Here is a 72089-nt window from a genome sequence, read left to right as displayed (position 1 = left end):
GGATAACCTGGATTTAAATGAATGAATATAAAATTGGTTTATTGCTTTTATTATTTTATGTCTTTATCTTCTGTAAATGCACATATTCCATGTATTAAAGTACAACATTACTTAATCAAGTTATTTACACATATTATCTTGGACCTGAATAAGTGGGGAGTTTTCACTGAAGTCTGAAAATGATTTTAAGATAGCGCTCAGTCTATTAGCTCAAAAACCAAGGTTAGGCTCAGCACATGAGTAAGAAGATGCAGGCTCGAGGGTGTGGAAAAAAATCTCTTCCTGATATTTAAATAAGGGTTTGAATTCCACTTCTGATATATATTTCAAATAGAAATTAAAATCCACAGATTTGATGACCATATACAGGATGTTTTCTATAAGAACTCAAATGCTACAGCATATTAGTTTTTGTCAACATAATGAACTTAGAAGAAAAGCATTCATACTTAAAATTAGAAGCAGATTTATTTCATTTTCCAACAAACCAACTTATGCTAAACAAACTCATGAACCAAGAAAACTAGCCCAAAGAAACAATTTTAGATTGTATGTTTTTTCTTAAAGAAGAACAGGGTACATTAGTTAACTAAAAATGCTTTAACAAACACTTTAACTCTTAGAAGTTTGCTCATATTATCTAGATAAATTTCCTGTCTTTATTTCCTGTCAAATATGGATAAACAAATGGTGTTTAAACTTATATTAGGTAACTAAGAAAGTTTATAAAAGTCTGACGTTAAGATGAGACTTTGATTTCTCTTTAGTATCTGTGTAAAGAGAGAGAGAGAGAGAGAGAGACAGAGAATTATAGTATCGAATAAAATACTTGGAAAACATCAGAGCACTTCTTATGTATCATTCAAAATGAAAACTCTTTCTCAGGTCAAGAGCAGTAGTGTTCACATCATCAAACTAAGCTACTTCATATCTGCAAAATAAATCTCTCCTACTAGCTTTACAATTAAAATGGATACTGGCTTCATCTAAAAGATGAAAACAATAAAAAAAAAACTGCCAATTAATTACCCCAGTAAATGTTTAAAAAAGACAGAGGAAATGAATATCAAGTAAATTATTAGCATTTCAGTACTCATTGTAAAACAATCAACATTTCAAAAGAACAAGAGTATTCACACATCTTACATGGACAACAGCAATTAGATTAGACTCTTTCATCCTAATTAAACATATTAATTGGTTCCTTTAATTCTGTCTTGTCTTACATGATTTAATATACTGTGCAGTTTTCCATGCTCAAAAGTAGGTTGCAATGACGTTCCCTGTTTGGTTTATTTAAATACAGCAACACAACCAATGAAATTCTAAGGTTAAATGTCAAAATCTATGCCTTCCCATCAAGCAAGTTTTAAAAACACGTAAACTTAGCTGCAAATAACAGATCAGACTGCTGGTGTGTGTGTGTGTGTGTGTGTGTGTGTGTGTGTGTGTGTGTGTGTATCTTTCTCTGTATATTCAGTGGATATAAAAAGTGTACACACCCCTGTTAAAATGCCAGGTTTTGTGATATAAAAAAATGAGACCACATAAATCATTTTTAAACTTCTCCCACTTTTAATATGACCAATTCAACAGAAAAACAAACAAATCTGTTAGGGGAAAAATATAAAAAATAAAAAAAAAACATACAATAAGCTGGTTGCATAAGTGTGCCCACCCTTAAACTAATACTTTGTTGAAGCACCTTTTGATTTAATTACAGCATTCAGTCTTTTTGGGTAGGAGTCTATCAGCATGGCACATCTTGACTTGACAATATTTTCCCACTCTTCCTTGCAAATGTGCTCCAAATCTCTCTAATTGCGAGGTTATCTCTTGTGCACAGGCATCTTCAGGTCAACCCACAGATTTTCTATTGGATTTAGGTCTGGGCTCTGGCTGAGCCATTCAAAAACTTTAATTTGCTTCTGGTGAAGCCCTTCTTTTGTTGATTTGGATGTATGCTTGGGGTCATTGTCATGTCGAATGGTGAAATTCCTCCTCATTTTCAGCTTTCTAGCAGACGCCTGAAGGTTTTGGGCCAAAAGTGACTGGTATTTGGAACTGTTCATAATTCCCTCCACCTTCACTAAAGTCCCACTTACAGCTGAAGAAAAGCAACCCCAAAGCATGATACTGCCACCACCATGCTTTACCGTGGGGATGGTGTTCTTTTGGTGATGTGAATAATTGTTTTTGCTCCAAATGTACCTTTTGGAATTCTGTCCAAAAAGTTCAACCTTAGTCTCATCAGGCCATAATACATTTTCCCGCATGCTTTTGGGAGACTTTATGTGTTTTGCAAATTTTTGCTGAGCCTGCATGTTTTTGTGTGTAAGAAAAGGGTTCCGTCTTGCAATCCTACCCCATAGTCCAGCCATATGGAGAAAATGGGAGATTGTTGTCACATGTAGTACACAAACAGTACTTGACAGAAATTCCTGCAGCTCCTTCAATGTTGCTGTAGGTCTCTTGGCAGCCTCCCTGACCAGTTTTTATCTTGACTTGTCATCAATTTTGGAGGGACGTCCAGTTCTTTGCAATGTCACTGTTGTCCCATATTTTCTCCACTTTTTGAGGACTGTCTTCACTGTGTTCCATAGTACATCCAATGCTGTGGAATTTTTTTTGTACCCTTCTCCTGACTGATACCATTCAAAAATGAGATCCCTTTGATGATTTGTAAGCTCTCTATGAACCATGGCTTTTTCTGTAACAGGCAACTGAGAAAATGTCAGGAAAATCCAACTTTATTTGGGGTTAATCAGAATCTCTTTAATTGATGGCAGGTGTGTACTCAAGACTGAATGGTGTAATTAAATCAAAAGGTGCTTCAACAAAGTATTTACTTAAGGGTGTACACACTTATGCAACCAGCTTATTGTACATTTTTTTTTTTATTTTTTATATCTTTCCCCTAACAGATTTTTTTTTTCAAATGAATTGTACAGATTATAGGTCACATTAAAGGTGGGGAAAGTCTTGAAATGATTTAGTGTGGTCTCATTTTTTAAATCACAAAAACCTGGCATTTCAAAAGGGGTGTCTGCACTTTTTATATATACATTATATGGATTTATGTTTACTTATCAAGTTTTCAGAAACTTGAACTTCATAAGATTGAGACTATATGTCTGAATTTATGAAAACTGAAATGACACAAAGCTGCAACAATCTACAGTTTTGCATGGGGTAAGCCACTCATCCTCCCTGCAAATTATATGTACCAACTCTGAGATCACACTACATTGAGAAAAAGGGTAAATTCTCCCATCCTCACTGTATCACAATCTCCATACAAATACTTCCAATTTCTGGAAAGCTGAACATTTGCTCTGGGCCATATGAAGTTCGCGTTCCTGAAAACTCAATAATCTAACATTAAAAAAATATATAAATATATATATATATATATATATATATATATATATACATATATATATATATATATATATATATATATATATATATATATATATATATATATATATATATATATATATATATATATATGTAAATATATAAATATATATATATATATATATATATATATATATATGTATATGTGTGTGTGTGTGTGTATATAAAATCACAATATGAGTGATTGCAGTACAGTAATTGCTTAATTATGTATATAATGTATGTTTTTGTGTCTATATATATATATATATATATATATATATATATATATATACACACACACACACACACACACACACACACACACACACACACACACACACACACACACTCACCTATGGCCAATTTAGAGTGTCCAGTCCACTTACTGCATGTCTTATGAATGTGGGAGGAAACTGGAGCACCTGGAGGAAACCCACATGACTGCATGGAGGACATGCAGACATGCAGAGAAGGCATCCCAGCCGAGAATCAAACCAGAGAACCTCTTGCTGTGAGTTGACAATGCTAACCACTGCACTAAAATGCTAACTGCTGCACCACCACAACAATAACCGCTGGACCACCACAACGCTAACCACTGCACCATATATATATATATTTATTTATTTATATATATTCTTATCTGGGATGCCTTTTGTATGGAGTCTGCCAGTCCTCACTGTGTTTGTGTGGGTTTCCTCCAGATTTTCTGGTTTCCTCCCACATTCGAAAAAGATGCAGTAGGTGAGTTGGACACTCTAACTAATTCAGAGATCTAAAACGGCCGCCAACCTATAAACACTGCACTTACCTAGCTCTCCAAATACCAATATAATAATTAGTTTTTCTGACAAAAACGCAATCCAGAGAAAAATAAAACTTGATTGTCATCAAGACTAACTACTACAACTTAGAAAAACTGCCAGAAACAGAAGAGAATATTGAAAAATAGGAAGATTACCTTTGATACTGACAGGATTCCTTCACATGTGCTCTGCTTGCTGGCTGACTGAATCACCAAAAGGCCAACTATCTTCTTCCAGCTCCTGAGCAACAAAAGAGAAATAATGCTGACTGACTCAGATACCATGGACTCTCAGACTACTAAAACTAAGTTTTCAGCACTTACATCCCCAGAAAGAGACATTAATACTAAAAGGCCCAAAACCGGGAAATAACAAGAAACCAGTAAATCATCCGGTAAAAATAAAACTGAATCTACATACCTTGATGACCTAAAAATTGCTCTACAGCCTCTAAATTAGCCATTCAAAATTTCTCAGACCAGTTAAATCTTTTGGGGATTGCATTAATCACATTGCAACCAAACCAGAGTGGAAAAATCAGAAGCCAGAATCTTTGAAAATGAAAATAAAATCGAAGAACTACAGAAGGAATCTAAGGCTTACAACAATTATATACAAGAAATACAGCAAAAAATCCTGAACTTAGAAGCAAGATCCAGACATAATAATATTTTGAGGGCTATTCCAGAAAGTATTGAGCAAAACAAACTACTGGAAACAATTCGGGCTCTACTTAAAAACACCACTGGAGCAAGCCAAATAACAATAGAAAGAGCAGACTGAACCTTAGGCCCATCATTAGATTCCACTAAACCAAGATTAGTATATGTAAAACTGCTTAATTTTCAACATGTGACCAGAATCCTTACAGCTGCAAAAAAAAAAAAAAAAGAAAGAAACGTGGTCTGGAATGGCAATAAAATATATTTTGCCCAAGATCTTCCTCTACAAATTAAAATGGAACGTCAAAAACTATCTGCATTTTGTAGCTTTTTGATACAAAAGCAGATCAGATTCCAAATGAAATACCCCCCACAGTCTTCAATTCCAGCATCAGGGGATAAAATACATTGTCAGCAACACCTCTGAAGTGAAGAAATCCTTCTTAAGTGCCTTCAAAGCAGTTCCTGAACTACTTACTACTAAAAGATAAAATGAAAATAAGCAACATCATGGCATAAATAAGATGACCGCTAATTGAGGATGAGTGAGCATGACAGAATTAAGGTAAAAATAAGCATCTTACCATTTTGGTACTGTTTATAATCTAAAAGAAATAATCCGCAGACTTCTCGCCTGAAAATGACTCTCTGGTTCCATTAATACAGCATATGAGGATCCAGCCATCTCATTCTGCCAGTTACTTCCTGTTAACCCCTGAACATGTCTTTTCAGAAGCCTTATCTTTCTTAAAATGCTACTACCACATGTTCAGACATTTTCAGGCAAGTAAGAGAAAGAAATCTGAAAGAACCGCATTCATAATGTCAGATTTTCAACACATCTATCATGTTTGATCCTGAAAAGCACAAGTTAACCACAAAATCTTTAGTTTTGAATTACTGCAATTAGATTTCTTTCTCCAGCAACTTTAACTTGTCTCCACATCTCCACAAGCTAATCCTGTCATGCAAAAACAGATTACCTGTCCATCTAGAGGTCAACACAGCAATCTTCCTCTTCTCACTATTACCTGCCCTATTCCACTCAACCACACATGGAATAATGTAAATACCTACAAACTGTACAATTGCATTGCAAAGTAATGCATGGCATTTCCTTCCTTTGACATTTAAAACTTCTGGAATCCACTTTTATATGCTATTTTGCCTATACTTCTATAAATGACTTTTCACCAGACTTGGACAACAACTATGAATACTACACTATTTTTTTTTCTTTCCCACTAGCATAGCAATGCAACACATTTATCACAAATGAAAAAAGAAAAGGGAAGTTGAGGAAAGGAAAATGAAGAAGGAAGTAAAACAATTAAAAATTACCAAATAAAAATGTGTATACTATTACTCTTAAGTCTATCTATCTAAATAACTAGCATACCTAAGATATTCATCTTGAACAGGTTAACATGAAGTTTTCTAATAATAATACCTTCGTCTTAATTGACAGGTGCATGTTGTTAAAAATAGTTAATGGAACTAGTTGTGATGCTAATTGCTTTATAAGTTTGACAAATGCTACAGTCACCATAAGTAATATATATGCTCTGATTTGCTTACTGTTTTATGACTAACCACCTCTTCGAGGAAAAATTTTTTCAGTGTGCTATATGGAACAAGTTGTGATGTTAATTGCTTTATAAGTTTGACAAAGGCTACAGTCTCCATAAGTAATATATATGCTCTGATTTGCTTACTGTTTTATGATTAACCACCTCTTCGAGGAAAAATGTTTTCAGTGTGCTCTTATGTATACTGATTTTAACAACAGAATATTATTAATATAATAATACCTATTCTGATATAAAACTAACAACCTATAAAATCTGTGGGTTTATCACCCTGAAGCTTCTTGACCAGAGACGAGACATATACCAGGAAACAATAACATTCAACCCAATGCATTAAGTCATACATTAATACCACCAGTTATTTAAATGACTAGTACTATCGCTATAATTAATAAGAGAGACCAATGCCCCAACCAAGATGCACTAGTCAACATAATATCAGGAGTATACAAATTTTTACACTACCTTTACCAATTCTAAGAACTCTTACACCGATTTTGGGGGATATTATATTTTACTACACTACACTTTACTGCCTCCAATCCTTTCCCTCATAACTAAAAAACTATGGAGAGTTAGAAGACAAGTAGAAGTTACAATAGGAAGGCATGCTATTTGTTATCTTTTGAATATATATTTTTAATATGGGGTGAAAAGCTATCAAAACACTAGTAATAAGAAAAGTTCCACCTAACCATTTCTGTTTTAGCTCTTGATGTAACTCTTTATCATCCAATTCCCCCATCTCTTCTGGGCATAGTAGGTACTGAATAGGAACAAGTTTGATGCAGGAAGAGTTATATGCCAATGTCCTTCCTCTTACAACTACTGTACCAACTATACCCATCACACTCATCCTTTACTGACCCATAGATAATAATAGTAGGTGTGTGGTCATTTGATTCTTGGAATGCCAAAGGGATTCAACTTGAACAAAAAAAGAAAACTACTTGTACATTTGATCTACAAAACCAAAGCTAATTTAATCCTCCTACAAGAAAGCTACATGCAACCAGAGCAATGGAAACCCTCCCAGAAGAAAAAAAATAGATTAAGAATATCATTGCTTCTGGCAAATCCCTAAATAGCTCAGGAGTAGCAATCATTATTAAAACTAACTTCCAGGATGAAATCATAAAATACAATACGGACATGAATGGAAGGTGGTGCTATATAACAACTAAACTATCCTGTTTAGACAAACTTATTCTGATATTAAACCTATACGCACCATGTGTAAATCAACATGAATTTATAACGTCTATATATAAAATACTATTTGACTTCCTCAATTATTACTACATTCTGGGAGGTGACTGGAATTCAGTCAAGACCCTGATCTTGACAGATCCAATACCAATTCTAAACACAATACCCATGCCATATCATCACTCAAGGAACTTAAAAATGACTTCAACCTATTTGACCCCCATATTTTCCAACCCAATAACTCTCTCAAAAATAAATATACCTTCTATTCTATGTGTCACAAGTGTTGGTCCAGACTGGATTTCTTCCTATTTTCCAATGTATTTACTAAATACAAAGATTCCTTTCACACAGAACCAAGATACCTATCAGATCATTCTAAGTTTAACTTAACTATTGATTGGGATAACAATCAAACTAACAGTAATCGAGGGAATAACTCCTTAACTCCAAGCTATTAAGGAAAAAAGAAATTCTACAAGAAATAGATGCCATCCTGGACCACGCTTTAGACAATTTAATCTATAATCATCTACCTATGGACATTTATTGGGCCTCTATGTAATCCATAATTACAGGTAACTTTATAAGTAAAGCTTTATATTATAAAAAGAAACTTCTCCAGGAGGAATCTTAAAAGTCAAATCATTAAGCTTGAATCAAAACTCCAATCATCCTTTAATCAAGAAAGTGAAATTCAAATAATGGAAAACCTAACAAACCAAGAAATTAAAACTCTAGCGAATTACTCTGAATGGGCTCACATGCCTTCTAAATTCTTAGCAAGGCTTGTTAACCAAAACAAACCCTTCCCAAACATAATAGATCTTTTTTTACCAAGATAAACTTTATCACACTACTCAAGATATAATACATATCTTTGAAAGTATATACACAAAATCATATAGCCCATCAAACCTTTCTCATAATAAACAGGTCCTAGATGCCTTCTTAAACCAATTAAATTTTCCCAAAATCAGTCCAGATCAACAAAAAATGTTATCCTCCCCTATCTCCCAGCAAGAAATTATTATGACAATTAACAAACTCAAACCCAATAAATCACCAGGTCCAGACGGTCTTACGTCTGAATTGTATAACCCCTTCCCACAAAAATCATCTTTATTTCTTCTTTATCTATTTAATCACATTAATACCAATGGTGTAAGTGCTATACATCTAAATGCATCTAAACCAATTCTCATGCCCAAACAAAACTCCGACCACAAAACCCCCCTGAACTATAGACCTATAGCCCTAATAAATTTTGATATGAAAATATTTGTGTCAATACTAGAAAATAGAATTAAACCAATCATCCCAAGCATGGTTTTCCCTGAACAATCAGGTTTCATAATACACAGACAAACCTTTGATCATACCCTCACCCTGGATACCATGATCAATCTCTCTACCCATACATGTTCTCCAGTCTGCACATTAGCTACTGATGCCTCAAAAGCATTTGATAGACTCAGTATAAACTTTTTGCTCATTATCTTACCTCTCTTTAATATGCCCAATAACTATATACAAGCAATCAAAACACTATACTCCAAGGCTCATACATACCTACAAATCAACAGACACCCATCCTCTAGAATTAACATTAAGAATGGTGCGGTGCCAGACAAGCTTGTCCTATGTCCCCTATCTTTTTAGTCTATACATTGAACCCCTTTTCCTTCTCATTTCTTAGAAAACTTTCCACCATATCCACAATATCTTTAACACTAAAATTATCTAGCGGCTTTTGCTGAGATCTAAATCATTGCTACTCTCTACCTAACTCAGACCTCCAGAAACTACTATCTGCTATAGACACCTTCTCAATTTTCTCGAATTACAAACTAAATCTAAAGAAAACAAATATCTTCCCTATTAACTCCCTCTGTCAGCTTACCACATACTTCTTAGAAGCTAGTATTAAAACTAACCAATCATTAAAACATCCAGGAATAACCTTTCACCAAGATCCTAAACAATCATATACAAATAATATCATTAAACTCTGGTTGACATACAACATGATATTAGCAGATGGACAAAACTTCAACTTCCATTCCTTGCTAAAAAAGCTGCAGTCAAAATGAATCTTCTACCTAGATTTCTATATATTTTTAGTGCCTCTAGTACCATTATCACCCTAATATTCTTCAAAACCATCCACATCACAATTTCCAAATGTATTTGTGTCCCCAAATCAATCAGAATCAGTTATAATAAATTGACCTACCGTAAAGACTATGGAGGATTAGGGCTGCCAGACTTTAAACTCTACAATGATATCATAAACTGTAATAGACTAATAACAATAGCTGACCACACCCCGTCACCACAACAATGGTCTCCAACCTGGGTCAAACTATTACACAACTATATCAAATCACTATGCATCAGCCCCAGAGCCCTCCCTTTCATTTACAATGAGAATTTAAAAAAATCTTAAACTGCACCCAATCATTAAACATAAAATCACTATCATACAAAAGATTTTCAAGTCATTAAATCTATATTATGCATGCACTTCCTTACAACCAATCCACCTTAACCCCAGTCTCCAAATGAATAACATTAGGATTAACCTAAATAATTATCCCCTCTTCAAGAAACTAACCATCTCTGATATATTTCCCTTCAAGAACACGACTGTCACTGAAATGAGAACACAAATAAAGCTTCCAAAAAGCTATACAATCATTTTAAGGCAAATTCAAGACCTTAACCCATATCATCATCTTCTTTCAGCTGTTCCCATTAGGGGTCACCACAGCGGATCATCTGTTTCCATTTCTTCCTGTCCTCTGCATCTTGCTCTATCACAGCAACAACTTGCATGTCCTATCTCACCACATCCTTAAACCTTTTCTTAGGCTTTCCTCATTTCCTGTTACCTGGTAGCTTCATCCTTGGCATCTTTTTCCCAATATACTCAGCATCCCTCCTCAGCACATGTCCAAACCAATGTAATCTTGCCTCTCTGGCTTTGTCTCCAAACCTTCTAACCTGGGCTGACCATCTAATATACTTATTCCTAATCCTGTCCACTCTCGTCACACCCAGTGCAAATCTTAACATTTTTAACTCTGCCACATCCAGATTTAACTCCTGTTTTTTTGTCAATGCCACTGTCTCCAACCCATATAACATAGCTGGTCTCACTACCCTCTTGTATACTTTTTGTTTCACTCTTACTGGTACTCGTCTGTCACAAATCACTCCTGACACTCTTCTTCACCCACTCCATCCTGCCTGTACTCTCTTCTTCACCTCTCCTCCACACTCAACATTACTCTGAACTATTGATCCCAAGTATTTAAACTCATCCACTTTCACCACATCTACCCCTTGCATCCTAACCCTCTATCCTCCCTCTCATTTACACACATATATTCTGTCTTAGTCCAGCTGACCTTCATTCCTCTTCTCTATAGAGCATATATTCATCTCTCCAGGGTCTCCTCCACCTGTTCCCTACTCTCGCTACAGATCATAATGTCATCTGCAAACTTCATAGTCCACAGGGACTCCTGTCTGATCTCGCCTGTCAACCTGTCCATCACCAATGCAAATAAGAAAGGGCTCAGAGCTGATCCTTGATGTAATCCCACCTCCACCTTAAACGCATCCGTCACTCCCATTGCAGACCTCACCACTGTCACACTACCCTCATACATATCCTGTACCACTCTTACATACTTCTCTGACACTCCCGACTTCCTCATACAATACCAAAACTCCTCTCAAAGGCACCCTGTGATATGCTTTCTCTAAGTCTACAAAAACAAAATGCAACTCCTTCTGACCTTCTCTGTACTTCTCCATTAACACTACCAGAGCAAACATCACATCTGTAGTGCTCTTTCCCAGCATGAAACCATACTGCTGATCACTAATCATCATGTCCCTTCTTAACCTGGTTTCCATTAATCTTTCCCATAACTTCATGCTGTGACTGATCAGTTTAATCTCTCTGTAGTTACTACAGCTCTGCACATCACCTGTATTCTTAAAAATCAGTACCAAAACTTTTTCTCCATTCCTCAGGCATCCTGTCACTTTCCAAGATTTCATTAAACAATCTGGTTAAAAACTCCACTGCCATTTCACCTAAACACCTCCATGCTTCAACAGGTATGTTATCTGGTCCAACATCCTTCCCATTCTTCATCCTCTTCCTAGCTATCCTTACTTCCTCCTTGCTAATCCACTGCACTTCATGATTCACTATCCCCACATCATTCAACCTTCTCTCCCTCTCAGTTTCTTCATTCATCAACCCTCAAAGTACTCTTTCCTTCTCCTTAACACACTCTCCTCACTTGTGAGTATGTTTCCTTCATTATCCTTTATCACTTTTACCTGCTGGACATCTTTCCTAGCTTGGTCCCTCTGTCTAGCCAATCGGTACAGGTCCTTTTCTCCCTCCTTAGTGTCCAACCTTTCATACAACTCTTCATATGCCTTATCCTTAGCCTTCACCACCTCTCTGTTTGCCATGCACCTTATCTCCTTATACTCCTGTCTACTTTCTTCATCTCTCTGACAATCCCACTTCTTCTTCTTTGCCATCCTCTTTTTTTGTATACTCTCCTGTACTTCCTCATTCCACCACCATGTCTCCTTGTCATCCTTCCTCTGTCCAGATGCCATACCAAGCACCTATCTAGCCATCTCCCTTACCAGCTCTGCTGTAGTTACCCAGCTATTTGGTAACTCTTCACTGCCACCCAGTGCCTGTCGTAATTCTTCCCTGAACCACACCTTACATTTTCTCTTTTTCAATTTCTACCATTTGATCCTTGGTGCTGCCCTCACACTCCTCCTCCTCTTATTGATCACCAACGTCATCCTACAAACCACCATTCTATGCTGCCTAACTACATTTTCCCCGGTCACCACTTTACAGTCTCCAATCTCCTTCAAATTGGCCCTCCTACATAAGATTTAATCCAACTGTGTGCATCTTCCTGCACTCTTGTATGTCACCCTATGCTCCTCCCTCTTGTTAAAATATGTATTCACTACAACCATGTCCATCCTTTTCGCAAAATCCACTACCATCTAACCTTCTGCATTCCTTTGATTAACACCATACCTACCCATCACTTCCTCATCCCCTCTGTTCCCTTCACCAACATGCCCATTGAAATCTGCTCCAATCATCACTCTCTCACCCTTGGGTACAGTCATCACCACTTCATCCAACTCACTCCAAAATTTTTATTTCTCATCCATCGCATGCCCAACTTGTGGAGCATATGCACTAACAACATTCATCATTACACCATCAATTTCCAGCTTCATAAACATTACTCTATCTGGCACTCTTTTTACCTCGAAAACACTCAGCATACTGTTCCGATCTGATAGACCTGTAAAAAAGGTGGTAGCGTGGCCATCCTCTACTCAAACATTCTTAACCTCTCATCATACCCTTCCCCAATTCCTGACTTCCTCCCAGCTGAAATCATCATCCTTAACTGCCATCTGAATCCCCACAAAAAAACTTGCAATTGCCTCTATCTATCTACCTTCCTCTTGGTAACAATCTGCCCATTCTTGAAAACATCCTATCCTGGTTCTTCCACAACATACCATATGAGACACTTATCCTTGGTGATGTCAACATTGATTGGTCCAAACTCACAACTGACTCCCCCCAACTCAGTATCCACCTACACGGCTTCCACCAACTTATAACATCTCCCACTCGCTTCCATAAAAATTCCACTTCCAGCTCCATCACAGACTGGATTCTTACCAATTCCCTCCACCAATACCACAATCCCACCACCTTACCTGACTCCCTCAGTGATCATCTCCCTACCACCATCTTAAGACACTACTCTGATATTGCTAATCCCCACCTTATCAAAGACTGTCAAAAACTATCGACTTTCAATTCATCCCAATTTAACTCCATTCTCAACATAGATTGGTCCTTTCTAAAACACCTCCCCCTAAACGATGCTGTAAGCACTTTCAATAGCATCTTCATGAATACTCTAAATTCCTTAGCTCCCTCTAGGAAGATCAGAGTAAAATCAAACCATGCTCCCTGGCTCTCCAAAGTGACTAGGTCCCTTATGAAACAAAGAGATCATGTTTGGAAAACCTGGACTAAAACTAAACAACCACCTTTTCTTCAAAAATACAGGCAACTGAGGAACCTTGCAAAAAACATACAACTAATGACAAAAAGTTATACTATAGCTCTGCTCAGCTTAACAACAAATCCAATCCTCGAAAATTTTGGTCAACTCTCAACAACATCCTATATCCTGGAAAGCCCTCTAATCCCTCCCCATACCCTAACTCTTCATCTCAGGAAACAGCTACCCTCCTGAATAAACACTTTATCTCTTCCATCCAAAATCTGGCAACCTCTACGCCAAACTCTACTTCGACACCCACCTCTCCAAGTCCCACTAACACAACTTTGTTTTCTTTTGAGCCAGTTCCCATTACTTACATCAAATCTCTACTACTCAAGCTAAAACTTTTCTTTCCTTCCACTGACAATTTATCTCCTACATTCCTCAAACTTGCTGCTGACTCAATTGCCTATCCTGTATCTATACTAATTAATCGATCTATTCTGCAATCAACTGTCCCCACCCTTTGGAAATCTTTCTTCACTATCCCTCTTCATAAAGGTGAAAACCCCACTAACCCCTCAAACTACCGACCCATTGCCATTCCGTCCCCCCTCTCCAAGATATTAGAAAAATGTATTCACTCACAGCTTTTCAATCACCTCCTCACACACCACTTACTTACCCCTACCCAACATGGATTTCTTCCTCACTACAGCACCACCACTGCCCTCCTCTCCTTCACTCATATCATTGCAGAGGCCCTAGACAACAATAAACTCATTTCCTGTCTCTTCCTAGATCTCTCCAAAGCCTTCGATACTGTCTCTCATCCTCTACTACTATCCAAACTCACAAATCTCCACCTATCCTCCACTTGCCTGGTTTAATAGTTACCTATCTGGCAGGGAACAATCTGTCAAATGGCTCTCATCCTTCTCACCTTTCCTTCCCATCTCCACTGGTGTTCCCCAAGGCTCCATCTTGGCACCCCTTTTGTTTAACATCTTCACCAATGATCTTTACACCTCATGCAAAGAATCCTCTCTTATTCACTATACTGACGAATCCACACTTATATCCATCTCAAATAACATTCCTGAACTACAGTCCCTGACCCAACAGGCCCTACTATCCACTGAACAATGGCTCTCTCACAACCTATTGATCCTAAATCCCAAAAAGACCAAACTCCTACTTTTCCTTCCCCCTTCTCTTTCTCATCACAAAACCACCTTTTTTTATTACATCTTCTAATAATACAAATATCCAACCAGACACCCACACAAAACTCCTAGGGGTCATTATAGATGACGAACTCAAGTTCAACCTACACATACTCCAATGTATATAAAAAAAAAAAAAACAGAAACTAGGTCTGCTATATCGGAACAAAAAATTCCTAACCCCTGAATCTAGACTTACTCTGGGCCAGGCACTTCTCCTCCCCTCCCTCTTATATGCCGCCCCAGTTCTTACCAATATCTAGGCCTCCACTCTAAACAAACTGCAACAGACTTACCATAAAATAGCCAGATTCATTACTAACTCCCCATACAACTCACACCACTGCATTTCTTTAAACTCTCTTCAATGGCTTGAACTTCCCCAGTTTCTGCTATCTTATCAATTTCATATGCTACACTCTATTCTTTATAAACCCTCCTTCTGTCCATCTCTATCTTCCTTAGTCTCCATCTAGATCCCATCCCGGACCCTCCGTACTTCTAACCAACAATTACTTGATATCTACCACCCAAAAAGGTCAGTAGGCAAACTACTCTACAAACACTCCCTTGCCCATGCTTGGAACAAACTTCCCCTTGACTTATGTTCAATCTCCCACACCTCACACTTTAAAAATTAACTAAAAGCTTATTTTCTGAATTCCAGAACTTGCCCTTGCCAAGACCCTACCTAGTCTTCCTTCCCTTTATGTACCCTCAAAAGGACCATACTTAGTACCTCATTACACCTCTCTCTCCAATGTGTCTACTATGCATTTGCACAATTTTATACAAACAAAAAATGTTCCTTGTTGACCTATTGAACTATATCAACATAAAATTGTTACTTAGCTTCCTTTTAATGCAACTTTAACTTTATGTATGTATCCCAACATATGTGAATCATTTTGATATAACTGCTATTATATCAATATTGTTTAAATTGTACTTGTTTTAAAATGTATTACTGGAGCTTTTCTCCTCGGGTCTCCACTAAAAATGGGCCACGAGCCCAGTTGGACAAACCCGGTTAACAAATGTCAATAAGCAAATAAATAAATAAATATATTCTTCAGTCACAAAGAAACAAATATCTCAATCAATCCAGCTTACCTCCAAACTTACTCCCCTTAAAAACGTAAATATACACAGATCATGATACTCCATATTGCCTATCTTACTCCAATCATTCTAAATAAAATATACCCAACCACCTCTCCATTCTGTCCCTACTGTGATAATCACAAGTCTAATCTACCCCACGTCTTCTGGAGCTGCAAGAGCACTGATAAGCTATTGTGCTCAATTAAAGTCCAACTAGAAAAAATAGGTTATGAAAAAGCAACCTTATCTTGGAAACTAGCTCTCCTACACATCACCACAGCTGACCTGACTAAACTACAAACATGTATATTAATAACACTAGTTTCGTTAGTTAAATACTACATTACATTACATTGGAAGGATACAGCATCACTCACCAGGGAGGGTTTCAAACAATTAGCTACTAAACACCTACTAGCTTACAAATATTTATCCTAGACTCAAAAATCCCACACCCACTTTACGGAATTTTGGAAAGCCCTTTTTGAACACGTTCTAATTTGAAGATGATATATATAATTAAGGATGGACTTTTGGCATATGTGTAAATAATTTTCACTATTTTGCTTTTATGTTTTATTAATCAACAATGGACTCACTGGTCATACTGCTACCTGTCAATTATCATTGTTATGCTCACTGTATATGTAATCATAAAAAAGAAATAAAAGATTTTGCACAAAAAAAATATTCAATAATTCACATATTAAATGACACTGACTTATTAATATGACAAAAAAAAGAAATGAAAACTCTTTAAATTAAGGCACACATGCACTTGGATTATCAGATTAAATTTTTGGGGTGAGTAGGGATGACTAGATGTGCAGCTTTGGAAGTTGGTTTGTTTTCACTAGAGTGTGATGATGTAACTCATCCAAGTTCCTTCTCTTTTTATAGGTTCATAGGTGTTAACTAGGCTAATGACCACAAAGGCCTTTTTAAGCCTAGCCATGCATCCCAAATCTCTGATGAGTTCTGATACCCTTGATAAGTGTAAGCATGGGCCAGGGAGATGAACCATTTACAGATTACCTGTTTGTGTCAGAGACATAGGTGCCAAACCAGGGATGAATTTCCAGTTTCCCATCCAATTGTCCAAGTTGCACTTGAATTGGAATAGGGAGGAACTCTGCTTCACATGGATAGGTAACCTGTTCCATAGATGGGGTAGTCCCTGGGATACATACCTATCTCTCCAGCAGGTCCTATTTATATCACAGGCAAGGTTTAAGTCTTTAGAATGGGTAATTTTGGTACTGTTTGTTTTGTGGATATGCAAGAGGTCCATCAGAGTGTGGTCTGACAATGCCCTATACGCCAGGCATAGATATCTCCTCAAAAGTCTGTAAGAGACAGAATACAGGGATAGGGCCTTGAGGTGGTCTGCATAGAACATATTACTTATGCCCTGTATTATTTTAGTGAGGAACCTCTGTGGATGTTCCAGTTCTTGGATATGCCTGTTTAGGTACATACCAAAGGGGGCATTGTACTCAATGATAGGTCTGATGAATGCTGAATACAGTGGAACAATGACTTCCTTGGAATTAGAAGTCATACCTTTGTTTATAAGTTGTGCAACATAGAATGATTTCCTCACCACTGTAGACACGTGATTATCAAAGGCTAGGTTACTACCTATGCGTGTCCCTAAGTCCCTGACTACTGGGTCAACTCTAACGGGTGTGTTGTCAATATGATAGTTACCAGGGATGAATGACTTCCCAAAGGATACTATTATGCATTTATTGGCATTTAGTTTTAGTCCATGGCTCTGACGCCAGCTGTTTGTCTGTATCAGTGCCTCCTGGAGAACATTTGTGTCAGTGTAAGATTCAATGATACCTCCTAATTTGCAATCGTCTGCAAATTTAGTCAGCCAGAGACCACTGACATTGGCCTTGACTTTTGAGAAGTAAATGCCAAAAAGGTGTGGTCCAAGGACTGATCCCTGAGAGACTCCACTTTTGACTGGCCTCTTTGTAGAGGTGGACTCCCCAATTCTAACTTCCTGGCTCCTGTCTGTGAGCCAGTTGGCTATCCACTGGGTGACATACGGGTTTGTACCTAATCTCTTGAGTTTGTCAACTATACCCAAGTGGGGTATTGTGTCAAATGCCTTGGCCAGGTCAAGGTAGGCAGTGTGAATGAGTTTGAGTTCATCCATTGCTTTGGTGACTTTCTCAAAGAAGTCCACCAGGTTAAGTAAGCATGATCTGCCCTTTACAAAACCAAACTGGGTCGGTTCCAGTGTCTGGAGGTTTACTATATCTCTATTGATCTTTACTATATCTCTATCGATCATCTCCATGATAATTCTTTCCATGGCGTTACATATAAGACTAGTGAAACTTATGGGTCTGTAGTTTCCAGGGTCTGTAAAACATTTGTGTAGAGGGATAACTGTTGCCTTTCTCCATTCATGAGGCACAAAGCCTGTTTGGAGGCTACAGTTAAATAGCAACTCCAGAGGCCCTGAATGATGTCCTGTTAACAACTTCAGAGATGTTGTTGAGCATATACTTCACATCATATGCGATACAATTTAAGTAGGGTATCTAGTTTATAGCAAATAATCATTGTTGGCACGTCATATTTCTGTTTGGCTTCATCATACTCCTATTAACAAAATGACATGAATTCAGACTAAAGGCAGTCTGGACGAGAAAGTGTCCCTTGACTTATATTGTGTTTACCTGACTAAATATTTGAATATATTTACCAAAAAGCTGTATGTTACACACATCTCATACAAAAATGGAAAAACAATTATTTGAAAAAAAGGAGAAACAATTAGATTAATGCATACCATATCATATATATTGGGAACAAAACTGTAAAGAATGATTTAGTGGACAGGAAATAATGTACTAATGAAAGAAATTAAAGGTGAAAATAATGGCCAGTATTGATAGTCGCTTGTACAAATACAATAGGGATATTCCCGATGCTTATGAGTGACCATAGCAAAGGCAAGATTCACAGGAGGACATTTATGCTAATGTGAAAGGTCTTAAAATTATGTAATACAAATGAGAAATGTTATAACACATGTATGCTCATAAGGTAGTTTTGTAATCAATAGTCCAACTTCTGTTGTTAAAAGCAATGATTTACCTTTGATATTGCAGTTATGTCTGCGAACTTCTTTGTTCAGGTATGCACAAGTTCTTCCCTGACACAGAAATGAATTATTTCTCCCAGCAAGCCCTCCATTAGTTTGTCTTATGCATGCATAAGCATTAAAAATGACAAAATAGATTATTTTGCCCAGTGATCGCTTCCACAGTCTGAGCATGTTTGCGAAAGCACTTCCTTGACACACAAAAAAATTAGTTTACACAGCAACACCTTCATTAGTTGTCTTAACATGCACAGGCAATAAAATGACACAAAGTAAATTATTTTGCCCAGGGATCAATTTAGCAGTTTGAGAATGTATGCACAAACATTTCCCAAACACACAAATTATTTCCCCAAGTGACCCCTTCAGTAATATTTCTTAGCATGCACAAGCACTAAAATTAAACATTCAGCTAAGTGTCTCCCTCAGTAATATATCTAGGTATGCATAAGCAGCAAACTGAAACATTTACCCAAGTGATCCCTTTAGTAATATATCCTAGCATACATAAGCATTGAAAGGAAACATTACCCAAGCAACCCCTTCAGTAAAATGTTCAGATATGCACAAGCACCTAAATAAAACATTTACCAAAGCCACCCTTTCAGTAAAATGTCCAGGTATGCATAAGCAACAACCAATCTCCTCTCACATCTCTGTCTTCTCCTGGAAAACTTATGAAAAAGTGCTTAAGTTCAGGGTTAATGACATGCTTGGTATGCAATTGAACTCATTATAAATTCATATCCATGAATCATAGTCATACATATATGTCTAAGGTCCTTTATCCACGTATTAACTGACTCACTTGCGCATTAAGCATGTTACACTTTTGTGAAAAGGGCACATATTTAGAACAACTCCTTCACATTTCCATAGTTATGCTGAAAGTTCATGATTTTTATATCCACATAGCACCACTGTTTGCAGATCACTGCAATGAAAATGCAATTCCTCAGACTATAAATACCAGACAATATCTCTGTTCAATACATTCATATCTGACCATTATATCGTTTACCAATTAATCATCTTAACTATCTGCTTTATTATTTTTGTGGTATTTTATAGCTTCTTTAATACGTATGTAATACATATGTTCTAATTCTGTAGATTCACTTATGAATGAGATGAAGAAAGTGTGGGCATATTAGCAAAATGACAAAATAATCAAAATACTCTAACAATATAAATTCATTTTTATATACTTGTAATCTCTAATTTCTGAAGACAAAGAGAAAGACAACATTGTATATTTTAGTACCTTTCCCAGAGTATTAACATTAGCTTTCATAAGATCAAAATTCTACTTCATCCCTCCTTCTCCGACACACACACTGCTCTGTTCTGTATATAGCAAAGTAAAGCCACAGAAATAAACAAATATCAAACAAACTTCAATCCACAGTTCATTTTAGCTTGCTGTTCTGAAAGTAAATGTCAGCTCAGCTTTTCTTCACAAAAGCAGTGAAAGCAAATTAAAGCTGTAACAAGTTAGCTTTGGTTATTTACAGTCTAATATGCAACTCAGAATTGCAATGACGAGATAGATCACCATGTTAGCTGGATTGTCTTGAATCCTTAAGGTCATCAGTGCAGACAGGTTAGTTTGAGGATTTTACTTCTCCCCCAAATATTATGATTATGCTTTAAAGGTCTGGATTGTTTGATTGTTGTCTTGCAAATACCTCTGCTTTCCCCTCCCCTCCACACTTTTCTATCTAGATGACCTTTTTGTGATGAAAATTCAGATTCATGCCTTTCTACACGTTTTCATATTCTGTGAGTGACAATATCTAGCACTTACAATAATATTTAACATTAGCTGGACACCTTCTTCCTCTTAACTGATAATAGGTTCATAGGTTCATAAGTAGATACTAGGCTATCTGCCCTAGGGCATTTATAAGCTTAGCAAAGAGTGTATTTGGCTTCCGCCTCCCTATTTGATTAGCCTACTGTGCCTCTGTAAAGTAGGTCACAGAAGGTACCCTTTTAAGATTAGTTTACTGTGCCTCTGTCTAGCAGGGACACAGAAGAGATCCCAGGGGTGAATTTGCGATTTCCCATCCACGCGTCCAGATTTCGCTTGAAGAGGGTCAGCGTGGGGCTGTGTCTAACAAGAATTGGGATTCTATTCCAGAGTGAGGGGAGCCTCTGGGAAATGAATCTGTCCCTCCAGCATGTCCTATTTATTTTTGTGCTGAGGTTTAACTCCCTGAAGCGTGTAGCTCTAAGGGACTTGGATTTTTTGAGATGGAGCATGTCCATTAATTCTGGGTTTGACATGGCTTTGTACGTCAGGCATAGATCACCTCTGAGTAGGCGGTAAGCAACTGAGTAGAGCTGGAGTTTCTTTAGTCGAGCTGCATAGGACATCTGTTTGTAGCCCATGATCCTCTTGGTGAGGTACTTTTGGGGTCTCTCCAGTTGCTGCAGGTGTCGGGTAAGGTACATCCCAAAAGGGGCACTGTATTCAATTATGGGCCTGATGAGTGACGAGTAGTGGGGCACAATGACCTCTCTTGATCTAGATGCGAACCCTTTCATGATAAGGTGGGCTATCCAGACCAGAAATGTATCCCTCGCTGGTAAGATCAGACCATAAACTAATCTCACTGGATATTCACATCCCGACCCCACCTCCTGCCCAGGAAACCACAGTGAAAAACTTCTCTAAAGCAAATTTCACACTCCTCAAAACCGAGGTGGAATCCTTCAAAGCCCCCGGGCCTGTGGAAAATATGGTCCAGACCGCAGAATCCTTTATAAATGCATTCTATGAACACCTTCAGGAATGCATGGATCATGCAATCCCAAATAAAACCAAGACCCAATCCTCCAAAGGCAGACATCCTATCTGGTGGACCCCAGCCATAAACAAACTATACAATAGAAGGAGGAAGCTACTAAATGATAGAGCAAAATCCCAAAAAGGGAAGGCATCTCTGATCAGTATTAGCAAAAAACTACCGGCACTCATAAAATCGTCTAAGGCCAGCTTCGAGAGAAAAATTGCACAGGACACTAAGGATAATCACAAGGCTTTCTTTAGTTATGTTAGGAACCTGGATGGGAATTCCCAGATATGCTCAGAATTAGTCCAAAATGACAAAAAATACACCGAACCCACAGACATTGCCAACATCCTAGCTGACAGGTTCAGCGCAAACTTCTCCCCCCCATCCCCACCAAAAGGGCAAATATCTATCCCAGCAGAGTGCTGCCCCCTGACATCTCAGATGCTCAGGTAAGAGCCGCCCTCTCCAAAGCAAAAAACACAGCATCAATGGGACCAGACGGTGTTCCGGGCTGCGTCCTACATGAACTCCAAGAAGAACTAAACCCAAACATAAAACTACTGTTCAATCTCAGCCTTACTACAGGATATGTACCCAAAGAGTGGCGTACAGCAACAGTGATCCCTCTCCACAAAGGTGGTGCCTCAATGGATCCTGGAAACTATCGCCCTATAAGCCTGACTAGCTTGGTCTGCAAAGCTATGGAAAGGATCATCATGGACCTCATAAATAAAGATATTGGGGACCTACAGACACTGGATCCTACCCAGTTTGGCTTTGTTAAGGGCAGATCCTGCCTCTTAAACCTGGTCAATTTCTTTGTCACCAGTCACCAAGGCCATTGACAAGGGGAAGGTGGTCCACACAGCCTACCTGGACCTCACAAAAACCTTTGATACAATACCCCACTCGGGCATTATAGATAAGCTCAGCAGCTTAAATATAAACACCTATGTCACTAGATGGGTTGCAAATTGGCTCAAGGACAGAACCCACATGGTTAGAATTGCTGGAGCCATGTCAGACTCCAAACCAGTTACAAGTGGTATCCCACAAGACTCAGTCCTGGGACCTCTCTTGTTCGGTATATATTTCTCGGAGGTACAGGCCAACACAGAAGGACTGTGGCTGATCAAGTTCGCAGATGACTGCAAACTCGGCGCCATAATCAACTCTCCAGCCGACACAAGCACCCTCCAAAAGGGCCTCATAGAAACAGACAACTGGTGCCAGAGCCATGGCCTCAAGCTAAACTCCAAAAAGTGTATAGTCATCCCCTTTGGCAAAAACAAAGTGCCCACAAATTACCACATAGGTGGTAATCCTTTAAGTACAGAAGAAGTAATTAGGGACCTGGGGACCCAAGTTGATAGCAGTCTCTCATTTGACAACCACGTGGCCAAAGTGGTTAGAAAAACATTTTATATAGCCCACCTAATCATGAAGGTATTCACATCTAGATCAGGGGAGGTCATCATGCCTCTTTACTCATCCCTTATCAGGCCCATAATTGAGTACAATGCCCCTTTTGGGATGTACCTTACCAGACACCTGCAGCAACTGGAAAGACCCCAAAAGTACCTCACCAAGAGGATCAAAGGGCTCAAACAGATGTCATATGCTGCCTTGTTAAAGAAACTCCAGCTCTACTCAGTGGCATACCGCCTGTTCAGGGGTGATCTGTGCCTGACATATAAAGCCATGTCCAACCCAGAATTAATGGACATGCTGCACCTCAGAAAATCCAAATCCCATCGAGCTACGCACTCGAGAGACTTGAACCTCAGCGCTGAAATAAATAGGACATGCTGGAGGGGCAGATTCATAACCCAGAGGCTCCCTTCACTCTGGAATAAAATCCCAGTCCAGGTTAGGCAGAGTCCCTCATTGACTCTCTTCAAGAGGAATCTTGATGAGTGGATGGGAGATCGTAGGTTTAACCCGGGTATCACTTCTGTGTCACTGTTAGACAGAGGCCCAGTATACTAACCTTGAAAAAGGGCATAGCAAAATTAATTTAAAATGGGTGGCGAAAGCCAAACACATTCTGGCTAGGCTTATAAATGCCCTAGGGCAGATAGCCTAGTATGAACCTATGAACCTATGAACCTATATAGAAGGTCTTTCTAACCACTTTGGCAACATGATTATCAAAGGAGAGAATACTATCTACGTTGGTCCCCAAATCTCTAATTACTTCTTCCTTACTTAATGGATTACCACCTATGTGGTAATTTGTGGTCACCTTGTTTTTCCCAAAGGAAAATGTGCAATGCAAATGTGCACTGATTCACTAATTACGAACAGACTATGCAGACACACGACAATCTCCAGACTTTCTTCTTTTTCTTAAAAGATACAAAACAGATATCCCCTGGTGATTGTAAAAATAATTCACACTAGAGTAAATGGGCTGTGGGCAATGTGGGTTGTCCACAATCATGAAAGGAGCATAATTCATAAAACTTTATCTCATTAATGTCATAACACACCCCCAGTGATACAAACCACGGACATAGTTTGTGTTCCAACAATCTGAGGTGTGGGACTGGAACATAAGAGTGACTATTATCACAATATGATATGAATTAGCTTTTACAGACTGCAGGCTACACAGATAAACTGATTATCTGCAAAGACTACCCAATTATCATATTTACCAATAGCAATGTAAAGATTGCTCTTGATATGCCATTGAAATTATATGTGTTCCTTAATACTTACCACTTATGAAAAAAAAACTGACTTGTACCACCAACATATTGGTAGTTACCAAGGCCACTTAAATTTGCTTAATGCAACATCAATATTGCAGGCAGGAAAAAGGATCTCTGTGTTTAGATAACAGTCATTAACTGTAAACTTTCTTTCACAATAAATCCTGGAGCAAGACTGAAAATTTCAGTGCTTTCAAAACTATGCTGCAGAACTTTTGCTGTCATACATTTGTGGACAGAAAGTCACCCACCAGGTTTACTTTTATTTGTGAACTTAGATTTCATTTTTGCTGCCAACTTTTGTTTGTGCATTGAACTTTAGATTTTAATCTGATGACTGAGACCTATGACACCTTTTAGTTTAAAAACACTTCTTCCAACCTTTGCACTACTGTGGAGCAGTCTGTTACTCTCTGGGAAGAATGTTTATTAATTTAGATACCTTTTTCACCAGCAGACTATTTAGTGTATGTATTTTCACTGGTTCTTTTATTTCTGTCACCCTATATTTTGTGATTATCTGCAAGTATTCTAAACTGTTTGATGCATGATTTCAGTATAATGTAATGCTGGATTCCGCATATCACCTTATTTAGTTAGTTAGTTAGTTAGTTAGTTAGTTAGTTAGTTAGTTAGTTAGTTAGTTAGTTAGTTAGTTAGTTAGTTAATCTTATTTATTTGATATTTGTTTACCAGGAAAGTCTGACTGGGCCAGAAAGTGCTCATTTTCAGCGGAGGACCCGGGAGAAAAGCTCCGCAATCACAGTATTTCAAAAATCAAGTATAGATATTTCAAATCATAGATTATCATGTTACATTACAAAACAGAAAGTATAAATATTTTAAATCACAAAGTATCATGTTATACTACAAAAACAATACGAGTGAAAAATGCTGTAATGAGAAAAATATACAGCATATGTTTCATAGTAGAGTGCAATAAACATCAATAACATGAGTTGGAGAAAAATGTGAGAAAAAAATTAATAGTCATATTATTTGTTATCTAGATTAGTATGTGATAAATGAGACCTGAGACAATTCTAATAAGTTTACGTAATGCTGCCTTCTGTGTCAGTCTGTATAACATTATACTGTGCTGGGCCATAGTCACAAACAGCAAGCAGATGATAAAGATTACAGCCTGTTAGGCATGAACTGTATTGTAAGAATTTCTTTTTTAATGACAGAATAAAGGGCTCATATCAAGGAGGAGCTCTGTTTGGCAGAGCTTTTGAAATTTCATTTTGAGGGTGGACTTTGCAAGTTCAATACTATATCTCTTGTGTTTATGAAACCTGTACCTACCGCAAGGTACAGGGTGATATTCTTAGTCCCACATTTCTCAGATGTGTTACATGAAGGTGCAAATAGTGCCACTATCCCTCATATGCAAATACGCTAAATGTGAATGAGCTATGCTAATTTAAAATGTTCTCAGCTTCTTAAGGGGAATCCTAATATATTTGAGCTTGAATATATTTGAGAATAAAAGAAGAAAAAAAAAACTAGAGAGATAGATTTAGATAGAGACAACCGAATGACTCATAAGTGTTAAGTAGCATTGTCTTTATTTAATGAAACTGCAATCAGAGTAGTAACATTTTTTTCAGTAATCTGAAACTGTTAGTAACTCAGTTACATAGACACAATAATAAGAACTACTTTTTTAGGTTCAGGACTTTTATCAATTCAAAGGGATTCATCTTCAAAATATTTAATTTCATTTTCCATATGACTGAAAAACTATGAATTCATGTAATGAAATTATATACTGACAAGTAGTGACTCAGGTTCAGGTCTGTCAGCATTTCTTATATATATATATATATATATATATATATATATATATATATATATATATATATATATATATATGTATATATATGGGTCCACTATGTAATTTCGAAATACTGAAATTCCGAAATTAAGTATTTTGAAATTACATAGCCGAAAGCTCAAAGTTCCGAAACCGGTAGAAAATCAAAATCCCAAAGCACAGAGTTGTTGAATTTCCTCTTACGCTGGTGCAGTGTGTGGAAGTATCGGTTGAATTTATTTAAGTTTGTGTGTGTAAATGTGTTGGTTAGGGGATTTAGTGTGTGTAAGTGTGTGTTGTGACTGTGATGTGTCTGCGCAAGGGACTGTAAGATGTATGTGTGTATGTGTGAGTTTCATTTGTGTTTCTGTTTGTGCGATCTCGGAGTTAGAATATATAAGTAGGGGGTGTGGGGGGTGCAGGGGTGCTTGCCCCCTTTCTTATCTATAGTGTAGATGCATTTATTAGATTGTGGGGGGAGTTTTGTGTTTGTTTATGTGTGTACTGTATATGTAGCATAGTTTCGGCATTATGAATTTCGCGGTTGTGTGTTTTCAGAATTGTGAGTTGTGCTTGGGTTTTCAGCTATGTCATTTCAAAATACTGAATTTTGGGATTTCAGTATTTCGAGATTACATAGTGGACCCATATATATATATATATATATATATATATATGTGTGTGTGTGTGTGTGTGTGTGTGTGTGTGTGTGTGTGTGTGTGGAGTAGAAGCGCAAAATTCAAAATCTTTGGTGTGTGAGATTTTGAATTTCACAGTTCTGAGTTTTCGTGGTTTTAAATTTTCGACTTTTTAGCTTCAAAATACTGAATTTCGACATTTTAGTATTTCGAGGATATAAAGTGACTCCATATATATATATATATATATATACATATACATTTTTTTAATTTTTCCAGTTCTTTTGGATTTCTAATAACATAATGGTAATGGACTCCATTCCTAAGTTATTTCAGTCTTTGACATCAGCTAGAAGTGCTCTTCACAGCATCCTCAATGTACCCAGCATTAACTCTTTCTGCAATTTATATGGAGTCACATGTATTGGTAACATATCTAAATATGATTGCAAAATCTTTTTTTTTGTAAGACCCATTGCTCCTACTACTATTGGAACTGTTTGGGTTTCCTTTGTCCACATTGCCCTTGTTTCTGCCTGCAAATCCTAGAATTTTATGACTTTGTTTCTCTCTTTATGTAAGACACTATAGTTGCTGGGTGTAGCAATTTCAGTGATTAGTAGTACTTTGGGCTTCTTTTCATGAACAACTATATCTGGTTTTCTCACATCTGTTTTTTGAACTGTTGGTAATGGGTGATCCCACGTCATATAAACTTCATCATTTTCTATAATGCTTTGTGGCTCATGTTTCCAATGTCTTTCAGCTACTTTGATATTATAATGTTTACACAATCCCCAATGCAACCGTCTTGCCACATTATTATGTCTTTCAGCATACAGCCCTTCTGCCATTAGTATACCACAACCAACAACAAGATGTGTGCCTGTTTCCAATTCTGTTTTACAAAACCTGCATTTGTCCATTTCTCCCACATGTTCAATGGACTTGGCAAACCAATGTATATGCAGTCCACTGTCTTGGGATGCCAATATCAGCCTTTCATCTTTTGGTTTAAATTTACCTCTCTTTAACCATTTCTGCATTCGGTCGTGATCAACATGAGGTTGTTCCAAGAGTTTTCTGTACTTGCAACTGTATTTATGCATTTTCCACATTTCTTGCCTACTCATCTGATCTTTAACTTTATATTCTTTGTTTTTTTTTTTTTTTTCATTCAGTTGCTGCTTTATTTTTATTTATGTCTGGTTTGATTTCCATTCCCATCTGACTAAGCTTTGGAGGTAATTCATCTTAGACTTATTCTCTTCATATTTTAAAACTTTCACTACATTTGGGTCTCGTAAGTCAGCAGATTTGTATGCAGTCCTCTGATTGGAGATCTGTACATGTAATCAATTTTGAGGAGGTTCATACCTCCTTCAGAATGGGAAATATATAGCCTTGGTATACACTGATTTTTATAAATCATTTGGTAAGCATGAAGCATCCTTCTTGGTTTCCTGTCCAACCGATCCAACAGCTTTTGGAGCCAATCAATCACTCCAAAACCATAAGTTAGGACAGGAAAAGTAGACTGATTTATAAAGGAGCAACTGAGCCAATACCACCACAGCTGAACAACTTACATAAATCAAGCAGAGTAAAACATCAGACTGAAAATGTATTGTACTAACAAAGTTTAAAAGTATAGCGACATTAGAAATCGTACTGAGGCTGCAGAACAAAGATGGATCTTTAGGTTGAATGCATATACTTCACCTGGCATTAATGAAGCAGTTTCACTTAAACCCTTCCTTAAAGCCAGGAGTCTGAAACACTGATCTATATAAATGTCTTTAAGGCCTTTAGATTTCATATATGTTTTATTTAATTCTGTCGCTATACTTTTAAGCCTTGTTAGTACAATAAGATGTTAATTGGATTATTGAAAGATTGCCTGTTTAAATATATGTATTTAAGTAAGTGCTTTTTGTGTAGAAGATGTCTGATGAAGCAGTCATTGGGATCGTGAAAGCGCTTACCCTGTAATTTTTATTCAAGTGTTACCATAGTCTGTTATATACAATTTCAGTCTGCTGTTTTATTCTGCTGGATTTACATAAGTTGTTCAGTCATAGTGGTATTGGCTCAGTTGCTCCTTTATCATACTGTTTTTCACTTGGAGCCATATCTTCACAGTTGCTAGTGTTTTTTCCCTTTGTTAGATTGATTTATAGTTTGGACTTTATTCAAACAAGCCAATGCTGTTTTCAGTATTAATTTTAGCCATCTAAAATATTCCTTACTAAGTTTATTTGTATGTGTTCATGTTTTATTGTTGATCCTGTATGAATTCCCAAGTATTTATACACTCTCTCTTGCTCAAGTTCTTTTATATCTCATGCCTGTCACAGACTGTTTTCTTGGTGCTACAGCTTTCCTGCTTTAAAGGTTGATTTTTGCACATTTATCAAGACCAAATGACATCCTTACATCATCTGAAAAAGTTTTGAACAATTGCAGCTGTGCTTTGAGTTCCTCATCTGATGAACTATACAGTTTTAAATCATCCATGAAAAGAAGATGATAAGTCTTTACACTTTGTTGTTTTCTGGAATCCAAATTGTAGCCATGACCTAATCTGTTAAGCAGACAACTTAATGAATTAAGAGCAAAACAAAAGAGCAGCAGTGACAAAGAGTTGCCCTAGAATATCCTCCTTTGAAATATTATCCCTGGAATAATAATAAGCCCTTTATCATGGTGTAACTGCAAAGTGCTTTGCCACTGTCTTATGGTCGCTGTAATGTAATTGATCAGTATGGAATGCACCTTCTACATTTTTACGTACTGTTTTATCTATGAATGTGGAACACTGTCAAATGCTTTTTTGAAGTCTTTGCATTCCATCCTTAGATTTTCCCCCTTTTTACAGCTCTCCATTATGGCTTTATTTAACAACAATGATCATTTGTTGCCTTTGTTACCTTTTTGCTCTGTAGCCATAATTGAGTTTTCTTCTGAATGACTAAAAATTCTTTCAGCATCAATTTCAGCATATATTTTATGCATCATTGGAATTCAAGTTATTGGTCTGTAGTTTTAAGGTAGCTTGCAGGTTCTCTCTTAAGTAGGAGTGTTATTTTTTTCTACTGTGAACCAGGTTGGTGTCTGTTCGGGGTTTGCATATAAATAGTTCTTTCTCATTACTGTATTTCCTTTACCACATCTTAATAACTGTACAGAGTTCTGTAATGAAACTCATTAATTCTCAGTGAATATTGTTATTTACTAACCACTTACTAGTGCTGTAGGTTTGACAGCCTGACAGGTTAAATGTATGGTTAAATAATTACTCAGCTCAATTTTATTTTTATTTTATTTGCATTTTTTCCTTCTTGATATTAAACCATACTCACTGCATTGGGGAACAAGTTGCTATAAGTACCACTGATACGTCACTCCGTTTGAGTCAACCTCTTCTGCAGGTGTTAAAGTAAGAGAAAGTAAGAGAACAAAAAAGGGGTTACTCAGCCTGAGTGTGTGCAGTGTACTTCTAAATACTGCAGTATTTAATATTTCTGTAAGATTTCTCCATATAGCTTGAGATAAGCAAAATAGATGTATACTTTCTGCTGTACAAACCCCCTTAACTCATATCCTGCATTTTTACCCACCTCGCCAGTCTTATCCTGCTTTTTATACTGACCGCCATATATTAGCAAATGAAACATGTGAGTATGCAAATGTAAACAATGCTGCATAGCTTGGGACATAGGGTAATCATTGTGTTTAAATTCTGGGCGTAGAGTACGGAAGGTGTTCAGCTCACAAAACCAAAATGTTTTGTATGCCTGTGGTAAAGTGTGGGAATACTTTCAAATGCAAATAAAGTGTAAGACGCAGTACTGGACCTCTGCAGTTGCTACATTCAAAGTCACAGCATATCATTGCTGGGGGGATGATAACTAAACTATTCACCTAGCAAGTGGTGAAAAAAGTTTGCTGCTGTCAATTTCAGAAAGGCAAGAGTATTACATGTGTTGCTGTGCCTGTAAACAATTAAGTGCTCAGTCTATGATGAAATGAATTACTGACATCAATGTTTGTTTTTAATATGTGTATTTTGCATTGCCGCTACTAATACCATGTTGCAATCATGTTTTGACCATTAGCCACACTGAAGCCTTAAGAATTGCAGTTTGAAATAATGCAAAACAAATGAACAATTCAGAATTTAATAACTTCATCAGGCCCCCTATAAACTGTGTTGTGCCTTTGAATATAACATTTGAGAAGTTGGATAAAATTGTGAAAAGCCTCAGTACATTATCAATGCCATTTTGCATGCCTTATAGAAAGGTGCTGCAGTATATAATTAATGCATTAACTTAATGCATTTCTGACTAAACATTTTACCAGACAAACTGAGTTATGACCAGTGTAGTGCAGCACAAGAAATGTCATCAGCAGACTACAACAGTAGCATTAAAATGTTGTTATGGCAGTGCAATTAATGTCATAGTATAGCCAAACTGGTTTACTTTACAATGGCCTGAAATGTAAGTTAGACAGACATTCTTTAGTGTGACTCATATACAGACATTTTCAAGGTATTCCAAAGGATATAATCATAAAACAGTCTGTTACCATAGTTAATAATCTCTAAATAAGTCTTTAATAAGCTATGCAGAATTAATGACACAGAAAATATTTATGTCTATACACATGTATAATATAATATAATATAATATAATATAATATAATATAATATAATATAATATAATATAATATAATATAATATACAGATATCTAGCAAACTAGACAGGTATACTTCTTATATAGTATTTCAATGTAAAAGACAAATAGTACTTGCTGTAGAACTCTGGCCTGTTCTCCTGGACTTATGTAACCCACTGGATGGATGGTCACTATCTTGACTCTGCAGGTCAATTTATCTATGGTTGCATCTCCTCTGGACGTGAAAATAGGCAATCCACCAACTTCATCCATATATCAATTTTCTTCCAGCAAACTCCAGTTTTTGTAGGTATGAGGTCTGCAGCAGGTCAAGGAGAATTTTTGACATTCTTATAAGATTAGCTTGGGGTGTGACCCTAAGCCTTAACAGAGGCCATGTTATCTCTGTCAGGTTCAAAGAAGAATGAAGATATAAGTATGAAACTGAGACTATTAGGATATGAACCACACCAAGCAGAGTCTAACATCACTCTTTCTGGCTCCATACACCCTAAATAAACTTCTGCATAAGTATTATACGGCTTTACAGCCCTCTCCTCCACCAAATCATTTCTCCTGGAAGGAATGACACTCTGTCCTTTGGTATTCATCTCAGTGACAGTATGAGTCTTATCGTCTGACCCAAAGCATACAGACTCAACTCTGGAATGCTCCTTCACCAGCAGTTGTAAAGATTTTTTTGTATATCTTCCATAGCCTTTAGTAGAGCATGGGTCAAACTCTGTCTGGAGTTCCTTGGATGGTATAAACCCTGACATCTATTAAAGATCTCCCTGTGTTCCAGACATGGCAGCACAGTATAACACTAATAACGAAAAGTGCACAGTCAAGCAGGAAACTGTTAAAAACAAAAGACCACTACCGCAGTCAGAAAACACCATGGCAATTTGCACCATGGCAATGAAGCAACATACAATTTTTGTAGTATTGAGTATCCAAAAATTGGTGTTCTGTTCGGAATTCCAAAAGCCCACAAGAGTCTGTCAGATCCTCCTTTCAGAGCCATAATATCGGCCCCTAATTATGTGACTGAGAGTACTTCCATAATGGTAGACACTTTTTTACAGCCATTAGTTCAAAATATGGAGTCTTTTTTGAACGATTCGTGGAATGTTTTGGAGAGCATTAGGGAGTTAAGTGAAACTGTGCCATTTGATTCCAACAGACATATTATGTTTAAGTTGGATGTTATTTCCTTGTACACTTGTATGCTGCATGATATAGGCATCAAATATGTTAGAGCTTATTTAAGCCAACACACTAAAAAGGGTAGTCTTTGTATCAATTTTTATTGTAATTTATTAGAAATTATTTTGAACAATCATTATTTTTTGTTTAATAATAAGTATTATAAACAGGTTCAAGGTACAGCCATGGGATCCCCGGCAGCCCCTCATTTGCAAACATTGTCATGGGATGATGGGGACATCTTACTTTAAAGAGTTTTAAGGACACTTTTCAAGTCCTATACTACAAGAGATTCATCGATGATTTGGTCTTCATTATAGAAGGAGGGCCTGAAGAAGTTGGATCCTGTGTTAGTCAGTTAAATAAATCTTCCTTTTTGAAATTTACTGTTTAAGAAGTTGGTAGATGTATAAACTATTTGGATGTAAACTAAAAATGGGATGACATTAACAGTAAATTTGTCAGTAATATTCACAGAAAAAGAACATTCATGAATAGATACTTACATCATTCCAGTCAGCAGCCCAAATTTATAAAAAACAATATTCCCAAGGGGCAGTTCATCAGATAGTATAATGACCAGTAAGGGTCATTCTCTAGCGGAAGAGTTTACATTCATTAAAAAATTGTTCATGGACAGGGGATATGATGAAGGCCTGTTGAATGAACAAGTGAAATATGTATGGGACAGGAGAGAGGTTTGGTATCCACCCATTGTGAGAAAAGCACTCAAGACAGTTCCCCAAGTAAATGATAAAATAGAATCTAAAGAAAGGCATTTGTGTTTTGATATGTCTATGACTGTTGATGGGGGGCATTATTCGTAATGTCAACAAAAGAAATTGGAAAATAGTTGAAGAGAACCATGAGTTGTTGAAAGCAGTGAGACCGAGGCCTAGATTTGTGTATAGGAATGATCATAGTCTAAAGACTTTGCTAGAGAAAGGTAGGGATTTTGTTACTATCAATATAGTAATGATCATAGTCTAAAGACTTTGCTAGAGAAAGGTAAGGATCTTGTTACTGTCGCTATAACATATACTAATAGACCATATGGGATGTACAAATGTTATGGGTGCAGTATGTACATCTTAGAGTGACCATATGTCGAACCGCCCCATATTTCTTATATTATCCCAGTCACGGGAGCCTTTTCCTGTAAAAGTCATGGAGTGGTTTATAAAGCAGTCTGCAGCAAATGCCAAAAATGATATAGGCATGACCACTAGATGTTTATACATTAGGATTAGAGAACATATGAACAGTATAAAAAGAAAGGATAGTAAGAATGCTCTTTATAGACATAGCATGGAATGCATTGGTTATAATAAATTTTTATTTTCTGTCTTAGAGCACGGAAAATTGAGTTTAAGAGGGGCTAATTTTAAAAATTACTTTGAACAAAGGGAAACCAAATGGCAAATAAATTTAAAAGCAGACAGAACACCAGGACTGAATGATGTGATCAATATCAAATGTTTTTTTAAAGCACAGAAGAGGTTATGTTAAAAAGTAAGCTAAGTTGATTATTGAATATGTTATTTTGAATTGTAATTATTTAATTGATTCAATTGGCTTAATTGGATGATTTAATATAGCAATAACCCACGCCTGGGTGTGGGTAATGCTGGATTTACCCACGGTTGGTGCTGTTTGGTCACGAGGGCGAAGCCCGAGTGGCCAAACAAAGCCAACCGTGGGTAAATCCAGCATTACCCACACCCAGAATTGGGTTATTGCTATTATATAATGACATTATTTAAGAAAAAAAAAATACTTTTCTTAAATAATGGCATTGTATAATGCCTCCTTGCTGCCCTTCCGCAGCTGTCTGGTATTCTGCGGCAGTTCTGATGTACTGCGCATGCGTATGCCTACGCAGTACATCAGAGCTGTGGGCAAAAGCAATGGAAAAAGCAAGATCTCTGTTGCTTTTTACAAACTGTTTCACTATTTTAAATGGGTTTAACATAGCAAGACTGCTTTAAAAAAGTAACAGAGAATCTTCGTTGCTTTTTTAAAGCTGTGTCGTTATGTTAAACCCATTTAACATAGCGAGACAGTTTTGAAAAAAGCAACAGAGAAAGCAAGATCTCCGTTGCTTTTTACAAACTGTTTCACTATGTTAAATGGGTTTAACAGAGGGAGACAGTATGAAGCAATGGAGATCTTGCATTCTCCGTTGCTTAAAAAAAGACTTATAGTAATGGAAAAAGTCCGGGTGACCGGACCTTTTTTCCATTACAATAACTGATTTACAACGTGCACTCTGACCAATCAGCATGCATGGTTTTCAATATTAACGGGGGGTCGTTGTATAATTGTGTTTTAATAATGCCTAAGGTATTTAAAGAGGGTTTTATGTAAGCTTTTTATATTTCTGATGAAGTCTTGTTGACAAAAGCATTGAGTAAAGGAGGTTTACACTAAAATTGCCATGGTGTTTTCTGACTGTGGTGGTGGTCTTTTGTTTTTAAGTAATTGTTCCTCTTAACTGTAGAGATTTTCAAAGAATGTCCAGATTTTTGCCTCATATTTTTTGTCCATTCTTCATAAAATTGTGGTTTTCTGTCAAATTAATGGTAAATCACTAAAGATTGATGTTAGAAAATAATGACAGATATTTGAGTTTCAGACTTCATACCCTTCAGAAAATGCATGCTAATGCAAAACATGTTATTCTATCAACTTTCAATGTTTGTAAGATCAGTATTTAAAAATTGTCCCTATATATGGGCCTTTGCCCACTTTTATTTATGACTTTGTCAATATTTCTTGTTCTAGATGGTTGAGAGGTATGTGATAAATTAGTTACCATATCCTTCCAGCATTGATTCATAGGTATACATTTCACTATGGACAGTCTCTCACACAACACAGGAGATGCATGAATAAGACAGCGAATAAGAGAAAGGGAAGGAAAAAAAATGACAGCAGAATAAATAACTAAAACTTTAACGTAAGAAATTGTTGTTTTTGTTTTGCTATGGTTTAATTCCTCACTGGAATGAAGAGCACAAGACTGACTGCAATAAGATATGGTAAGAATGTGTAATTGTGTGTAAACTTGTATTTTTAGGGAAAAATGTTGCAGCATGAGAAATCAAAGCACAGGAAAGACAACTTTGCTCCTGAAGAAAAAAATATCTTTATGGATGCACTTAGGGCATATGGAAACATCTTTTTGGAAAAGGGGAGCCAAAGCAGGCAGAGCAAACTAAGGCATGGAATCAGTTTGTAGTTAACATATATTCTGTAATGGATAAGAATGGACAGAGGCAGCTCCTAACTGCTTTATGCCATGCATTGGTTTCTGCAAATTATCTATGGTATGATCTCAGCTATTCTCATTAGGATTAATATATAATTAGTGATGACGGGATGGGGAAGGCCAGTCTATAACCACATGGGATAGGTTATTTTGAGCACAGAAAGGGAAATTGGCCAGGCTAAAATGTCCACAAGGGTGGCTAACCTAGTACTTACTTGTGAAACTATGAGCCTATAAGAAACCTCACCATGGCACTCTGTATAAAAAAGCACTAATTAAATGGTGGGTCATGCATGGCCAAAGGTTAGGCAGAATAGAGCTGCCTATTGCAGCATTGGTTGTGGTGAACCGCTGACTGTCCAACTTTTACCACCTCGTAAGGAGCATCTAATAAGAGGCAATAACTTTGATGCAGAGGATGATGGTACCTTAATCATTCAAAGCTGGGTTGACATCAATATTTTTACACACGTTTAACATCCACATACAGGTGGTGCAGAAGGTTAGTGCCTAGCTGGCATTGCTGATTTCAGGCTATGTCTAACTATCATGACAACTGTGTACATATAATTGCTAAATGCTTTGTCATCAGGTGCTGCTTCTAATGTAGTTGCAGCAGAACCTCTGAAAACATTGCATGATATGTGCAGAAATCATGCCTTTAATACAAAAAATCATATGTATATCACAAGTCACATTAACCACATCTTTACCTGTTTCTTAAGACGGTCACCAGCGTAAACAATTGCATGCTCTGCTGTACAGCAGGCTGGTGTTGACAGCAGAATGGCTGTTCACTATGATGTCATTATTCTCATTTACATGACGCAACCTTACGACAGTGTCACATATTCAGAAAGTGCACTGGCAACTTCAGTAACACCACAGTGAACTACTCAGCGTATAACCCTTGAGTTTTTTTAAAAAGCTTGTCAGTGAGAGTCTGGTAGAAATGGTTAGATTGCTACAGGATATACATGATGAAATTCATATCCCTATCAGTTGATCTAGTTTTCATAAACTTGAAATTCATATGGTCGGGACCATATGATCAAGTTTTTGAGAAAATTAATCTTTTGAATGGAGATCACGGTACAGTGCAGATCGGGAAATTTACCCTTTTGGTCACAGTGATGTGATCTCAAAGTTGGTATATATATATATATATATATATATATATATATATATATATATATATATATATAAAATTTGCAGGGGATGTTGAGGGCACAGCCTCCCATGTGGTGGGCTGCAGGGGGGCTTTCCCCCTTGCAAAAACATAAAAACAGATAGTTTTTTTAATGTTTGAGTTTTTCAAAATATGATCATATGGTCCTGATCATATGAATTTCAAGTTTCTGAAAATTCGATCATCTGATAGGGATCCAGAAATTCACACATACATGGGAATGGAGAAACATGGGAATATGCCATAATGATCCTCATGCACAGTACTGTTGCACACATGACATCAGAGTCAGAATCTATCTGCAGACTAGTAAGGATTTACCATATATACTTTGGAGACACAGCTGGACATGGACAAAGGAGTATCTGCATGTGTGGTGGATGACCAGGCCAGATGTCACATTTGTCCCAAGAAAGGACTGTGGGGACTCATGTAGGTTCCACCAAAAAGAAGGCAGTCAGACCTTATCAAATTTCCACAGTAAATGACAGAGGCTTTGAGTCAAGATTTACGTCCTGCAGCACTATTAAGTCAATATTAAGAGGTTTCTCTGCATCCAGTAGATTCCATCATTGAAACAACTCAGCATCAAGCTTATATGCTAACAGTTGCTCATGATCTTTGGGAGCATCACCAAAACTATCTTTGTGGGTCATTGTGTGTGACCCTTTTCAAATGTAACATAACCACTGAAGGTAAGTAATACAGAAGCTACTCACTGGGAAGTCACTTTGCAAACATGGGGTATATGAGGGCAAGTGACATGTCCTTCATAAGACAAATGCTGCACTTACTTTGTGGACCTGAAGGAAAGGGAAGAACAGCAGCAATAATGTTAATATTTCAAGCTGGAAAACTGAATACATTTCCTCTAAAAGTAAGTACAATTTCAATAACACCACAGTGAGCTACTCAGTGTATAACCACAAACCTTTTTATAACACCTGCCCCACTAGAGTTCATGCAAATCCTGTACTTATGCCACTAACAGCAAAACACCATACACATGATGACAGTTAATTCCATATGCTAACATATTTTATTATATGTGAAGAAAGATCTGACGTACAGTGTAAATTGACCATTTACCATCAGCAATTCTATTTCATTTCGCCGACAAAAATTAATTTAATCCAAACCACATTTCATCACATTTCATTGAAGATTTCATATATGATAAATCTACCCATCTATCCATCCACAGTCTCTTTTTCAGATGTGTGCTGTAGAGGTCAGGAAGTTACTTCAGAAGTGATGATTTTCTTGCACAAATGCTCACAATATATTAAATATATCTCAAGAAACTAGTGTAGTGGAGGAAGCCCACCTATGCCCCGTATGTGTGTGGGGTATATCCCTCCACTTCCCGCCAATATCAATATACTAACTCTACAGTTGCACAACTGTGGAGAAAAGAGAATGTTGTGCACGCTGGAGCACATACATAAACTTATCAGTACAGCAACAACAGTGAGCATTACTGTGTTACAAATACTTATCAATGATAACTTGCATTGAAATTCCTATACTCCAAAGCCACACCAGCAGTCATTTTCAATACCATTAAACGATTTTAGATTAAGCATGTTTTGATGAAAAGAGTTTTACACAAAAATTACAAGATTTTTGTCTGATGAAATGAGCTGATGATGAAAAGAACCAAAGCCCATTCAGCATAGTCCACAATTTTTGACTGCATACATCAAATATTATCTGTGCAACTTGTGCAACAGACTGATACATGATCATGTTAAGCAGAATGCAGCTGGCCAGAAACATTCTGCATGCAGTTAAGAGGGTTATACTGAAGATGATGCCCTGGGTCTCCATAAAAAAAGAGACCACTAGCTTAGTAGGATTAACCCAGTCAACAATGATGAATACAATAAAATCTTTTAAAGTACTACACTCTCAACATTTATTTGGAGTTTTTATAACACAGATTTCATGGAATCAAAGCAGCCCCCATATACAAACGTTGACTGCTACAAAACTTTCACTCTTCCCATTGTTATGCCCCTAACATGTACCCAGATTCTGTCCTTGCAGTTTCCTGTGGTCTACCCAAAACAGAAAAAAAACATTTTTTTTTCAGATTAGAACCACAACTGATGGATATGGATAGAATGGAACAGCTGGTAAGTGCATTGGTGTTGGGGGTATGTGGCTGATCTACTTAGTTCAAGGGCATTGACAGACCATGGTTGTTTACATTAGACAGTCAAAGAACACACTTGGGAAGAATATACGGAGATATTTTATTTGATTTAATGTAGAAAGACAGGGTTCAGAGAATGCTGGAGCAGAACCAGCCTGGGGTCAAGAATGTAACAGCAGACTTAATGGATTAGGGAAGGCAGAAACCTACCTGGCACAGATCAAGAATTTGGGACATTTGGATTACCTGATGGCCATGATCAATTAGGAAAGAAAAAAAAAGACATGAGTTAGTGGTCTCTTTGCTGGCTTATTTCTTCATTAATAGGGATACCCAAGTAATGAGGGCTATGTAATCATGGCTGCAATAAAAAAGCAGTCTAGAACACTGTAACCATACCTTTCATCTTCCTGACACAAGAAATCTGGACAAAGCCCTAAATAACGGGGAAACAAAGACCCAACATTTTGGACATATTTTAAATATTCCTCTTATCAACTTAAAATATTGTTAGAATAAAGGATTTTCTATCAGCTTGCATTTACTGAAGGATGTGAAGTCTGAAACTCAAATGTACGTCATTATTTGATTACTTCAGTTCCCTACAGTTTGTTGAAAAACACAACTTTTAAGAGGAGCAGACCAAAAATATGAGTCAAAAATCTGGATATTCTGTGGAAATCTGGACAGTTGAGAGGTATGATAACACTTATCAACAAGTGAAGCATCCCTGGGCCTATGGAGGAACTTAAACATATTCAGACTATATTAGGAAATTATAGTTTCTATATGTAGCTGGTCAATTTATAAATCTGCACAAATTTGGTCCTCTTGTGATGTTCCTCACCCAGAGGTAAGATGTTTTAGAAAAGAATGAAAACAGTTCCACGTTTTAGCACTGGTGTGGCAAAGGTTTCAACTATTCCTTATTTTCAGAGCATAGTGATGGCTGTACCTGATACAGAGTTTTGTGCAGGTATTGTATAAGATCCATCTGAGGTACCCAGTTTGAGATCTTTCAAAAATTTTCCATTGAAGTCTATAACAAAAACGTGCTCCAGATAGGTTAGTCTGATTCATCATTTGCTATACACAATACTTGGATCAGTTATGGATAACACTGCAGAGGAATACCATTAGAATACAATATACTTTTTTATGATGATGTAATCAAGTTTATAAGCATGACAAAAATCTCAGGGCTGCCAAACGTAGAACACAAATTTGATGTCTGCCTATTGCTGATTTGGCCACATCACTTGCATCTGCTAAGCATGTAGCTAGATGGGAGGGCATTTTTTTGCCATGGCCAGATCAATAGGTTGCTCAATGGTGCATGTCACATCTCAGAATTTGAGCACAACCTTGCAGTGGATTTATAAAACAGGGAAGCCAAAGAGCAAAATAGTATCTTATGTGCATGACGTCTTAATAACTGGGGAAGATTATATGTCACCAAAGTAAGATATTACGGTATTGTACTAGTTAAGGAAAGAACTGGCATGCCTTTATTAAAGATATACTGATCTCATTGGGACTTGAAACTAACATATGAGCCTGCGCTTTCAGATTACTAGAGTAATGCATTTTAACTAATAGAAAAATCAAGGCAGAGAGTACTAGGTCAGTGCTAGGCCTACTTAACTTCACCTGTAGAGCAATAAGGACCAGGAAGACTGACCAATAGCAGTCTTTTTTGATGAGCAAAAGTCAAAAATGCCAAAGATACAGCTTTCCACAATGGTTGAAGTTCAACCTATTGTTTGGGCAAGAATCTTTGAAAGAAGTTAATGGTATTTAATCTGCAGGAACAATGGGCAGATTACACAGACATAGAGCTGTAAATTGACACAGGTCTGGTGGGAATGGAGCAGTTCCTAAAAAATAAATAGTTTGTATTTCCCTATCTGAATGAATGGGTTATCTCCCTGACATCTGCCTTTTTTGAGCTTTTGCCCATGTGAGTAGACAAAGTGTTGTGGGGGTCAGAATTGATCAACAACAGAATTTTGCTTCAGTCAGACAACCAAGATGTGGTGCAGTGTCAAAATTTACACCAGAATCTGACAGACACCATTTTTTTCTTTAGCTGAGTACTGCAATGTTTTTAGCTGAGCATACTTTATTTTCTGCAAGGTACTTCCCATATATACACTAACTGCTTCTGCTGATGATCTGTCTTGTTTGCAGATAAGCAAATTTCAAAGCTTAAGTCCATTAGCAGAGCTCCAATTGATGACTATCCTAGAAGAGGTGAGGGTGTCTGGATAGTCAAAGCAGGTCAACTAATTCATAGGGTTTTAGGTGTATACTAGGCGACCACTGGGGCCTTTATAAGCTTACACAAACATCCCAAATGTATCTTGCAAGTTTATGTGCTAGACATTGTAAGTCAGTTTAGGATTCTCAAATGTATCCCGTATGTTTATGTGCTTTAGAGGTTATTTTAATGGGCGTATATAAGCCATGGCAGGATTTACACGCTGTCTCTGCTAGCCCTGGAATACATTTCCAATTTCGCATCCACTAGTCCATGTTTCTCTTGAATAGGGTTAGGGAAGAGCTCTGTTTCACATGGATGGGGGGCCTGTCTCAGAGGATGGAAATTCTCTCAGTCATATACTTGTCCCTCCAACAGGTCTATATCAGAACATAGAAGTTTTAAAACTTTGAATGTTCTAATATCAACCCATTTTAATTTGACGCTAAAAATAGCGAAGCTGCAGAACACTGAATTCTTTCCTAGGGAAAGAATTTGGTTGGCCGGTTCTGTGGCTTCGCTATTTTCAGCACTGTGGTGGAGATTTACAGGTTGAGTTCAGGTAAGTGTGCGATTGTGTGGTTGTTAGGATTAGGGTGCGAATTAGGTGAGTTAGGGTTAAGGCGTGGGTTAGGTGAATTAGGTTTAGGGGCGGGTTAAGTGAGTTAGGATTAGGGCGCCGGTTAGGTGAGTGTGCGATAGTGATAGACCTTAGAGTTAGGGTTTGGGTTAAGGCAAGTTGATAGATAGTAGTGTATGTATAGTTTAGTGTAGGGTTAGTTGTAGGATTATAAGTGTATGTGTATGTATTGATGTTTTTTTGGTGTGCTTGTGTTGTGTGTATGTGTTTCAGAATAGCAAATTTTTTCCCAAGGAAAAAATTCACTGTTCTGAATGTTTGATATTATGTGGTTTAGATATTTTAGGTTCGATGAAATAGCGTTCGCTATTTTCATCTTTCAATAACGTGATATAAATGCTCCCTCCAACATGTCATATTTATGTCGCAAGCAAAGTTTTAATCCTTAGAGCAAGTAATTCTGATGTCAATCATTTTCTGTAAATGCAAAAGGTCCATCAGAGTGGAATCCAAGAATGTCTCGTATGCTAGGCATAGATCACCTCTCAGCAATCTGTAAGAAACAGAATAGGAAGATAGGGCTTTGAAATGAGCTGCATACGACATTCTGTTTATTCCCTGTATTCTTTTTGTGAGAAACCTCTGTGGACATTGCAGTCATTGCATCTGCAGGGTCAGTATAAATCCAAGGAAGCATTGTACTCAATAATGGGCCTGATGAGGGTTGAATAAAGTGGAATGATGACTTCCTAGGACTTAAATGCCATGGCATTACTTATAAGTTGAAAAACACAGAATGATTTCCTTACTACCTTAGAAACATGTTGGTTGAAAGCCAGGTTACTATCTACAGGAATACCTAAATCACTGACTACTGCTTCTAATTTTAGAGGTGAGATATCCATGAGGTAATTTCCTAGGGTGGCTAAGTGTACTATTAAACATTTCTTGACACTGATTTTTAAGCCATGGCTTTGGCCCAAGTCATTTGTCTGTTGTAGAACTTCCTGTAGGTTGTTATTGTCTTCAGGGTATTCTATGTCTCCACCTAGTTTGCAATCATCTGCAGACTTGGTTAGCCAGAGACCCTTGATATTGCCCTTGACTTCTGAGAAGTAGATGCCAAAAATGACATAGCACAGAGCTCTGGGTGCTCCACTTGTGCCTGGCCTCTTTATGGAGTTGGTTTTCTAAATCCTAAGCTCCTGGGTCTTCTATGAGAGCCAGCCAGCTCTCCAGTGCATAACATTGGAATTTATGCCTATAGCCATGATTTAGTTTACAGTACCAGAGTTGGGTATTGTATCAAATAGCTTATCTAAGTCAAGGTATTTTCCCACATTCATTGCCTTGGTGACCCTCTCAAAGAAGTCCACCAGTTTGAGTCGCATGATCTGCCATTAACAAAACAAAGATTTCCTTATTAATAATTTTTATGATAATTGTTTTCATGACCTTGAATATGAGAATAGTAAGACATATCTGTCTATAGTTCCTGCAGTGGCCACACACAGATCATGTTTCATGCTATTTATGAAGCATCCTAGGATTTTATGGGGCAATTGATGTGGTGGTTTTGTCCTTAGAGTGTGCATCCAGGACCTGTTTCATAGTGATAGTTGTGGGGTTTATGTTTGATGATATTTCCAGGAGAGTGGGAAGTGGGGATAGAGGGGAGTAAAACTGGAGTGAACTTTGTTGGCCAGAAGATTTGCTATAGCATAATCCATTCTGTCCACTGTTGTCTGCTGCCTTTAAAGTTTTAGACATAGAAAAAAAAGCCTTCTTTTTGTCCTTTGCCTCAGATTTGGCTTTAGCAGATTTAAATTGCCCTCTTAGTCATTTGCTTATATTGATGAGTGTGTTTTTATCCTGCTGGGCACAGGACTTCTTAATCTTGGCTATGACTACTTTTTTTCTTTTATTGTACAACCTGTTTTTGTTTGGCTTTCACTAAAGTGCTTTTTTCTGAGTTAGCTCTGACTTAATTCTGGTGGGCACAGCTCTCTGTATGCATTTATCATCATGATTGTACATTGTATCTGTAAACAATTCAGCATAGGCAGCTGTGTTCTCAGAGTTTGGGGGGGTCTGAAATTTTGACAGCTTATCAGTTAGTAGTTGGAAGTTTGCCTTAGAATGTGTTCCAAGTGTTATGGGTTTAGCCAGGGTCACACAACTGATTTTTATTATGAAGGAAACAGCTTTGTGGTCTGACCTTACCAAAGAGACACTACACTTGGGGACACAGTGTTCACTCATGTTTCCCAGTACCAGTTCAAGTATGTTTTTTACCTGTAGTGGGTGAAAGGACTCTCTGGTCCTGGGTCTTTGTGATTATAAAGTCCAGGAATGTATGGGCCTGTATGTTTGTGGTCATGTAGGTATCCTAGTTTGTAGTAGGATAGTTGAAGTAGCCTATGAATATGGTATTAGATTGAAAGATGAGAGCCTCCAATAAGTCCAAGTATGAGCCTTGTGTTGCCTGAGTCATAGAAGGTGACTTACAACTTGCAATGATATGATATGGTACTTTGCCTAAGGAAATCTAGACATGGAAAAGCTCAAGCACATAATCTCTTTGGCTAATTGTGAGGTAATTTTGTTGTTGATATAAATTGAGACACCTCCACTTTTGGTCCCTGCCTGTGCAGTGCCTGGCCTAAATATGTGGAAGGCATTGTAGCCCTGCACTGCTGGGGTGCTCTCTGTGGCTTTAAATCATTTTTCAGTAACTGCACAGATGTCTACTTTGTTCAGTGTGTAGAGAACCTGGAAAGTTTATTTATTTATTTATTTATTTTGTTTAGGCTCCTGTCATTGAGCAGTAACACTTCTGGAATACCTTGGGTTAGTTTTGCTATGTTGGTAGGTTTGTCAATTTGGCAATGCCTAAAAAATGAAATATGGGGAGTACAATTTTTAGCCAGTATTTGAAAGCCTATAGGGGGAAAGGTTCAGTCCCCCTTGGCAAGGTAATGTGATCTGTTGGCCATATCCTCCTATGCTGAAGAATATTGTATCCTCTTGAAATGATGCCAGAAACTAAGTCAATTATTGAAGTCAATCATCTTTTGTTCATATTGTGGCATCATTCTAGGTGAAGTTAGACTGCTGCTCAATGCTAGGAACATACTGGCCTGAGGCACAGAATCCAAAAGCTCCATAATGCCTGTCTTCATATAGCCCAGGTAGGTACATTTCAGGTCACTGACACCCTCATGGACTAGGACTGAATCATACTGGTTCTAGTAGTCTGTTGATTTGAGTTCATGGGTGATTTGGCAAATCCTGGCCCCTAACATCTGACTGTCATGTTCTCCTTACGCAGCCTGGTGAGTCTCACAATGGAGTTTTATATGACTAAAATATTGGGTAGTGTATTGGTTTGCCTTATGGGCTTTATAGCTGAGGGTCCAAAGTATGTGGCTGTATGTGTTCTATTTGGTGTTGTTTTGGTGAACTGCTTTTGGGGTTGCTGAGGATAATTTTTGAAGGATGAGTGTCTAGGATGTCTTTGGGGTTTTGGATGGGCGTTTTTAAGTGCATCAGTATATGTTGGTCTATGTGTTAGGTCTGAACTGTGTGAGGCTGGTGTAATGAATATGTTGCTGATAACCTGATTGCTATTTTGAATGCTTTTGATTAAGAGTATTGCCTCCAGTGACAATGTATAAATACATCTGCCATATACTGCATTTGTTTCTCTAAGGATTAGTTGGTTGTCATTAAACATGAGACATTTCCTACATTGTCTCAGTATACCAATATCTACCAAGACAGTGACAGAAAAATTGGTAAAGTGCTCATCCATGATGCCAGGGCTTTTTTAGATGAACTATGATGGGGTGATACTGCAGTAATTTGCAGCAGACTGACTTGGGCTCCATTAAGTTAGAAACTACAGCAAGACTATGTATGACTGAGTTTGTGTGGCAGTGTTGCTCAGTGTGCAAACCAGTTGCTTTTGTTCAGCTGAGTACTAGGTAAAGTTCTAGGTGAAATTTCATAGGGAAAATTTAGTTTTTATGTGCCTACATCTATAAAAGACACTGTTAGTTACAGCTGTGTGATGAACAGGGGAGTTTGTATACTCAAAAAATGTGACTAAACCAACTAAAAAAGCCATCTGATCAGTGATACAATGTCAGTTTAAGTCTTCCTTTGTGTTTCCCAACTCAGGCAAACCAATCTACCTTTCTACTGCCACTAAAATTGCACTCCACTCTTTTTTACTGTAAGAGCACACTTTAGTTAGGCAAAAGGATTCCTGGGCACCCAACAAGTGGACGTGTAAAATCAGACATGTTGGTCTTATGGGGCATTTATTTTCTCAGTGGAGCACCAATGCCATTCAGTGAAAACACTGATATTAGACTTACATGTTGGATGAAGAGATTCACAAGACTTGGAAGACTGCACTAAACACTGGGTTTATAGGAAACTATTGAGAAGATGGGACAGGAGACATGGCAGGTAGATTGACCAGAAGTAGCTACTGGACTGGGAACTATTGCATGTACTGCTTTGTAAACTTCAGGGCACCTTCACAAATACAGAATGTATTCAGTTTTAGCCAGAATAACAACCTGATTGTATTGGCATGCATTTACAGTAAGTAAATTATTGGGCAGTCAGCACAGTGATCCAGTTACACTTTACCATGGGGGACATTAGTAACATGCAGGATAAGGTACTCATTTTGCTTGGCAAAAGCTAGGCAGATCAATGGTAAAAAGGCCAAAAGGTAGTATAAAATAAAATAAAGGCAGGTTTCCTCTGTCACATTTACCTCATAGGTACATGTGAGGGCAGTCAACCTAAGGTCTTCTGTTATGAATCAGGAGTAGGTGACCCATTGTTAACTTATCCATTAGGGTAGGTTTGGAGGTTGCAGCACTTTGAGGGAGTACACAAGAAGGCAATAAGGCATAAAAGAATTATACTGAATGTTTCTCAGTGCACTCTTTCAGATTAGGGAGGACTACTTACATTTTAGTATACAGGGCATCTGTAGACCGCAAAAAGAAAAGACTGGCAGATAACTTTCTGAGGCCTTTAAGAGTTATAGTAGAGTTAACAAAGCAAGTAAAAAAGGCCTTGGTGATGATAGAGTACAAGACTCGGGTGGGAGCAAGCCAAGAGACACCAAGGGAAATAGGGAACAGTGAGGTAGAAATGTATGAGTAAATGGTCACATTCTTTCAATAAACATTTGATTTATTTTGCAGGTGATAACATAGTCTAGGTGATGGGACATTTATGTATTTGTCTGAATGAAGGGCATAGAATCACCGAGTGGAAGACAGCTGAGTTTTAATTTAACTATGTTCAAACTAAATGGTCCAGAATTCATGCTATAATGATGCATTATCTGACCAAAACACTGAATATATGATGTCATTTTCATTCATTCATTCCAAGGGCAATTATTTGGGACAAATAAAGATGAAGGATTTAGCAACGATGATATGAAATGATGCATTGTAATTAAGACATTAAGAGGAATACTTCTGCCACAGTGTTTTGCTCTGTTGCAAGACTGATGTTATTTTGATGCTAGGTGGAGAAGACTACAGGCATGGGATTTGCCAAAAAGTTTATTAACAAAACTATATTTGAGAAGGTGCAACTGCAGAGATTCATAGCCCTTAAACACAATGACATGAATGATGGGGTTCATCTAACTAACACATATATAGAGTTATTTAAATGTACCTACATATGCTTTAGCACAATCTACTCCAAGGATATCTTATCAAAAGATAATAGGAAATGCAAGGCAACTTAGTTATGCAACTATTTAAACCTTCCAGTCCCTACCTTGAAACCATAACTTGTTTTTCAGGGGTGCTAGGTCAGTCAAGCTAGAGGTGAATTTGTGAATTGTCATCCAGTCATCCAGTTCCCATTTTACTGTGTCACACTGCTTAATTTAAAGATTGAGTTAGAAAAAGCACTGCATGATGAACCTCATCCTCTCTCCAACTTTGTTTCATTTATCTGCTGCTTAAGATTTAGATTTCTTTTTTCATGTTTGATGGTGTGATGGTCCCTACTCTGGGCCAGTAATGAAGGAGCTTCAATCCTTACCACTGACACTGGTGAAGGACTGCTGCTAGGAGAAAAAATGGATACACACAGTATTTTCAGATGCAGGTCTCTGCACCAGGAACAATTTCCCTTAAAACCACATAGGTAGCACACTCCAGACTTAAGGCTGGACTCACTGTATCTCTCCAAGCCCAAAAAAACTTCACACTGACCACTTTGGAGCTTTGTGTGCCTGTTCCAAGTAGCTGACACCCACACTTTGATAACTGATTTTTACACACACACACACACACACACACACACACACACACACACACACACACACACGCACACACACGCACACACACGCACACACACACACACACACACAGAATTATCTGTTAAAACATATACATTTAATCAGTTATAATAATAGTGTCTGATATATGTGTACGTATATCTCTTTTCTGTCCAGCAGGATCCATTGCTGATGCATTTTTAATACAAACAACTTTACAAATACATTTTTGACACAAACATCTGTACAAATCAGTATGATAGTGAAATGACTTAAAATTCTTTACAAAGCTCCAGCTAGCTATGCTGGCATATGTTAGACATGCACTGTCCTACTCTCTCTCTCTCTCTCTCTCTGGCACAGATGGCACTATATGATATCATCACCTCTGGGCTATTTGATTTGCGAAGACAGAAGAGATCTAGGCTCACTCGTTCTTTACTGGCATGGAAATCAAAGCATAGATCCTCCTCATGAGTCTATAAGATAAGGAACAAATAAGCAGTGCTTCCTTTCTTTTCTGGCAACTTAATGTTTTTAAGCCAGTGATCTTCTTAGGAACCTTTGTGTTTTTCCACTTTTTTCTTTTAATATGGTTAGTGAGGTACATCTCAAACTAGGTATTTTATTCAATATTATGCCTTGGGAGTAGCTTTAGTACACAATCTCTGGTGGTGATGATGGGGGGTGGTCTTCAGGGATAAGTTGGCTTTGAATAATCATTTCTGAGGAGACACTGACAGTGAGTTTGTTAGGTAGTACCTTGGCAATGTCTATCAGGTCAGAGTAGATACTATCTTGAGTATGTTCTAAGCCATGTTGGGTGTTATTTTTTAGTTTTGTAAAGTAATTAAATAAGAATTTGTAGTTGTGCTTAGCTTTAAATGCTAACCTAAGTTCACAGGATCTCTTAAAATTCATAATTGTTTTTTTTTTACTCATTTTTTAATGTTATCATTGATTTGAGGGTCCTTAGATCGGCTGTATACTCTAAGGATTTTTTTTTTCTATTGTGGAGTTTATTTAGTTTGGTTATCCTCCAGGGTGGTATACTTTTAAATTTCCCATGATATTTAGATCTGGTAAGCGCCATCACTTCTATGCATTTGTTTAAGTGGGAATAGAACTCTTTTGTGCAGTCATGTTGATAGATTAATGGCTCTACAGCCAAACCCAAATTCACAGAAAATATTTAGCTAAAAGACCTTTTGGCAAAACTTGAGAAAAATCATTTTTGTGGCACCACGAAGGCTATGAAGTGTAGTATATTACTACTTTGATGTCATGCAACAGTGGAGAAAAGGGAATTATTGTCTATCAATGAAAGTGCTTTCAGTTATACATTTTTCTTAAATTTGTGTTGGCTGAATTATCTTTGACACATTGGCATGTTCCACTCTTTTGTATAGATCCCTGCTGAGGTGAGATCTCAAGTTATGCTGGAAAAAGTGAATTTTCAAACTTCATCTCAGAATTTAATGAGATTTGTCCTTTTGAAATCCTTGAATTATGAGATATTGTCATCTTCAGATTTAGAGATTCCATAGTGAAGGTCATTTATTTATCATCCAACATATCTTGTCAGAGAAATGCCAAGGGAACAGTACATGAAGAACCTATATTCATAAAGATCAGGCCGATAATATTATGCCTACAAGTATGTTTGGTTTTACAATCTGCTCCAAGGAGCTTTTGTTTATGAAATCTAAGAACTTATCGGCAATATTCTATATCTGAGGCACAGCCACTCTGGTTTATTGATGAGTGGTTAAAGTCTTTCAAAATAATGAATTGTTTGTTTATAGGGAGTTCATTGATTACATCTAGGAACTTTATATAATTATCAGGAGACACATAGTGTATCCTTTAACGGGTTCCTATTGTGTGATCAAAAATTGTAAACGGCGAATGCTTATTGAGCAAACCTGATTGGTTGAAACGTTGAAACGTTGCATGCGTAGCATGGAAATTGCCGTGGGGAATATTTTCCCTTTACTTCAATGCAGTGTGATCTCAGAGTAGGAATATTTAAGTAGCGGGGGTGTGGGGTGCAGGGGGGCTTGCCCCCATGCCTACAGCATTTAGGCAAGTATAGTTTTTTTATTTATTTTTTTTATTATATTTTCGAAATTTCAAACATCACTCATATGGTGTCGACCATATGGTGTTCGATGTTTGAAACTTTCAAAAATATAATATAGACCCCCTTTAACAGGCAATAAATTGATAGTTGATTTTATTTATTGGGATAAACAGCATGTGGGTCCCTGAGGATCTGCCCAAAGATGATTATTGTCCCTAACACTGTTTCCATCTTTTCTGTTAACATGGTAGGTGCAAAATACAGGTATGGATGGAGTGCTTTCAGAACATTTAAATCAAGTTTTAGTAAGAATACAGATGTGGAGTCATTCTAAATGCAGTAAATCCTCAAGGTCAAAGATGTTGTTGTTTAAATATTTTGCACTGAGAAGTGCTATCTTAATATGATTAATATTTTTGATTTGAAATGTCAGATGCATTGGCATTTCCATTTGCTAGATTCTGCCTGAAACACACTTTGGGGTTACCAAATGTTTCAGCCAGTATTCTGAAGCCCTAGTAAAGGAGGTGCAGACCAATTGACCATTCTTGGTAAAATCAAGAAGGGTAGTGGATCACCTCATCAGAAGATGATACACAGAGCCTTAACTGTCCCATCTGGTGCCCAGTGCAACTCCCCAAGCTGGTGCTGCACAACATTAAAAAGGAAAAAAAAGATCATTTTTTTATCTGGCACTTCCCTTAGAAGACAAGGGGGTATAACCAGTTTTGTGTCACACCCTCACATTTAGTGAGGAGCAAAATAAAACAATGCATCTGCAAATTACTCCTCCTAACATAGGGTACCCAAGGTGGCTGCCACCTGAAAGACAACTCACTGGTACCTTTTTTTGTCTAGCCTAATGAGTGGAGACTCAGCGTACCCAACCACCAGCCATCACTAGATAATTTTTATTTGTAGAGTGGTTTGATGCACTGGAATTTAATTACTTTGATTCTTGGTAACTGTTTGTTGAAAGTCTGCCAGAAACTGACATTGTTGGATTTTCACTGAGACCTAGTCTTCATGAGTGTAGAAGGTTTTATATATGATTTACACACCTTCAGAATAAAGTATTTTAGTCCACCTTTTATGATAATATTTGCATGTCACAAACAGAATTTCTTGTATTAAGTTAGTGTTCATTATCTGTGAGTATAATGTAGTTAATACACTGCCTAAGTATACCAAGTACTACAAGGCTAGTAGCAGAAGGGAAAAAAGCAGGCTGACCTTCCATCCTGACCCAGAAATTTTGAAAATGAGTTAGGATTACAGAGAATACTCTGCGTAGTTAGTGTTATAGTTAATGGGCTGCCTGTCAAGAAAGGCAGCTATAAATATTTCCTTATGGAGAGTTTACACTAAGATATTATATGAACTAACATGAGGTAAATTGAGATTTAGCTGGCAATGGTACACTGGTTATTATGTGAACTAAAGGAAGGGAACTAGGATTGGTTGATAAGGGTTTTGGGGTGCACTGTCTGGGTTGATAAGGTACATCAAGCAGTTTAGGCTAATTTGGAACTGCGACAACAGACAGTATAGAGTCACTATGCTACTTTAGAGTGTAACTTATGTATAACAATTTATGAGTTACTTTGGGCAAGGTGGGGCACTTATGAGTTACTTAGGACAATGTAGAGCAGTAATAGGCTGTCAGTGGCTCGTTGAAGGATATATGAAATACAGTGCGTGCAGCTCACTGCACAAATGCAGGTATATGGCTGCACTATCAAGTATCACTAGTAAAACAACAAATATAATTAAGGAGAGGTAGGTGATATTAACACTGCTAAGGATGAAGATGCATGCTTATGTACAGTACATGTTTCACACTACTGCTGTTTGTGCAAAATTGGGCAAACATGGGCAATTAATATAACACTGATCAAGCTGAAAGAAATGTAAATAAGCACTTTTAAGCAGCATTGGACAACATGAGCAATTTATAGCACCATTTAGAAATCTGAACAAAAAAATTCAAAATATACACTTTCCAGCAGCAAAAGACACTTTTCAAGGTTCAACAGAAATCTGATGCTTAAAACCGGCCTGAGCTCTTCTCTATTCTCAAAAGATTCATCGAGAAGCTATTCTTTACTAGATTACTAAAATCACAAAAGAAGTGTAAAACTATCACATTCAACTGAGTAAAAAGCAGGAAATATATTTATTTTGGTCATTCCAGTTGAAAAATGTTAAATTCAGTGAAATAGTTTACAAAACTGGAAATTAACAGTTCACTGTGTAGTAACTCTTATAAAAGGAACACTGGGCAGTGCAAACACTGACAATTTACAGAAACCCTGACAATATTGAAAACATTCAAACGATCACATCAGGTTCTACAGCAATCTGAGGCCCATAAATGTCTTTCTTCCTTCTCTACTCTGATTGTAAGGAAGTAGCAATTCTTAGGTAAATTACAGAAAGCACAAAAATGTAACACTATCACAGTAACCCCCCCCCCCAAAAAAAAAAAAAAAATACTGAACTTGCAGGGCTGGCATTTTAGTAAATTGTGTTGAAATTGGTCAAATCCAGTGGAATATGACACAAAAATAAAAAAATGAAGAGTCTGACATCTCAGAATGTTTAGTATGCACCTTGATTATCATTCTACGGGGGAAAGAGCATCGAGGAAATAAATAATTGATCGTACATAAGAGCAGAAGGTGTTTGGTTTTGCGTGAGACAGTGTGTGTGTGTGTTTGTGTCTGTGTGCCTGTGTGTGACAAGGTTGCAAACTCCATGAGAAAACCTGGAGTTTCCATACAATGCAGGACACATTTTCAAAAGGTCACTGAAAGTGGAACAGGAAAGGCTGACTAATGCCCCTACCAAACCTAAATTCCAGTTGAGTGAGAAGAATGGGGTGTAATCTGGGTGGTAAGATGGAGGGACATAATCACTTGATCATATGGTATGACACTGAATAAGAGAACATGGACACAGAAACAGTTTGGTGTGCCTCACCTGCCATGTCGTTGAGGAAAGCAATTGGACACATCCACAGGTTTGTCATAGACTGGGCAAAAGGAATTCTCTCTGACTTTTCAGAATATGAAAGATTAAATAATGTCCCATTTATGAGGAGGTATTGTGTGAGGGTCACATCTTAAAGGAACTGGTGTATCATATAGCATTTAATTGGTTGATTAAGTCCATATTTAGAGACTGGTTTGAAATTTGATATATTTAAGTGATCCAAGTTGGAAAACATGAACTAAATGAACTAAGTAATTTGAAGAAGACAGTTTATTATAATGTTAACACTATTGTTTGACTATATTCAGCAACTTCTTCAGACAGTTATCAATCCCCTTAACATTGTCATATGACAGATTTAAATCCACATTCTGCATACAAAATACAACATTCATACATGAAATTGTAAAAAAAATACAGAAGTATTCAAGACTAAAATATATACATAAAAATAAAATTAATCTTAAAATGAAACTAAGAAATGTTAAATAACATTTAATATTAATGGCTTCATTTAAACTAGGAAGTCTTTCTGCTTCAAGACAATTTAACATTTCAAATCCTGGGTAGAAATCATAAAGTCATTGATAGGTTGATAAAAAATGTTCAACTGGATTATAGATAAAGGTTTGTTATGTTAAAGTGAAAATGATGGGGGAAGTTCAGTCAAGAATGGTATATCTAATGTGAAATGATACTAAAAAAGCAATCAAATTAGACAAAGTTATTGTTATTATCTATCACCATGGCATGTTATATTCTCCCATGATTATGGATAATGTACACATGAAACACTTCCCAAAGTATCTTTATCTTCATAATTGCTACCTATGTCATTATTTAAATTTATACAAGAGTTTTGTACTTCCATGAAATTATCATACATATTTTCCATATCCTCTATCAGTTAATAAATCTACTTAATTTCTACCTTTGCTTGTTCCTTATCATTATGTAGCAACATTTCCTGCTGTACTTTATTTCTTTTCATTGTCTTGTTATCAACCAAAAGATCACAGACAAATTGAAAAGGCTTGTTACTACCACTATTTCCACATTGTATTTCGTATCGGTTTTCAATGATCCAGCTCTACACACTGAGCACATCTATGTTTTGATCATTCATTTATTAGATATGTCCCTCACCCACAGTGAAAACACATGGTTTGTCCCAATATTTTAGCATTCCTTTTTTTTTACAATTAATACCACTATTCATAAGCAATCAATTTTCCTTTCAACACCATGTAAGCATATACTTATATCACAAGACCCATTGCACACTTTTCAATCATTAATGCATTTTTATTTTATGTACATATTTGTATTTTTCAGTGAAATAAGTCCTAATTTTCACTTTCAGTCATATCTGTAGTCCTAAATTGTAATTTTAGGCTGGTATTCTTAGTCAGTTATGCATCTGGGCAGATGCTTTCCTCAATGTTCATGGATGAGCACAGCTGAGCTTTGATTAATAAAGGACATTTATGGCAACATGCAATGACCTCAAATGTGCTTATGCAAATGTATAAATAATAAGATGGAAATGAGAAAAGATGCAGATCTTTGTATACTAGTTTAGTATGTTTCACACAATTTGCAATTCATAGTCAGATTTTCTAATTGTTTCTAAGTGCATCCAAAAGAACTTTCTCTTCACTAGTAAGAAGGCATACAACCCATTTTTGTTGAGAATGCATGTTACAAAATGTCCTCCATTACTGCCATTTCAAAAGTTAGTATGATAGGGTGAAGTGGAGGTTAAATGTACTGTTTCCTAAGACCATGACTATTATGATGTGTGACAGGAGCTACATTTTGATCATTCTCCTGAAAAAGTATGTTAAAATTCAGCTTCCTAGTATATAACTTAAGTTCTACTATAAAATCTACAATGTCAACACATCTAGTAGGCAGAAACTTAAAACCTTTAAGGAATAAAGTAAAATGGTCTTTGGTAATGAGAATGTTAGTGTGATTATAAATGTTGAAATGTTTGAATGAAAAAATAGTGTCATCAGTTCCTGTAGGTATCTTCTTTTGGATGCACTTAGAAAAGATAAGAACATTCTCACCATGAAACCAGATAAGGGGGGTGGCATTGTCTTGCCTGATGCAAAGGATTATTCTAACTTGTTGCTAGATATTTTGCATAACACATCTAACTATAACCCTGTATTGAGAAATCAAGTAAATATTGCATATCAAAAAACTGACTCCTACTTAGAAGAATATGTGTTGGAGCAGAGAACTGAAGTAGAGAACTTTAAGTTTCTTTTAAAGTAATGTTGTTATTAAAATCCTTGCTTTTACCATTTTGAATCCTCAGTGGCATTTTTTCTTTATGGTTCTTGGTTTATTGTAATTATACAGCACCATTTCTACAGTTCCTCCTCCACTGTGGCCTCTCTTTTTTTCTGGTTATTCTGGATATCCACTGGAGCCATGGCCTATGACCCCAGTGAGAAATCTAAGTTTAAGTAGAGATGCACAGAAGACATATAACGCATCCCTGTCCAAGACATTTATTGTCATCGAGAGAGTGTTTGGTTTCCTGAAGACATGTTTCAAGTGCCTGGATGAGTCTGGGAGTTCCCTTCAGTATGACCCAGCTACAGTGTGCAGGATGATTACTGCATGTTGCATTCGCATAACATGATCATGCTCCAATCTGGTGCTAAACTCGTCCGTGTTGTCACTGTAGCTTCCAGTTCCAGTCCTACTATGACTAATGATGACCAGCTGTCAGTAGTAGTAAGGGACCCCATGTGGCAAGCTTGTACATGGCATGCAGCTGATCAGGTAAATAAGTGGCATCTAGCCCACAGCTGTGGACCATGACATTCATGTTAGTCTTTCCTGTATTATAAAAAACACATAAAGTAAAACTGGTGCATACAGTAATATCTGTGGGCTATGATGTGTGGTGCCTGGTCTGCTGTCACTGGCAATCTAACATTCTGTAGCATCTTAAATTATTACCTTTTAGAAACGTTTACAAATACTATTGTCACTTAAGTCATGTCTGAATGCTTAATGGCTCCTGTTTAGTGATGTCTTAAGGCATCATATAAAAAAGGGGCTACTTCACATGACTGAAAACTGAAAATACTGAATTTCATTTGACTGAGACCACAATACCTAATTTTCAGAATACTGAAAACTTAATTGACTAAGTTTCATTATACTGAAAGCTTACAATGCTGAATTTCAAAATACTGAATCTTAGGCCACAGATGTGATATGTGTTTCCCTTCACCTGTGACGTGCTTGTTGATAAAAAAAATCACTGTAAGTTAAATTACCAAATGTCAGAATGCTGATAGTAGGGTAGAAAGTAGTGTTGTAGTGTTTCTAAATGGGGGTATGTTTCCTTACATTTTTATGGGAAGTATCTAAAGTAATATGGTGGACATTTTGTGCACTGCTGACAGTAATGGCAGTGTATACAGTGCTATAAGGTAAGTAAAAGTTATATGCCCTTTTTTCCATTGTAGTGTGATCCTGGAGTTAGTATATATAGTTGGGGGGGGGGGGTGTGGGAGGCATACCCCCTTCCTAGTTTGGTTTTATATCATCCAATTTCTGCTAAGAGGGCAAGTAAGCAGTTTTTACGTTTTGGAAAGAGTTAGTTGTTGGCATTGTAAGTGTGCATAGCTATGGCTTAAAATTCAGTATTTTGAAATTCAGCATTGTAAGCTTTCAGTATAATGAGACTCAAATTAATGTTCAGTATTTTGAAAATTAGATATTGTGGTCTCAATCATATGAAATTCAGTGTTTTGAGTTCTCTGTCATGTGAAGTAGATCCAAAAAGTAATTCACATTTTTGTCTGCTTTGATAAATAAGTTCTGGTTAATTAGTTAACTATTCAAAAGTAATGAATATTGTCAATGGTAAAATACCTTAATAGTTAATGTAGTGCAGATTTAAAGAAAATCAGTGATACTGCTTTCTTATATTATGCCTTTGCTTCTTCTATTATTTGGTTGTACTGCACATCAGATTAGTTTTATGTCATATATATAATAACGTCTGACTTCAGAAACAAAAAAAAATACCATCATTCGTGCACTGGAGTGGGTAAAGTAGCAGCAGTGTTAGTTTACATGGCAGGATACTAATTGTAATGTGCAATTTGCTTATTATATATTTCTCCAGGAAATTGTTGTGCAGTACTATTTTTATCTTGTAGATAACTATGGTTTACTATGAGTTACCCGAATGGCAGTCAGTCAAACAGCTGATGTTCGAAATCACTGTGTACAAGGGACAGGAAATTGAACAAACATAGGTCGACCATGTTTAATCGAGTTGCATGGTGCACTCGACTTGAGACTGTGAAGGGACGGCATGCTTCAGGGCTGAACAGAGAATTAGCCCATGTCCTCACTGTAGTATGATCTTGGAGTTGGTATATTTAATGTGCAGGGGGTGTGGGAGGTGCTGACCTCCACATGGGGGGTGCAGGCGGCATAGCCCCCCCTACAAAATAGTAGAATTAACGTACCATTGCCTATAGAGTTCAAATGTATGTTACTGTGCCTAGCAGGAGGTGAGTGATATCACCTCCTGCTATGTTGAATACATTGAACCATGGATGTTGATGTGTTCATTTCCGCTTGGGTTTACTATTCAGATTTTTGAATTCAGCATTTCGGGTCTACATTTTAAATGGTCGACCGAAGCTGATTTGGAATTTCAATAGAAAAATCGGAAACTACCACCTGTAAAAATGGTAATCCATGTAACATTGCTTTTTGTCTACCTTTCATTGATGGTATACATACTAGTTTTACAGGAATTAAATGTACACATTTGTAGAGTTGATCCCCTTAATCCCCCAAACCCCCATTCCAGTTAAACAGACAGCTGTGGCTTTGAAGCTGATTCACAGTAGTTCAAGATCATATGAGTCATACACATCTCCTACTGGTGATGGTGCAGGTCATTTTGTGGAGGGGCTACCATGAGAACTGTAAGGTCAGTTAGTCCAATGTCATGAACTACTTGATGCAGGTGATGCTGTCGTTGCTGACTGATACTGCTGTGTGACTGTGATTGTGATCTTGAATGTGAGGTTCTGCTAGATGTAGATGACATGGCCTACATGAAATATATTATGCTTGTTCACCTTAACTACTTAAATATGTTATGCTTGTTCACCTTAACTACTTAAATTACTCCCTGAGAATCAATGATATTATCATGTGATCTGCCCCCATGTGTCTGGACACTACCCCTTCCTCTTCTCCTTGCTAGACTGAATCCAGCTTGACTCTGGTATGTCCTAGCAAGAGTACAAATGGAGGTAGCCCCTGATACTTGGTGTGCCACTATACTATGCAACAGTATGATTATGGTATTATCCCTGCTATTTGCCATTTCCATGTACTGCTGGTAAACATCAAGCATACTCTGTAGGACTCTAACCATTTCCAGGTGACTCTCTGTGGCAGTGTTCTGAGCACTAATATGTCACGCCACATTTCCTTTTGGGCAGGCAACACTTTATGTGTATCCTGTGGAGGCTGTAATGAATTCCTGTGTCTAGCTCCTCCTTGTAAAAGCACTACTGTGGACACTGTTACCTCTGGATGCCTGCAATTGTATTCCAAGTATTCCTATGGATCTGGAGATGCTAGTGGAGGTGCAGGGGTGTTCCTTCTGTCTTATGTTTGACTTTGAGATGCAGTGTCACTTTCTGCATAGTTAGTAACATGCTGTAGGGTGAGAAATTCTGCCACTAAACTTGGAGACTGCCTGCCATTTTCCTCATTGTCCTCAGGGTGCTTCACAAATATAATTATATTGTCAGCAGCAGCAACATCCATTCTGTTGTGGATAGCATACAAATGTATTGGTATAGTTGAACTGTTTGTTTCTGAGTCTGATCCTGTAAAAAAAAAAATTGCAAATATTTACAGCAATGGAAAGCACACAGTAATGTATGCTTATAAAAGGGTGAGTGGAACACTTACCATGCACACTGTCTTCTTTGGCATTCTTTGCTGAAATATCCGATTCAGCTAAATGAGCAGATGAGTGTTGCTGCTGCTCCACACATCGGTAACACTAAGTAGCACTTCTAATCACTCCTGTTTTACCATCTTCTGTGTCATAGTCATCCCCACAGATGACTTATCTGATGTTAATTAAATATGATTTGGAGCCCCTTCTTTTGTGGTAGGCGACACTGGATTCTGCCTGACTTTGCTTCTAGCATATGCGACCATATTATTTCCCTTTTCTTGAATCATGCCAATGCTTGATTTCTGCCACCCACTGCATTCATTTCAACAATTATTTTATTCCAGGACTTGTTCCTCTATACTTGTCTAAGTCCCCTTCACCAAAAAGAATTTTACCACATCTTCTAAATGCTGCCATTTTGGTATGATATGCCTCAGGACTGAAGTCATCTTTTCTCTGCTTTGATCCCTTATTTTTCATCACTACTACATGTGCAAAAAATAGCCACAATCAGAAAAGGTGACAATACTGATTTGATATAATGAGCTTTTAATGTGCAAAACCTTGGCCAAGCTTTCCTCCTAACTACATTAAATAAAATATTATTTAACATAAACCATATAATCACACCGAGAAATCTCAATATATCCACTCAAAATTGCAATATATTTCTTTTAGTTCATTCTTGTAATGACTGCAATAACCTTTGTTACAAAAAAATGTCTTCACCCTACCCTTTGCCTTTGTCATGTCAAAACTGCCATTTTTTATTCATCACACATGCCTGTTGATATCCTTAGTACTGCAAAACTTCAGTAATAAATTATTATACTCATTCATGCACAGTCAGTAAATTACACCACAGTAATGATCACTTTCTGTCATTGGTGATAATTTCTGCAATTACTGTCATGAAATCTAACTTCAAAATGACACAAATCTAGCAAACAGTCACTTCTATCATAATTCATAACATATACATAAAATATGTAAATTCATTAACTATGATCCTAAATTCATTAATCAAATATTTTGAAGTGTTTCATATTAAATTATAATATTTTTAAAATATGCTCTTACTGTAATATGTCTGCAGTATTCAAATCAATTTACCATCTATCTCAGCTACTGGACTTATTGGTAAAAATTCAGGGCCATTCAGAAGTGTTACATGCAAATTATGCTAATTTAATTCATCTCTATGAATCATAGTAGTAGTACACAAACATGTCCCAAGGTGCATTGGTGAACTTCGAATTTCGGATGATCACAAACATGCTGCTAGAGTAACATAAGTAGATTTCAGATGGACATGGAAGCACTGCGGACAGCTATGCAGTCCACAGCACTCTGCAGCTGTCCCAAGCTTGCTATGGGAATATGCAAAGAGCCCAACACTAACCATGATCAGAATGTACTTCAAAAAACAAAACAAAATGGACTCATCTGAATGCTATGTTTAAAGCAATCTGAAGTGTAATCCCTGACCATTCAACTTTTTGTGTCACACACCAGCACCTCAAACAAACCATAATTTCATAATACTTAAAAATAACACACACAGTGAGAATTATTTCCATCACCCCCCCCCCCAAAAAAAAAAATTCTGCTGTACTAAATCAGACATACTGGTGTTAAAGAGTACAAAAAATAACCTTTACCAATGAATATTAGCAATAGCAATTATTAATTATATATTTCAATTTAATCAAGCATAGAAGGGAAAGGGTAAATGGTTTCCTTTAAGAAAGAAAGTATGTGACAAAGCAGTTATGTTAAACCAAACTGGCCAATATTATCAATACGTGTTGAAATGCCGTTGCTGTGTTTGGTTAAGCTGATGCTACACCATACAGGGAGCAGTTCGAACCCTGATCAATACATCTCTGACCATACTTTCCTCATTGTTGTTCTGGCACTTTAATGATGTTATCATCTGTAAAGACATGAGACCATGCTCCAAGCTAGTCCGAAAAAGAGGCCATGATAATGCTTTACCTTCTCAATGATTATCATGAAAAGGTTGAGGTGTGCGCACAACATACAATGCAAGAGAAGAGATGACTTTTTCATGAATGATCTAACTTTTACAGTACAAATGTACTTGCTCTCTTGACTGGTTAATTGTTGAATGGGAGGTAACTTGGATTTTTTGTATGTCTCCATTGGTGCTATACACATTTTTAATTGTGGATTAATGCTGTTATTTTTGATCTGATAAAGCATTTGTTAAGCAAAAGCAATAATCTCTGTTTTTATCATTATTTTATTTATTTTATTTTATTTTTCATTTGTTAACCGGGAGAGTCCGACTGGATTCAAGTCCATTTTCAGCGGAGGCCTGGGGAGAAAAACTCCAAATGATACATTTCTAATGTTAACAGACAATATATATAAAATATACTTTAAAGGCAGACTTTACACTGTGAGTTTAGGACATCATACAGTACATAGAGTACTTATTGAGCAGATGGAAGACAGTACATAAACCAAACAATCATAAAATACATATCAATCTCCTCTAAACATGCTGGATGTGCAGATTCCTACTGCTGTCTTAACTTATATGTTCATAGGTTCATAGGTAGGTACTAGGCTATCTGCACAAGGGCATTTATAAGCCTAGCCAGAATGTTGGCTTTTGCCACCCCCTTTGATTAGTTCGCTGTGCCTCTGTCCAGCAGAGCCATTAGTTCCCTGCGCCACAGTCCAGCAGAGCCACTGCAGTGATCCCCAGGGTAAATTGTCTGTTTCCCATCCACCCATCAAGGTTTCTCTTGAAGAGTGTTAGTGAGAGGCTCTGCCTGATGTATATTGGAATCCTGTTCCAAAGCATGAGGAGTCTCTGGGACAGGAATCTATCTCTCCAGAATGTCCTATTTAACGTTGTGGTGAGGTTTATATATCTAGAGCGTATGGCTCTACGGGATTTGTTTTTTTTTAGGTGGAGCATGTCCATCAATTCTGGGTTGGACATGGCCTTGTATGTCAGGCAGAGATCACCTCTGAGTAAGCGTTATGCAACCGAGTGCAGCTGTAGTTTCTTGAGTCGGGCTGCAAAGGGCATCTGTTTGAGGCCAGTAATCCTATTGGTGAGGTACTTTTGTGGTCTTTCCAGCTGTTGCAGGTGTCTTGTAAGGAACATTCCAAATGGGGCATTGTATTCTATGATGGGTCTAATGAGTGATGAGTAGAGAGGTACAATAACCTCTTTTGTTCTAGATGCGAACCCTTTTGTGATTAGGTGAGCCACATAGAAGGATTTTCTAACCACCTTGGCAATATGATTATCAAAGGAGAGATTGCTATCTACTTGGGTCCCCAGATCCCTTATTACATTTTCTGTATTTATGGGACTACCACCTATGTGGTAGTTTGTGGGTACTTTATTTTTTCCAAAGGGGATGACTATGCACTTTTTGGCATTTAGCTTGAAGCCATGATTTTGACACCAGGTATCTGTCTCAGTGAGACCCTTCTGGAGGGTGTCTGTATCAGCTGGAGAATCAATTATGACCCCTAGTTTGCAGTCATCTGTGAACTTGGTCAGCCATAGTCCTGCTATGCTTGCCTGTACCTCTGAGAAGTATACACTGAACAGGAGGGGTCGTAGGACTGAGCACTGGGGGATGCCACTTGTAACTGGTTTAGAGTGTGATGTTGAGCCTGCAACTCTCACCATGTGGGTTCTATCCATGAGCCAGTTGGCAACCCATCTCGTGACGTAGGGGTTTATGTTCAAGCTGGTGAGCTTGCCTATAATACTAGAATGGGGAATTGTGTCAAATGCCTTTGCAAGGTCTAGGTAGGCTGTGTGGACCTCCTTTCCCTCATCTAATGCCTTGGTAACTGTCTCAAAAAAGTCCACCAGGTTTAAGAAGCATGATCTGCCCTTAACAAAGCCAAACTGGGTAGGGTCCAAGGTTTGGAGGTTCCCAATGTCTCTGTTAATGAGTTCCATGATGATGCGCTCCATAGCCTTGCAGACCAGGTTAATCAGGCTTATAGGGCGATAGTTCCCAGGGTCTGTTGTGGCTCCACCTTTGTAGAATGAGATAACTGTTGTTGTGCACCACTCTGTGGGTACGTAGCCTGTACAGAGGCTGAGTTTGAACAGTGTGTTTAGGTGAGGGGTTAGTTCATTTTGAAGCTCTTGTAAGACACAGCCTGGGACACCATCTGGTCCCATTGAAGCTGTATTTTTGGCTTTGGGTAGGGCTGTTTTAACCTGTGTGTCAGTGATTGACGGGGCCCTATATTCTGCTGGTATGGTTATGGGCCCTTTAGGGGGTGAGGGGGGTAAAGTTTGCACTAAACCTGTCTGCCAGAATGTTGGCAATATCAGTTGGTTCAGTGTCTTTTGTGCCATTCTGGACCAACTCAGAGTAGATCTGTGAGTTTCCTCTTAGGTTCTTGACATAGCTAAAGAACGCTTTGTGGTTATCTTTGGATTCATTGGCAATTTTTCTTTCGAAACTAGCCTTGGATGATTTAATGAGGGATCATAGTTTCTTGCTGATACTGATCAGGGATGTCATTTCTTCTTGGGATTTTTCTCTTTTCTGTACTAGTTTCCTCCTTCTGTTGTATAGCTTGTTTATGGCAGGGGTCCACCAGACTGGTTTCTTTTTCTTGGATGAGTGAGTCTTGGTTTTACTTGGGATAGCATGATCCATGCATTCCTGCAGATGCTCATAGAGTGCCTTTGTAAAGGTTTCAGCAGCTTGGGCAGCATTGTCCTTTAGCATGGGGGCTGTGAACCTTTCCACCTCGGTCTTAAGTAACGTGAAGTTTGCTTTTGAAAAGTTTTTCACAGTGGCTTCCTTGATTGAGGGTGGGGGCGGAATGTGGATATCCAGAGTGATTAGTCTATGGTCTGATCTAACCAGTGAGGGGTTGACCTCCAGTGTGGAACACCGGTCGCCCATGTTGGTGATGACCAGGTCCAATATGTTGTTCCCTCTGGTGGGAGTGTTGACCAGTTGATCTAGGGCATTCGAGTTTATAAATTCTAGGAAGCGTTGGGCAAGGGAGTTAGTACTTGAGTAGTTCTCCCAGTTTATGTTTGGGTAATTGAAATCACCCAGTATTAAGGTGTTTGGTAATATGTTCATATTTTCCAGTTTCTCCAGAAATGAGGAATAGGGGTCCTGGGTCATGGTGGGTGATCTGTAGTAAGCTACAATTTGGATTGCAGTTTTGCCTGTTGTTAGTTGAACATGGATGATCTTTGATGCATTGTGCTGCACTACTAACCTGGAGGTGTGGGTATCCTTGATGAATATGGATACACCCCTGCCTTTTGTGTTTCGGTCCTGGTTCTGTGGCCAAAAAGTATGGTATGAGTTATAGCCTAGTAGTGCTGGGGTGCTCTCAGGAGCCTTAAACCAGGTTTCTGTTACTGCACAGATGTCAGTGTTCTCCATACTGAGGAGTGCCTCGAGTGCATGCATTTTGAGGTTTAGACTTCTGGCGTTGAGTAGCATTACCCTCAGTTTTTGGTTACTTGTGCTATTTATGGCAGTGGGTCTGTCTTTTGAGCCTTGCCTAAAAAAGGCACTATGGGGGCGGCAAAAGCCTTGGCCAGTATTCGAAAGTCTAAGGGTGACAGGTGCAAGCCATCTCTTGTGAAGCAAAGTGGCTTGTCAAGCATGTCATTCCAGGTGGACAGATACTGGATCCCCTTTGAATGACACCAGAAACTTAGCCAATTGTTGAAATTGATCATGTTTTTCTTTATACTGTGACATAATTCTTGATGAGGGCAGGATGCTACTCAGGGTCAGGGTCATACCGGCCTGGGCTACATGATCAGAGAGCTCTTCCATGTCTCTTTTCATGTAGTCCAGGGAGGTATGTCTGAGGTCATTCACACCAACATGGACAATGACAGAGTCGTATTTGTACTTGTTCTGGAGTGACCTGAGTGCTTGTGTTATGTGGCGGATCCTGGCACCCGACAGGCAGCTAACTGTAACCTTCTCCTTGTCCAGCCTAGTTAGCGGGATATCAGTGTGCTTGACTATAGAGTCTAGTGTGTTGGGTATGTTATTTTGCCTTAAGGGCTGTGATTGCATGGCACACTGATTATGTGAAGTATGTGTTTCATGGTTGGTGATGGGGTGTGGAGGTTGCTTGGATGTCTGCTTTGGAGGTCTCTGTTGCTTTTGCAGATTTTTATTTAGAGCCTCCGAGTATGTTTTCATATATTCATGTGTGTTATTTGTTGGTGTTGGTTTATTAATTCTATGTGAGACTGGTGGTGTGTTGCAAGTATTACCCTTCTCCACTTGACTGTCATTTCCAGTCTTGGGTTGAGAGAGCTTTGCCTCCAGTTTGGCTGTATAATTGCATCTCTCGCATATATTAGTGTTTGGTGGTTGGAGAAGAGGGTTGTCTATGTACATGAGGCAGTTGTAGCTTTGCCTCAAAATGCCCAGATTCACCAGTTGGACTGGAGAGTACACCAGAAACTGCCCTTTGGTCATGCCTGAATATGTAGAGTAAGCTGTTTTTCTGATTGGCTGGTGCGGACGAATAGAGAGCCTTGTCCTTCTGGACAGTATAGGGGGGTTTAGTGCTAGGGTTAATTAGTGCTTGCTATGAGTTTTAAGCAAGTGTTTGACTGTGAAATGAATGGTTTGCATGCTAAAGTTGAAGGTTTACCTAGTTCCAAGGGAAAAATTAAAGAGTAGACTTTGTGGAGCCGAGAATATTTTAACTCTAGCTAACAGGCACTGCCCGGTGTGCAAAACCACACAAATGCGGTTTTTATAGCAGGGAAGTGAAAGAGATAGAAATTAGCCCAAAATGGCCAATAAACTACTAACTTCTGGGCTGAAACCACTCCTACAGGGACAGATAGGCTGCTCAAAGCTCCTCTCTCTCACAGGTGAAAAGATAAACTTCCTTCTATCCAAGTAAGGTATGGGCAATACAGAAACTTGTAACACAGCCCTGGATTCAGCAATAACCTGAAAACTGGACTATACTAGTTCAGAAAGGCGGGAAAAGGTATATATATATATATTTTTTTCTTCAGAAAATAGAGCAGATACAATCAACATTAGCCCAAAAAATGGCCAATAAACTACTAACTTCTGGGCTGAAACCACTCCTCCAGGGACAGATAGGTTGCTCAAAGCTCCCCTCTCTCACAGGTGAACAGAGAAACGTCCTTCTATCCAAGTAAGGAATGGGCAACACAGAAACTTGTAACACAGCCCTGGATTCAGCAATAACCTGAAAACTGGACTATACTAGTTCAGAAAGGTGGGAAACAAGTATATATTTTTTCAGAAAATAGAGCAGATACAATCAAAACAACACTTTAAATGCACAGAAAAGGCTATCACACTTTAGTGTGTAGCCTACAACAATTAATCACAGATTCACTAAAAAAACTGGCGTTTTAGGCGGAATTAGTTAAGACAGCAAGAAAAGGAGAAAAATGATAATCACTCCAAAGTCTCTCTTTTATCTCTCTGCTGCTTTAAACTCTGCAGATCACCTGGAAGGCACTTGCTGAGCAGAATACAAGCGTAAAAACTGTGCAAATGCAGTTTTTATAGCAGGGAAATGAAAGGGATAGAAATTAGCCCAAAATGACCAATAAATTACTAACTTCTGGGCTGAAATCACTCCACCAGAGACAGATAGGCTGCTCAAAGCTCCTCTCTCTCACAGGTGAACAGAGAAATTTCCTTCTATCCAAGTAAGGTATGGGCAACACAGAAACTTGTAACACAGCCCTTGATTCAGCAGTAACCTGAAAACTGGACTATACTAGTTGAGAAAGACTTAAGGGAATATATTTAGTTTTTGGATATTTTAGGTCTGTAGGTAAACTAGGAATTTGGCTGAGAATAGCAATATACTTATGTACTATCCAGGAGTGAGACAAGAGCATAGCCTGTTATTCATGAAGTGTGTTTTAAGGAGTTTCTTAAATTTGGTGAAGGAGTTGTTGGCTATTAGTTGGGCAGAAAGGGAGTTCCAGATTTTAGAAATATAGTGGCTGTAGATGGATTTTCCTGCCTCATTGTTAAATTTGGTGACCTGAAGGTGATTTTGGATGCTAGGTCTTAAGGTTCGTATAGTGGTATGAGGTTGAAGTAGTTGTTGTAGAGCTGGGATGTTGTGTGAGTGATGTAATATTTTGTGTGCTAGTGATAGCTGATTGAATTGAAGTATCAGTGGGAGTTATAACCAGCTGAGCTTTTTGAGACACTCACAGTGATGAGTTCTAAAGGATGAACCTGTAGCAAATCTTACTATTTTATTATAGCAGGTGTCGAGTTTGTTTAGATCAGTTTTACATAGGTTGGTGAGCACAGTGGAGGCATAGAGTAAGGTGGATAGTAGGTGTGTCCTGGCTATTGATATTTTGGAGTAGTTTGTGAGATACTGTTTGTTAGCATAGAGTAAACTGAGTTTTTCATGAACTTTCTTTATAGTTTGGAGAAATGTGTAGGTCAAATCTAAGGTGAGTGTCAATTTCCAAGCCTAGCAGCTTGGTGTAATTAGTAGGGGTAATAGTAGTATTGTTGTTGGAGGAGATTATAAAGTTGTCTGAGGGGGGTAGGGATCTGTGGAAGCTAAAGAGGAGTAATTTAGTTTTAGCTGGGTTAAGAATGAGGTTTTGACTGGTGATCCAAGTTTCAGCTAGGGAAAAGCATTCCTGTGTATGGGAGAGGAAGAGGTCTAGCGTGGTGGCTGAGCATATTATGGTGATATCATCTGCATATTGCACTATAGAGGCTTTGGGTATGGTGGATAGGAGTTGATTTTTGAACAGGGTGAATAGCAGATGACCCAAGATCGAGCCTTGGGGAACTTCAAGGGAAACAGGCAGAAAGGAAGAGAGTTGGTTTTGCCATTTTACTGCTTGCTGCCTACCATGTAGATAGCTCTTAAACCATGAAATAGAAGAGGTACTGAGGTTTAGGGTGGATTGTGAGTGAAGGGGTTTTGTGTGGCTGACCATGTCAAAAGCTTTGGATAAATCTAAGAATGTAGCAGATATGAGCAGTCTGTTATTTCTGTGATTATTGACAGTATTAGTAAATGATGTAAATGCAGTGATGGTACTATGGAAGGGTCTAAAACCATGTTGCTGTGTGGACAGTAATTTGTTTTCTAGGAGATACTTCATCAATTGCGTGTGCACTACTCTCTCAAGTATTTTTGATAAGGTGATAGTATAGCTAAAGGGCGATAGTTATTGAGTTCAAAAGAGCTGCCCCCTTTGTGTAGTGGTATTATGTGTGATATTTTCCAAAGCAGGGGTACTTTACACTCGGAGATGGATCTGTTTATTAGGATGGTGACAGGATAGGCTATAGCTTCTGCAGCTAGTTGAAGGTATTCTGTGGGTAAGTTATCAGTGGCTAGGGTGGTCAGTTTGAGTTTTAGGAGTAGTTTTTGTATGGTCCTAGTGGATACTGAGTTGATGTTGAAGAGGGGGACATTGACTATTGTTACAGGTGGAAAAGGTGTTTTAGTTGGAGTGGGGTTGTTGGAACTAAGTTGGTTGTGGGCTGGATAGTTTCTGTAAATAATTTGTTGAATTGTGTGTGGATATTGTCTTGGTAATTTCCTGTTTTTGGAGTGGGGGTGGATGTTTTCCCTGGTTGTAATACAGAGTTGCTTGCTGCCCAGAAATTCTGGGGTTTATTTGCATGCTTATTTGCTATATTTTGGTAGTAGGACATTTTGTCTGTTTTAATAAGTTTTTTGGCCTTATTAAAGTTTAACTTTTATGCTTTTAGTCATGGTAGTCAGAGTGATATTTTCTTTTATTACTTTGTTCTGTGATCTGTTTTGACTCTTAGTTGCTGCAGTTGTAGCTTTGTTTTGTTTTCTTTTTTCTAAAAAGATAATAATGTTCATTCATTATATTTAAATACTGCTCTTTTCTGTTTTTATTTCCTTTTTCAATTTCCATAACAATATCTTGTTTTGATATTCTTTAAAAATCTTCATTTGAATAAATTTTCAATCTTTTCCCATCTCATAAATTTTTCCCAAATATTTTTATATTTGAATTTCATTATATCATTTACTATATTTCTGTCTTCTCTTTCTCATCCTGTCAATATTTTATACAAATTCAAAGAGGCAGCATGAAGAATAGGATTAATTAATCCTAGTCCTCCTTCTTCCTCCTTAACATACAATATTCCTCATTTTACAAAATTCAACCTTGACCCACAAATAAATGAAAATATAATCAACAGCCATTCTTTTTCATACTTGGATGGGATCATATATACAATTGCCAAATATGTTATTTTTCCTAAAAGAATAGAATTTATTATATATAATTTTTTTCCTAATAAGACATATATATATATAACTCTCCAGAATATACACATTTCTTTCAACCTTTGCATAAGTCTGTTCCATTGTATTTTTCTTTTTGTGTTTATCCCAAATGTTATTCCCCAAATACCCATCTCTTCATCATTAAAGTATATACCTTCCAATTCACCCCTAAAACACTTCCCTTACTTTTGTCTTTATCAATGCTTAAACCAAGCATATTTAAATACATATTTAATTTTCTAATTCCTTGTTCCATCCATTTTTTGTTCTTAGTATCTAAAACTATATCATCTGCATATTTAAGAATAACTGGAACATTATACTCCCTTTATCTCATACCTTCTCCCTTTCAGTTTTCTATTCATTTTGTAATAATCACATTCATGACTTATGCAAATAATATACTGCTTGCTGGACATCCCTGTCTTGTCGCATACTCTATTCTTATTTCTTCACTTATCCATCCATTTAATATTATTTTAATGTTATTATTCTCATATATTGATCTTAAAACTTGTATTGTTTTATGACTTACATTATAATCGCTTAATTTATTACATAATTCCTCATATTGTATTCTGTCAAAAGCCTTTCACACATCTCCCAGCATTATTTGTGTTTCTGTCTTTACATTTACAGTATCATCTCTTACCTCTCTTAATATCCATAATAAATATAGACTTCCTTTTCCTTTTTTTTTACAAAATTCAAAGACTCCATTAACTTATATATAGCCTTTTTTAATCTTCTCCCTATTATTCTCATAAATATTTTGTAATCTGTAAAATTTAATACTATTATTTTTACTAATATATTTTTCCTTTTTTTCCATATAAATTTCATGGCCCCTGAACATATATATTTTTAACTATCCCTTTTTCTGGGTCTATATTGAAAGCCCAAAAGCCCTCATAACTGAATACAAAAAAAAGACACATATTCCGCGTACCGCAAATACACCGAATGCCCTAAACCGCAAAATTCAAAAGCTCGAACCATCATACTTGTCCCACCCCACCACCCACTACATACTACCTACCCAAACAAACTAAATAAACACATACACACACAAACCAAAACCCTACTTCTAACCCTAAACTAAACTCTACTTCTACTAACTCTACTTAACCCTACACTACATCTTGCATATACCACCATCTATGCACTTACCTTAACCTGCACTCTAACCCTAAGGTCTGTAACTATTGCACACTTACCTTAACAAGCTATACCAAAATAAAATAAATAATCCACACACATACACGTAACAAAACCCTACATCTAACCCTACACTAAATCTCACATACATTACCATCTATGTATTTACCTTAACCCGCACCCTAACCCTAAGGTCTGTAACTAGCGCACACTTACCTTGCGTAGCTATACCCCAGAAGGGACAACCATGATGATTCAACGTTTCGGATTTCACACTTCAGGACGATCAGTGTTTACACAGTTCGATGGAGACATGTCGACGTTTATGTATTCGGGTAAGTGCATCTTTGAGGATTTAATAGGGAACCCCTTTTTCTAACCATTCATTCAATACTTCCACAAATTATGTATTTTTGCCACTCTTTCATATTATAATGCATATAAAATTCAATTCCATCTATTCTTGTGGCATTCTCCATATCCAAATCTTTGAAAATTTCATCAGATTCTCCTATATGTACATTTTTCACAATCTCAGTCTTTTCTTTTCTTAATTTATTTCCCATCTCTATCTCACTTTTATTTCTTTCTTCCTAAATGTATTTTTATACACTGCTGAATTACTTCAAATATCTTTTCTTGAGTATTTACTCTTTCCTCCATTATTATTTTCCA

Source organism: Protopterus annectens, chromosome 8.part1, assembly GCF_019279795.1.
Source record: "Protopterus annectens isolate FY-2018-M chromosome 8.part1, PAN1.0, whole genome shotgun sequence".
Taxonomy (NCBI): Eukaryota; Metazoa; Chordata; order Ceratodontiformes; family Protopteridae; genus Protopterus; species Protopterus annectens.
The sequence above is the reverse complement of the archived record's forward strand: the minus strand, read 5'-3'. Positions refer to the sequence as shown.